Below are 70,136 nucleotides of genomic sequence, written 5' to 3' on the forward strand. Positions count from 1 at the left end.
AACCAGATTGAAAACCAACTAAAGAACTAAATACACATTTCTCCAAAGAAGATATGTAAATGGCCAGCAAGTATATAAAAAGGTACTGGTATCACTAATCATTGTGGAAATGCAAATCAAAACTAGTGCAGTACCAGTATAAAGTCAGACATATAGACCAACGGAATAGGATAAAGAGCCCAGAAATAAACTCACATGCAAATGGTCAAATGATTTTTGACAAGGCTATCAAAACTATTTAATGGGATAGGATGGTCTTTTAAATAAATGGTGCTAGAAAAACTAAATATCCACATGCAAAAGAATGAAGCTGGATCCTAACACCACATACACAATGAACTCAAAATAGATCAAATATCTAAATGTAAGACATGACTATAAAACTCTTAGGAGTTTTAAGGAGTACACTTAGGAGTTTTCACTATGGAAAACAGTATAAAGTTTCCTTAAAAAACTAAAACTAGAGAAATATGATCCAGAGATTCAAATTCTGAGTATGTATCCAAAGGAAACAAAATCACTTAACTCAAAAGATAGATGCACCCCATGTTCACTGCAGGATTATTTACAATAGCCATGACATGGAATCAACCTAAGGTATCATCAGTGGATAAATGGAAAAGTAAATGTGGTGCATATATACAAAATGGAATATTATTCAGCCATAAAAAAGGAAATCTTGTCATTTACAACAACAGGTATGGATCTCGAGGGGATTATGTTAAGTAACTAAGTCAAACAGTGAAGAACAAATACTGTATGATCTCACTTATATGTGGAATCTAAAAACAAGCAAATGAACAAACTCATAGAGAACAGACTGGTGGTTGCCAGAGGTGGGGAATAGAGGTAGGCTGCATAGGTGAAGGCAGTCAAAAGACACAAACTGCCAGTTATAAAATATAGGTTGTGGGGATGTAATGTACAACATAGCATAGTGACCATAGTTAATAATATTGTATTGTATATTTGAATGCTTCTGAGAGAATAGATCTTAAAAATTCTCCAAATTGAGGGTTGATGGAGGGAGGTGGGTGGGGATGGGCTAAATGGGCAATAGATATTAAGGAAGGACTTGTTATGATGAGCGCTAGGTGTTGTATGTAGTGATGAATCACTAAATGCTACTCCTGAAAGTAATCTTACACTATGTTAACTAACTAGAATTTAAATAAAAATTTGAAACAATCAAAAAGTTCTCATCACAAGAAGAAAATGTAACTTTGTGTGGTTATGGATGTAGACTTATTGTGGTAATCATTTCATGATATATACAAATATCAAATCATTATGTTGTATAACTATAACTAATATGTCAATTATTATATCTCAAACAAAGCCAAAAACATTACCATACACAGATATGAACAGAAAGTCCTCATTATCTAAGGACAACTAGTACTTAAAATGATACCTGAAGAGAATCAACCTAAAAGGGTAATAAAATTTCATCACAAATGGAAAAAAAAGGTTTAGGATTTCATCTATAAAAATAAAAACAAAAATTATGAAAATATCCTAGTTAATCTCATATTTAAAATAATGTAGATTTAATTTGTTATGCGCTAATTTTTAGAATGGACAGAGAATGAAATAATTGGGGGATTTGGGGCATTGCTCCAACAAAAGTATTATATGATACAGTATCCTTCACCATATTTATTTTTATTCTCCTAACATAAAAAGGGTAATTTTTGCCCAAACATTTGAACAATTCATTTCTTCTAAAGATCCCTCATCAATTTGATATCAAAACCCATATCACTCATCCATGTAGATTTTTGTCACTTCAATTATTAAGTGATCTAATTCACGTATCAGTGGCTATGGTGTGTTGAAGCAGTTATCCAACACCACTCTCAACTTTATGAAAAACTTTGTATCTTTCACAAAATTTATAATTTTACCTTGTGATTAATTTGTAATTTCTCCACTGTTAACATTCAATAGTCAACAAAGGACCAATGATGTGATGGACAGACAGAGGTTACTGCTAAGCAGCGAGAGGTTTTGGAGGGATTTTGAGGAGAAATAATTTTATAAGTGATCAATTTATTGGTGATCTTATCCATGGTATAATGAATTCTGCTTTCCTATACAACCTCATAAAATATAAGCACTCAGAGAAAGTGTAATGTAATTCTGTAAACATACACACACATCTATACATGTATATATAATCTTCTGAGATATATATCCTAAATGGTAGGATTAAAGCTTATTTTTGTATTTCCCTGGTTACCTACCTGAATTTTCTGATTTTTCTATTACTGATCATACATTATTTGTGTAACTAAAAAAAACCAAACTTGTATGATTTATCAGATGAAAGTAAGCTTTGAATAATGTTTGAAAGTGAGGCTTATGGTTTCTGTCTAGTCACAGATTTTGTTTGCAGTGGTTTTACAAACTGGCAACTGAAATTTGGCTTGATAGTTGTATGTCCTAGAGTCATTAAGCCCAGAATTATAGGGTACCACTTGCTAGGGACACTAAATGGACTTGAAACTACAGAATGAAAGATTTAGGTTTTATCTATTAAATAACATTCATTTTTTAAAAGATTTTATTTATTCATTCGACAGATAGAGATCACAAGCAGGCAGAGAGGCAGGCAGAGAGAGAGGAGGAAGCAGGCTCCCAACTGAGCAGAGAGCCCGATGCGGGGCTCCATCCCAGGATGCTGAGATCATGACCTGAGCTGAAGGCAGAGGTTTTAACCCACTGAGCCACCCAGGCACCCCTATTAATAACATTCTAACAGTTTCTGTTGTTAACTCTGGTAGGCATTACTACAAATTGAAAAATTTGATCTTAGTTTAGGATTAAATCTGATCCTAATTTGAGTTTGAGGGATTAAACAGTTTTTCATAGTCTTTTCCAGTATTTTCTAAGCTTATCTACATCACCTAGGTCCCTTACTACAAATACAGACCCTCTTATCCCACTCTTAAAAATGAGACTTTGTAGGCCAGGAATCTATATTAACAGCTAACACCTTCAGGTGATTCTGATGTAGCCCTACACATATACTGGTGTCAAGGAATCACTGTTTTAGTCCAGTGGTTCTGGGATGAAATCATCCAAACTCTTGGTGAATGGACATTTACATTTACTTCTTCATGATCCTATAATGAACAGAATTTCTCAGGGTATGGCCTTCCTTGGGCAATACAAACATGGCACAATTTCTATTTGTATCAATGCCAGCAGCTGCTAACCAAGAGAAAGCAAATGATAACAGTATTATTCCTCAGTATCAAGTTTCAAACATTATAATGCAGCAAAATTTGAAAGAGAAAAGCATTATGACACAACACATACCCTCCCCAAATGAGCACTGGGTATTATATAAGACTGATGAATCACAGACCTGTATCCCTGAAACAAATAATATGTTATATATTAATTAATTGAAATTAAATTAAAAAAGAAAAATATAAATGAAATGAAATGACATAAAAAAGAAAGAGAAAAGCAATCACTTAAAGCAAACTTTTTAACAGATTTCAATACAGAAAAATCATAAAAATTTATCCGAAAGATCAGCTAATACAACCTCATAATTTTACAGATGAAAGTCACAAAGGTGAAGTCATATGAATCATATTACAACCAGAATTGTTACATATTCAGGACACAATGACTCTTATACTTGCATTTTTGTTTTTATTTTATTTTATTTTATTTTATGTTTTCGGTCTTCCAAGATTCATTGTTTATGCACCACACCCAGTGCTCCATGTAATACTTGCCCTCCTTAGTACCCACAACCAGGCTCATCTAATCTCCCACTCTACTTCCCTTCAAAACACTCAGATGACATGATACTTCATATGGAAAAGCCAAAAGACTCCACCCCCAAACTACTAGAACTCATACAGCAATTCAGTAATGTGGCAGGATACAAAATCAATGTACAGAAATCAGTTGCTTTCTTATACTCTAACAATGAAAATACAGAAAGGGAAATTAAAGAATCAATTCCATTTACTATAGCACCAAGAACCATCAGATACCTGGGAATAAACCCAACCAAAGAGGTAAAGGATCTGTACTCAAGTAACTATAGAACACTCATGAAAGAAATTGAAGAAGACACAAAAAGATGAAAGACCATTCCATGCTCATGGATCAGAAGAATAAACATTGTTAAAATGTCTATACTGCCTAGATCAATCTATACTTTCAATGCCATTCCGATCAAAATACCACTGGCATTTTTCAAATAGCTGGAGCAAACAATCCTAATATTTGTATGGAATCAGAAGACCCCGAATTGCTAAGGAAATGTTGAAAAAGAAAAACAAAAATGGGGGCCTCACGTTGCCTGATTTCAAGCTTTACTACAAAGCTGCGATCACCAAGACATCATGGTACTGGCATAAAAACAGACACATAGACCAGTGGAACAGAGTAGAAAGTCCAAATATGGACCCTCAACTTTATGGTCAAATGATCTTCAACAAAGCAGGAAAAAATACACAGTGGGAAAAAGACAGTCTCTTCAATAAATCGTGCTGGGAAAATTGGACAGCTATATGTAGAAGAATGAAACTCGGCCATTCTCTTACACCATACACAAAGATAAACTCAAAATGGATAAAAGACCTCAGCGTGAGGCAGGAATCCATCAGAATCCTAGAGGAGAACATAGGCAGTAACCTCATCGATATCGGCCACAGCAACTTCATTCAAGATATGTCTCCAAAGGCAAAGGAAACAAAAGCGAAAATGAATTTGTGGGACTTCATCAAAATCAAAAGCTTCTGCACAGCAAAGTAAACAGTCAACAAAACAAAGAGGCAACCCACGGAATGGGAGAAGATATTCACAAATGACAGTACAGGGGCACCTGGGTGGCTCAGTGGGTTAAAGCCTCTGCCTTCAGCTCAGGTCATGATCCCAGGGTCCTGGGATTGAGCCCTGCATTGGGCTCTCTGCTCAGCAGAGAGCCTGCTTTCTCCTCTCTCTCTCCCTGCCTCTCTGCCTACTTGTGATCTCTGTCAAATAAATAAATAATAATAAAAAAATCAAAAAATGGGCAGAAGACACGAACAGACACTTCTCCAATCAAGACATACAAATGGCTATCAGACACATGAAAAAATGTTCATCATCATTAGCCCTCAGGGAGATTCAAATTAAAACCACATTGAGGTATCACCTTACACCAGTTAGAATGGCCAAAATTAACAAAACAGGAAACAACATGTGTTGGAGAGGATGTGGAGAAAGGGGAACCCTCTTCCACTGTTGGTGGGAATGCAAGTTGGTGCAGCCTCTTTGGAGAACAGTGTGGAGATTCCTCAAGAAATTAAAAATAGACCTTCCCTATGACCCTGCAATTGCACTCCTGGGTATTTACCCCAAGGATACAAATGTGAAAAGAAGGGCCATCTGTACCCCAATGTTTATAGAAGCAATGGCCACGGTCGCCAAACTATGGAAAGAACCAAGATGCCCTTCAATGGATGAATGGATAAGGAAGATGTGGTCCATATACACTATGGAGTATTATGCCTCCATCAGAAAGGATGAATACCCAACCTTTGTAGCAAAATGGACGGGAATGGAAGAGATTATGCTGAGTGAAATAAGTCAAGCAGAGAGAGTCAATTATCATATGGTTTCACTTATTTGTGGAGCATAACAAATATCATGGAGGACAAGGGGTGTTAGAGAGGAGAAGGGAGTTGGGGTAAATTGGAAGGGGAGGTGAATCATGAGAGACTATGGACTCTGAAAAACAATCTGAGGGGTTTGAAGTGGTGGGGGTTGGGAGGTTGGTGTACCAGGTGGTGGGTATTATAGAGGGCACGGATTGCATGGAGCAATGGATGTGGTAAAAAAAAAAATAATGAATACTGTTTTTCTGAAAATAAATAAATTGAAAAAATTAAAAAAAATAGAGTTTAGACACTGGAGTCAGACTACCTGGGTTTGAATCATGGCTATGCCATTTATTAGCACTGTGCCTTGGGAAAGTGATTTATTTCCTGTAATTCAGTATTCTTATCTGTAAAATGGGCTAGATCACTGTGAAGATTAAATAAATTAATATTTGTAAAACAACAACAACAACAACAACAAACAAATGACAGTACAGACAAAAGGCTGATATCCAGGATCTGTAAAGAACTCCTCAAGCTCAACACACACAAAACAGATAATCATGTCGAAAAATGGGCAGAATATATGAACAGACACTTCTCCAATGAAGACATATAAATTGTTTACAGACACATGAAAAAATGTTCATCATCACTAGCCATCAGGGAGATTCAAATTAAAACCACATTGAGATGTCACCTTACACCAGTTAGAATGACCAAAATTAACAAGACAGGAAACAACGTGTGTTGGAGAAGATGTGGAGAAAGGGGAAATGTCTCACAGTGTTGGTGGGAATGCAGGTTGCCACAGCCACTTTGGAAAACAATGTGAGATTCCTCAAGAAATTACAAATAGAGCTTCCCTGTGACCCTGCAATTGCACTCCTGGGTATTTACCCCAAAGATACAGATGTAGTGAAGAGAAGGTCCATCTGTACCCCAATGTCCATAGCAGTGATGGCCACAGTCTCCAAACTGTGGAAAGAACCAAGATGCCCTTCAATGGATGAATGGATAAGGAAGATGTGGTCCATATACACTATGGAGTATTATGCCTCCATCAGAAAGGATGAATACCCAACTTTTGTGTAAACATGGATGGGACTGGAAGAGATTATGCTGAGTGAAATAAGTCAAGCAGAGAAAGACAATTATCATATGGTTTCACTTATTTGTGGAGCATAAGGAGTAACATAGAGGATATGGGGAGATGGAAAGAGAAGGGAGTTGGGGAAAATTGGAAGGGGAGACAAACCATGAGACTATGGACTCTGAAAAACAATCAGGGTTTTGAAGGGGAAGGGAGTGGTATGTTGGGTCAACCTGGTGGTGGGTATTATGGGGGGCACGTATTGCATGGAATACTGGGTGTGGTACATAAACAATAAATTCTGCTACACTGAAAAGAAATTTAAAAAATAAATAAAAAAATTTAAAAAAATCCCTCAGTTTGTTTCTGAGAGTCCACAGTCTCTCATGGTTTGTCTCCCCCTCCAATTTCCCCCAACTCACTTTTCCTCTCCACCTCCCCATGTCCTCCGTTATTCCTTATGCTCCATGAGTAAGTGAAACCATATAATTGGCTCTCTATGCTTGGTTTATTTCACTCAGCATAATCTCCTCCAGTCCCATCCATGTTGATAAAAAATTGGGTATTCGTCCTTTCTGACAGAGGCATAATATTCCATTGTATATACGGACCACATCCTCTTTATCCATTCATCCACTGAAGGGTTCTTTCCACAGTTTGGCGACTGTGGCCATTGCTGCTATGGGCACTGGGGTACAGATGGCCCTTCTTTTCACCACATCTATATCTTTGGGGTAATTATCCAGTCGTGCAATTGCTACTTGCATGTTTTTAATGAATCAATTATGTCTACTACTTGAATTCCTTGAGAGGATGTATTTCTAGTACCTAGCATACTTTTTAGCACATCATGCCTCCGTAAAAGTTTGTTAAACTGTTCTGTTTAATTTCAGGAAGTCAAAATAGAAGTCATGGTGATAACAGGAGACAAACCATGAAATACTCTTAATCTCATGAAACAAATTGAGGGTTGCTGGGGGCTGGGGGAGTAGGGATGGGGTGGCTGGGTTATGGACATTGGGGGAGGGTATGGGCTATGGTGAGTGCTGTGAACTGTGTAAGCCTGACGATTCACAGACCTGTACCCCTGGGGCTAATAATACATTATACATTAATAAAAAATTCTATTTAGAGTATTTGAAAGCTGTAAATACATATGCAACACAAAGAAAACCAAGGGATCTATATCTATATCATCTATATCTATATCTATATCTATCTGTATATCTATCTATCTATCCATCTATCCATCTCTTTTAGGCACTGAAGCCCAGGAGGCAGGAGCAGAAATGGAGGAGGACTAGGGAAGCAAATAGATTGTGTACAGACCTAGGGACTGTTTGATTTAGGTAATCAACACTAACTGCTCACCCCTCTTTTTGTTCCCTCTTTCTTTAAAAAAAATTATCTTTTATTAACATGTATTGTATTATTAGCCCAGGAGTACAGGTCTGTGAATTGCCAGGTTTATACACTTCATAGCACATACCTTCCCCAATGTCCATAACCCCACCACCCTCTCCCTTCCCCCCTTTCGTTCCCTCTTAAAGGGCTTCTGAAATTTACGCAAGAGGGGCAGACAGGAAACCAAGACCTCCATAGACAAACCTTGGCCCCACTCAGTTTGTGTGCTGTTTGGAGCCTCCATTTCCTTTTCTTGAAAATGAGGTTGACAATAATAATAATTAGTTTGCAGCATTACTAAGATGATTAAATGCAGTAATATATATTTACCATAGAATACTATTTGGTACCAGAGAAGTGTTAGCTCTTCTTCTTAGCATGCATTCTTTCAACAAATTGTAATTGAGCACCAACTCGATGCTACCTTGAGGAGGTACAATGATGGACAAGAACAATAAAGTTCCTTCCTGCATGGAATTCGTATGTTCTATTATTGAATAAAATTAAATGGGGCAGACAATAAACAAGTTAAACATTGAAAAATTATTTTGAGCATATATTTTGTAAAGGAAACAAAACAGAAAAAATGTTTAGTGGTCATGGAGAGTCCATCTGAGGAGGGGCCATATAAGTTGGGACCCAAATTACAAGAAAGATATGTGCACAGATCTGGAGGTTCAGCCTTCAGTGCTGAGGAAACAGTTGGTACAAAAAGTCAAAGGTGAGAACATATTTGATCTGTTCCAGGGTGGAAATCATGCACTTGCAATATGATCATGCCTTGGAGATGTATTTTTACCCCTGCACATGTGAAGATAATTTATATGGGCATCTTCATCCTCACCAAGTAAGAGTTGGAGAATGAGGAAGATGTAGCTACATGTCTTGGATGTTCTCTCATTATAAAACAAAAAAGGTCAGCTTATGTAGAGAAGCAATCCCAATCCCTTCCACCAATGAATGATTAGTTAATTGCTGAAAGCTTGAAGAGTCAAAATCCTGAAAAACTGGGATTGAGTCAAGGTTGGAAAAACCAAACGCCAAGTTACAGGTCTCTTAGCTAGGGACACCAGGCTTGTGGTTTGCTACTCTATTAGACTGTGGATTCTAGAATTTTAAAGGAGGATAATTTACAATCAGTGCTTTATTTCCCTCCATTTGATCAGTTTTATAACTTAAACCTAATCACTACTATCTGATAGCAATATCTACCTCAGAGTCATTAGTATCCCTTATTTTTGACTTGGTTATAAAGATAAGATAATTCAAATTAGCCCTTTTTGTAATCTGACATCAGTTTTCCTTTAGAAACTTTAAAACTGAAGAAAATGAGTCTTGTTAGTGCTGCACTTCCATGTTCTGCACCAAACCTCAGGCTTGCCCTTGGTTTGGTTCTTTTCAGAATGTTCACGTTCTGTGAAGCAGGCTTTTTCTGTTACATACCATTTGGAGTTAGTCATGCCATTAAATATAAAATTTGGTGAATTTAGTGGAGAAAATTTCTCCAGAACTAAAATTTCATGGATAAAAGTCAAAAAGTGAAATGGTCACAAAATTTAGAATTTCTTTATGAGTATTCTGTATGTTTCTTGGAAACATAAATAACTAAATAAAACATAAATGAATAAAAGGGAAAAAATAAAAGTCAAACAGCCAAGGGAGGTAAAATTGATAACAGAACAAGAGGAGGAATATATACCAACTTAGTAAATAAAATGCTTAAATTATTTTGCCAGACCAGGGCAGATATTTCTATGTATGGATGCTCAGTGGTTTTCAGAAAAGGCTAACGAAATTGCTCTCTAGGTGGGAGTTGATGTCAACTCTTTATGGCTGACAACAATGTTCCCAGCATTTTCACAGTATCATCTCACATCACCTAAAAAGTAAAGCATCTAAAGTAACTGCTGAAGATTGTCTTGAAAATGAGAAGCCAAATCTGAGTAGATGCACTCATGGGGGTGCATCTCTGATGAACCTCTATAGTCTGCAACCAAACTAGAGGCACACTGTGACAGAAGAATGTTGTCCTGGAGGAAAAAAAAAAAAGATATGTAAAGAGAGATGGGTTATCAGCTTTACTTTGTTACAGTGCTGGGAGAAGCAAGAAATTAGATTCATGGAATCTGTAATTAGATTATATGGAACTTTGAAAACCCCCTTTGTATATATAAATTTCCTGTGTGTATATAAAGTTAACAAAAATCCACTGGCATCTGGCAGGTTGTTTGGGAAATGGCTCTTGCAATTAGAGAGAAAAATGTCTTACCAGAAAACATTCTATTACTGATAGCTGCACATAGATACAGGAGGTTTAAATTAAAACAGTCTATAGGGTTTTTTCCCCCTCTTATTACCATGGCTATGTGTAGCCATTAGACTGAGAAACAATAATTCATCAAAAGCTGGATGCTGAACGTGTTTGTTCTAATGCAGATGTAAATAAATGGTGAGAAACTTCATTGCTGTGTGGGAAAGACACCTCAGCACTAACTAACTAACCCTAACCTGGTGTTGGAACCAGTGATGGCTCAGAGAAACAGAGCAGGATAAAAGTGATGACTCTGACTGGAATGATCCACAAAGAAAAAAAATTAACTCTCCCATACTCAAATGCCAATGATTTTGTAGCTATTGATAATGTGTTAGCTCCCTCTGCTGATTGGAATTTCAAAGGAGAACAGGCACTCTTGACGTAGGACCATTTTGAACACAAAACAAAAAGGAAATTTGCCCAAGACCAAATATCCAGGAGAAAAGAAGCATAAACAGCCCTGGGGATCAGTGATGGAATGCAACAATGTACATGATTTTGATGTCAAAGCAACAGTCACTGGATTTGTCTGTGAACCACAAAATAACACATCGGGGTTCAATCCTATTAAGCGGAATGTAAAACCAGGGTCTCCCAGATAGGGTTAGCACTAGCCCAACAGACATTTCTAGAGCCTCTATTAGTACATGAGAGCTTGTTTGTAATCCAGACTCCATTGTTTCTTAGCTTTGTAACCTTTGCCAAGACCAGAAGATCTCATGTACAAAATTAGGAAACTGGATTAGGTTATCTAAACCATTAGTTCTGCAATTCCAGGCTTCGTAGCTACAGGAACTGAAATAGAAGTTGAAACCTTTACTCCATACACTCAAACTACCTAAAATCATCAATCATAAAGAAGTGATTCCATTCTTCAATAACTTGATGAAATAGTAACAGAATCTGAATTTGAAAACTATAAAATTACAAAGCCACCTATTTAAATAGTTCTGTATGCACATTAGTGTATATATCCAGAAGCATTTTTCTTGGAAACTACCCAATATATTTTTAAAACTGTAGATATTAATTTATTACCAGGATAAATGGTGTATTGGCATGCTAAATAAGGCTAATTTAAAAAAAAACATATAAGATCATATCGCTGCTCTGCTCTAACCTCTCTAATGATTTTCTGTTATAAAAGAATAAAATCCAAATTCCTTCCAGCTTCCACAGTCTTGCAACACCCTCTGGCCATAAAATAAGACATAATAGAACTCCAAGCACAGAGAGCTAGTACAAAGATCATAAAATGGGAAGGAGCTCACAATATTTAAAGACCAGAAAGAAACCTGGTGTGATCTCTCCTCCTCGCACTCTTCACTTCTTCTACCTTCCAGTCACTCTGGCTTTAATTCTATTCTCTCTTACCTTCTTGTGGCTGATTCCTTCTTGACTTTCAGGTTTCAGCTTAAATGTTACCTCCTGAGAGAGACCTTCCCTGATTTCCCAATGTAAAGGCTTGTGCTAGAAATACAAATTTTGGAGCACAGATATATTACTTTAGATAAGCTATATTACTTTAGATAGAGCCCTAAAATCTCTAAATTGAGGCAACATTTAGGGTTCACATAGTTCTTAACTCAGGACTGTCTGGTTCCAAACCTCATTCTCTTTCTAGGACAGTATTCCCTCTCACAAAGAATAGGTACTAAATAAAATTAATACTAATATGAAAAGTAAACCTTTGCAGGGGGCGGATAAAGGTGAAAAAGGAAGAAGTATATACTTTAATGAAAAATGAAGAAGTGATATTTGAGATAGGTATTGAAAAATAAATAAGATTTAGATAGGAGAGGCAGCATGTACAAAGGCACTGAGACATGAAAGAGCATGGTACTGAAGTGTTAGCTCCATGTAGGCAAGGACATTGTCTGTCTTTCTCACTGTTATATCTCCAGGATATATCATAGGCCTGGCTCACAGTAGGCACTTAGTACAGTAGGCACTTAGTACATATAGTGGAAGGAATGGAAGGATACATGAATGTGTGAATGCCACTATAGAGAAGCAGGCTTGAACACAGAATGTTTTGGTGAGAGAGACAGAATATGAAGCAGGAGAAGTAGAGAGGGGCCAGATAATGGAGGGCCTTGAATTCTCTGTTAAGAATCTTAGACCTTATCCTCTATATAATGGGGATCCAATGAAGGTTTTTTTTTTTTTTTTAAAGAAAGACTTTATTTATTTATTTGACAGAAAGAGATCACAAGTAGGCGGAAAGGCAGGCAGAGAGAGAGAGAGAGAGGAGGAAGCAGGCTCCCTGCCGAGCAGAAAGTCCGATGCAGGGCTTGATCCTGGGACCCTGAGATCATAACCTGAGCCGAAGGCAGAGGCTTAACCCACTGAGCCACCCAGGCGCCCCTCCAATGAAGGTTTTAAGTAGGATTTCAAAGTGATCAGATTTTGTTTTAGATAGAATAATCTTAAGTGACAAGAAGGGGCGGGTGGGGAGATTGTGAAGGAGACACTATTGGTACAGAGACAATCCTTCTGATTTCTAGTCCCCTGATCATTTCAGTTATGATTCTCTTAATGTACTTCAATTTGTCTCTAGCCCACCCGGAGCTGATAACAATAACTAAGGTATGGTATATCCTGCACATATTATTAGAACCATGTGTATAGTGCCTCATAACCAGTACTTTTTTTTTTTTTTTACATGCTTGGAAAAATACAGAGGAATGGAGTAGAGGTAATTTGCACAAACTATCTCACCATTTATCATTTTTCCTTTTCTTTCTCCCTGAATATAAACTAAATAAAAGTAAATATTAGTTATCATTTTGTAAGACTAAATGAGGGAGAACCAATGACAAACACAGTGCTTGTTTGATAAATACTTATTGACATCAAGTGCTTACTCTGTACCTGACACTAGTGTTCATTAATCATTGCAACAACCCTTGAAGACAGGTGCTGTTATTATACTAATTTTAAAGATGAGAAAACTGAAGCTTTATAAGTGAGGCATTTAGGAGATAGAATTAATATGTCTTGCTGATTGTTTGGATGTGAACTTTGAGGGAGTGAAATTACTCAAAATGATGGCCAACTTTCTAGTGTGAGCAACTGATTTTGCACGGTTGTGCTGTTCACTGAGGTGGGAGTAGAGGAGAAGGAAAAACAGGTTACAGGAGAGGGTAGAGTGGAAATGTACTAGGTCATCTGAGGACTGCATTAAGTTTTAAGTGCTTGAAAGAGATGCCCAGCTGTCATTAAATATTTCAGTCTGGGTTACAGGAGTCTTTTCTGGGCTTCCTATATGTGGGAATCCTCAGCATACAGATGATAACCAAATCAGTGGGGATGGGGAGATTACCCAAGAAACGTGTGAGCATAGAGCAGAGCACTATGGGTCATGAGCATTTCAAAAGAAAATGAGGAGGTGCCATAAAAGTGGGAGGGGAATGAGGAATGTGAATCATCTTAGAGATAAAAGAATAGACAGTGCTATGAAGTGAATGTTTGTGCCTCCACCCAATTTATATGTTGGAGTCTAGCTCCTCAATGAGATGGTAGCTGGAGGTGGTGTCTTTCTGAGTTAATTAGGCCAGGAGGATGGAGCCCTCATGAATGAGATTGCTGCCCTTGTAAGAGATGTGTGAGAGCTGATGTCTCGCCTTCATGTAAAGATACAGCAAAAAGACAACAGTCTGTAAGTCAGCAAGCAGGTTCCCGCCAAAACTTAACCATACCAGTATTCTTGTCTGAAACTTCCTGGCCTCCAGAACTGTAAAAAATAAATTTCTGTTGTTTAAGCCATCCAGTTTGTGATATTTTGTTAAAGCATCCCATACTAAGAGGATTTAAAGAGGAAAATAATCAATGTAAAATCCTGCAAGTATGAAGTATGGTAATTGTTGAGATGGGTCTATTGTTTTAGCAACACAGTTGAGAATTTTGACTGGAAAAGAGAGATGGGAAAAAGACCACAGGTTAAGTTTGTGCGGTGACAGGTTTTGAGGGGTGTGGAGTTGAGAAAGGTGACTTCGGAATGTTTTAGATGAGAGAAATTCTGCCATTCTTTAAATGCTGATAATAAAGAGCAAGTAAGCAGGGAGCCATTTGAGGAGTCATGAGAAGGAAGGGTTCATCAGTGGAGCTAGACTTAGCTGGCAAGAGAGAACAGGAATGTAAAGGGGAAGGGGCGAGGAGGCTTAGATCAAACGAGAGGAGGCGAAGGAGGAACGGTTATTATTTTTATTATTATTGCAAAAGAATGGGAGAAAGGATTATTGAGGGATCTAAGGAGGTTAGGAAATTTCGTGGCGAAAGTAGGGAGCTCCTGAGACACGAATTCTACTTTGTGCAATAACAGGAGACGTTACCTGCTTAGAATAAGCACAGAGATGTCGGGGCAAGCTACGCTCTTCATCTATCCCACCGACTCAACGCTGGTGAACTCTTTGTGGCCCTGCATCCTTCCTTTTGCCGGAGGAACCCCCTGATGATGTTTAGCACAAGTTATTGACTGTGAGACAGACAGGGCGATACGCCAGTTGGAACTACCACTCCCAGAATGCAGTGCGGCTACTGGGAAGTGCCGGGGCTGGGAATGCAGCAGGTCCCGCCCTACAATCCATTTTCATTGGAGGAACGCTCACATTCCCAGGAGGCCGCGCGCGGGCGGGGCGCTTTACGCGGAAGCCGGTGGCGTCCGGTCCCAACCTCCTCCGGGAGCGGGCAGTCGGTGGTCCGCCCCTGGCTTACGCCGCTCGATTTTGAGCCTACGCGCTCTTAGGGGGTGCCCGGACAGGTAAATGGTACAGGGCGCGCTCGGCAGAAGGCGGGGAGACGGCGGCGGAGGGAGGGCAAAGGTGTGGACGAGAAGGTGGTGGGGTGGAGTGAGGAGGCAGTGCAAGGGTGACTTGGGCTTCTCTGGTGTCGACGGTTCGAATTGTTGGGCAGGTTCAGTTTTGGCGAGCTGCGTTTTGTGCCGCTGAAAACGTCTCGAATTAAGGAGTGTTAGAATGCGTCACTTAAGTTGTTGCAGGAGGGAGAAATGTTAACTTTCCCTCAGTTCGCATTCTGCGAGACCTTTCTTTAGCCTTTGAATCTTGAGATTCAGTCTTTAGATCTGAGTCTTCTAAAAACTAATCTCTACGCCCTTGTTTTGATGACGTCACTTTTGGGTTCACCTACTTCTGAGCTCCTTCGTGTGTTTGTACACCTCCGCGTGCCCTTCACCACCATTGTTTCATTCCTCTTCGGTTTGGATAAGGACTCATTATCTCTACCCAAACCTATTTCCACAGCTTCAGACCTGTATGTTATTGTAATAATTGGCCAATATTTAACAAACTCAGACCATGTACTAGACTCTTTCGTAAATGTCTTACATCTCCCTCTCTCATATCCACCCGCAAATGATCAGTTGTCAAGTCTTTTTCTTTCTCTTATTAATTGCGCTCAACTACCTGTACCTCCACCCTTAATCCGAGAGACCTGTTAGGCCTTGGAATAGCTGTGGCTGAGAGCAGACTCACTCACATGTTTAATAAGTATTTATTGAACAGCTAGTATGTCCTAGAGACTCTTCTAAGGTCAAGGGATATAGCTAGAAACAAGTCGTAGATCTCTACTCTTAAGTAGTTTACATGTTTGTATGTGTGTGTGGGCGAACAGGAATAATCCGGATGATGTGATGTGATAGTGATAGTTAATGCAAAATAAAACAGGTGGTTGACTTGACAGGGTAGGCTCCTATCCCCAGAAAGTCAGAGAGATTGAATTTGATCTCAGAAGAGCACCATAAAAGAATATTTGTAACACCAGCAAGAATACAGCAGATCTGTAACCAGACTTCAGGCTTTTCATAAACACCTCTTCTTTTCCTCTGCCATATCAGTATTTGTTCTTCATTCTTCTGTCTCCTCCAAGGTTATTACATCAGAATTGGTGGTTTATCTGTCATTGGATTATTTCCTCCTAAAACCCTGACAGAAAGTTGGGGATTAGAATAGATTAAAGCAGTTGAACTGTTTTATCTTAATTAAGGAGGTAATTTAGTAATCAAAATATCCTTCTTACCAGGTCTTACTGAATATAAAGTTACTGTTGTTTAAACCAAAAAATGCTGAGTATTCATTCATTTATTTAACAAATATTTGAGGGAAAATTATATGCTATGCACTGTGCTGGGCACTGTGAGCTGGTGAGGATAAAACAAACTTGGCCCTCTCTTCCAGAGGAGTAATTATAACAGTATGTGGAGGAAATTCCTAATACATAGGCTGACACCTGCATTTTTTCTTCACCCAGTGAAATAATCACAAACCTCTAAGAAGTCTGAATAAATTTGTACATTTTTAGATTATTCACTAGTAATACTTTATTGCAGTTATTTATGTCTGTCTTTCCCATTGTACTATGGCTTCCTCTCTTACTGGGCTTCATATCTCCGGTGTCTACTCCTTTGGCTGTCATATACTAAATCCTCAAAAAATATGTGTTGAACTGAATTAGAAAAACAATTTGATCCAATACATTAATCGTTTCATTTACACAGGCCTTCTTTATAAAAGGTCATTGTACTTATTCCTAAAACTTCTCATTCACCAAACGTGGACCATTCCATCTCATCAGGCCGGTTTACCTTCCCTGGTTTGTTCTCACTTCTGTGCCTTCTTTTGTTCCATACCTCTTCCATAAAATGTGTTCCCATCTCTTTCCCGAGCACTTTCCATGCCCCCTTCCCATTTAACTTAATGGGCCAATTTCATAGTATGTGAGGGTGGAAGCAATCTAATGTTTCCTTTGAAACATTCTGCTAATGAACTGTTGCAAGGATTAACACAATACATTCCTTTGCAATAATATAAATAATGATACAGAATGCATTTTTTTGATTTTGTATTGACTGTTAACCATGTGCTATGTGAGAAGTTAATTCTTCCCCTTTTTTTCTGTTTGGACAGTTACACAACCTTTATTCATATAACACGTTTTAGTGTCATTTGGTTTCCATGTGATACAGACACATCTTTAAATATTATTTTCTCCTTAGCCTGAGATAATTATTATTTTGTCCCTCTGTCACTTTCTAAATGTCAAATCTTAATTCTTCAAATAAAAGGTTTCTATTATGCAGAGATCTTTCAGTTACGGTAAAAGATAAATTTTGTTACGGTAAAAGATAAATTTTGTCTTTGATTAAAAAACACAACAGGAATACAAGAGTGCTTGAGTCATGATTGTGATTATGATTTTAGGATGTGCCAGCCTAAGAGCAGCCAGATATGGTTCTAAGACATTAAAAATTCGGCACTGTCATTTTAGAGAATTTCTTAGCTCTTTGGCCTTTATAATGCAAATGCAGCATGGAATTGTGTGTCATCATTTATAGGGTATACATGTATATCTGGAATATTAACAGACATTTTTTAATGTTATCAAAATAAGAATATAGAATTTAAAATATCCTAAGAACACATAGACTTGAATGTAGAAAAACTGATTTGGCCTTTTTCTTTACTCAGTTCCCTAAAACCATCTTCATTGTCTATTTGAAGATGCCTCCACTGAGGAGCAGTGTTTTCATTGTTGCTGTGCTATATGTAACTTGTTCTTTATTTTTATTTTTATGTATTTTTTTCTAGAGAGGGACATGGGGAATGGGGAGCAATCTTTTTAAGATTTATTTATTTGAGAAAAAGAGAGAGAGAGAGTGTATGCGTGTGCGGGCGTGCGCGCGCACGTGTGTGTGTGTGTGTGTGTGTGTGAAGGATAGAGAAAGAGAGTGTCTTAAGCAGACTGTGTGCTGAGTGTGGAGCCTGGCACACTATGACCTGAGCCAAAACCATGAGTTGGTTGCTTAACCAACTGTGCCACCCAGGTGCCCCAAGCAATTTGTTTTTAACACAGGTAATCCCTTACTTACAAATGGATATATTTCAAAAATTCCTTTTTAAAATTTTTTTTGGCTTTATGCCTTTTTCTTTATAAGTAATGCTGTTCAGGGCATTTCAGTTATTATGCCAATTGGTAACATCTTAATCTTCAATTTGATGGACTTGAAAATCTTCACAGTTTAAAAAAACTACATCTAGAATTCTCAGTTGGATTCCCCCATGACATATCCTTTTTTTTTTTTTTTTAATCCTGGCAACTGAAACAAAGGTGTCCTTAGAATCTTCTTGTAGATGTAGAAACAGGCCTTTCTAACTCCAAGTTGTTGGAGGTGGCCCTTCTCTCTATGGACAGGTTTCTAATGAGAGTAAGGAAAGAGTGGTATGAATATATGGAGAGGGAAGAGGAAGAATGATTTGGGAGGAACAGTGAGGTTCTCAGATGTTTTGTGTCCTCAAAAAAGATACATTGAATCTTGACAGATGGTACCTGTGAATGTGACTTTATTTGGAAATAAGGGTCTTTGCAGGTGTAATTAAGATGTAAGTTAAAATGACGGTCATAGTGGAGTGGGTGTCCTAATAAAAGAAAAGACCCAGAGATTTCTATATGAAAACGTGGACACGCATGAAGAATACCATATGACTGTGGAGGCAGAGATTGTGAAGTGCTGCAGCTGAAAGCCAGGGAATGCCAAGGATTGTCAGCAGACTACCCAAAGCTAGAGAGAGATAAGAAAGGATTGTCCACTATAGATTTCTGAGGGAGCCTGGCCCTGCCGACATCTTGATTTTGGGCTTCTGGCCTCCAGAAGTAGGAGACAATAAATTTCTGTTCTTTTAAACCTTTGTGGCTTTTGATACTTTGTCAGGGCAGCCACAGGAAACTCATACAGGATTCTTAGCAGGAAGGAAGTAAAGCTGGGATAACGGCTCTGGGACCAAGCAAAGCTTCAGTAAGAGAATGGAGGAACAGTGTTGAGACACGACTTTCCTTTATATATCATTTTTTTTCCCTTCTCTTTCTTCTCTGGCCTATCTTTTTCACTCTTTTTTTCTTGCATATTATATTTATATAGCATTTTATGGTTTATTACACTTTCACATACTGCTAGTAATTAGCAGAGGCAGGTTTTCACTTTAAATGTAGTATTCTTTCACAGTTCTTTCTATTCCAGTTTTCAAGCGAAATGAGAAAAACAATTATCATATGATCTTGCTGATACGTGGAGGAAGAGAGTAAAAAAAGAAGTAGGATGAAACTAGAGAGGGAGACAAACCATAAGAGACTCTTAATCTCATGAAACAAACTGAGGTTGTTGGGGCAGGGGAGGGATAGGGTGGCTGGGTTATGGACATTGGGGAGGGCATGTGCTATGGTGAGTGCTGTGAACTATGTAAGACTGATGAATCACAGACCTGCACCCCTGAAACAAATATGGTATGTGTTAATTAAAACAAAAGGACATTACAGATTCAGGTAATGGGGATTAAGGAGTACCCTTGTGAGCACCAGCTGTTGTATGGATGTGCTGAATCACTGAATTATACATCTGAAACTAATTTTACACTGTTAACTGGAATTTTAAAACTTAAAGGATATTACAGATTCTATTGCATGAGAGTTACAATGGGGGCACATGAGGCTTGATAATAGGTGACGTTTTTAACAGTCTAGAAGAGAGTAAGAAATTCCTATTACTGGCATCTGAAAAGAAAGTTTCTGTTGCTATGTACCTGATATTTAACAGGTATGTTTTAATTGGGCGCTGATTTTCTTGAACAAAACACTGCTTCCCTGTAAATACATCCATTGTTCCTAATTATATTCCAAACAGTGCACTCCCTGTTCTGGGTGACTGTACTTCATGTAAACTTGAAGGCTATTGTCATATTCCCTCTAAGTCTTCTTTTTTAAATATTTCTAGTTTATCTAGCTATTCTTCAAACGATAGAATGTCCAGGTCCCTTACCCATAAGGTTGCCCTTCCATCCAGTCTTGAAATGCTGTACTGAGAGTTGAACTCAATATTCCACATATGCTCTAACCAGCACACAGGGTATAATGGTAATAGTACTTAAAAAGATCAAAGCACCCTATTTTAAAATGTGATTTAGGATTTAAGCATTTTAAGCAACTACCTGATGTTAGTTCATAATGAACTTATAGTCCACTAAGACACTAGATTTTCTTTTTTGTATTGTTGCCAAATTCAGTTTTCTTCTTGAAGCTATTAAGGTACTGAAGCTGCTACACTTTCATCTGTATCAGGGACCATATAATTTCTCATCTCTGTTTCTCTTTGTGTTATTGTTCCACTCTACTGCATATCTCTTGGACTAACCAATGACTTCCTTCTTTATAAAATTTCAGTGGCTCTTTATAGTCTTCCTACTGTGCATCAGTAAACACAGATAGGAGCTGACATGTGTTCCTTCTTTTTTTTTTTTTTAATTTATTTATTTGACAGAGAGAGATCACAGTAGGAGAGAGGAAGGGAAGAGATCACAGAGAGAGGAAGGGAAGCAGGCCCCCCTGCTGAGCAGAGAGCCCGATGTGGGACCCGATCCCAGGACCCCGAGATCATGACCTGAGCTGAAGGCAGCGGCTTAACCCACTGAGCCACCCAGGCGCCCCACATGTGTTCCTTCTTGACACTTGCTTTCCTTTTGGCTTCCAGGCCACCACAATCTTGTGGCTTTCCTCTCACTTTCTCAGTTGGTCCTTCTCAGTCTTCTCTGTGGGTCCCTGTTCTGTTCATCTGTCTTTCCCTCAGTTATTTGTTGTGCCTTCAGTTTTGTCTTTAGTCTTCCCTTAACTTTGATTGTGCCCTGTTTTTTTTTTCTATATGCAAAATGTCTTCAGCAAATAGATCATGTTTAAAATGACAGGTGTAGATGAGCTCTTCTTGGGATGAGAGAGCATAGAACCAAGACCCATGGAAAGTCATCATTTGGAAGTCAGCTAGAGGAAGAGGGCTCAGCAAGAAAACAAGGAGCAGCCAGACATGTGGGAGTGTTTGAAGAAGGAGGGTTAGTCAGCGGTGTTGACTATTCTTAAGAGGTCAGGTAAGTGAGAATAGAGAAGTGTCCACTGAATTTTGCAGCATAGAGGCTGTTGATGATCTTAGCAATCATGGTTTTGTGGACCGTTGAGGTCAAAACCAAGTAAGTTAAAGAGTTAAAAAGAAGTAGAGAAGCAGAGATAGTGTATAGACTATGATTTTAAGAAATGGAGCAGTATCTGGAGCATGTTATAGGGTCAGTGAGGCTTTTAAAAAAGATCGAGCGAGTTAATGTATGAGAAAATGATTTGGAAATTGTAACTTACTACATATGTGTAAAGAGAAATCCAGAAAGGATATGGCTAAGGACACAATTCTGAGAAACACCCTCCTTTAGAGAGTGAAGAAATCCTGAGAGGTGTTCAACTCAAGACACAGATGAGTACTTCTTCATGTGCGGTGTTTCAGTGCTGGGATTCCAAGAAGGAATCTCTGGATTCCCTGACTTCAGGCACTTTGTGGTCGGTAGCTGTGTTTCACAAAATATGGTTAAGTGAGTCACCTGCATCTAAATAGGCTTGTCTTAAATATGTTATTCCAGGGTCTTACCTCAAGTCTACTGATTCAGAATTTTAGGTGATGATGCCAAGAGTTTGAATTTTTAACAGTGACTGTCACTCCTCCACCCACGAGAACTCGTTCACCTATAGTTTAAGAACCACTGGCCTGTTGGATGGAACTGAACATGTTAAGAAATAACATTGAGTTGAAGAGTTAGTAGAAGAATAGGAAGGTACTTGGACATCTCTTTTTATAAATTTATACCATTATATAAAAGAAATGGGGCTGTTGGGTGGAAAAATAGTACAAATACATTAGAGAAAAATAACCTTAAACTCTTCCTGTGTTGTTTTAGAAATGTTTTGTTTATGAAGGATCTTAACATAATTTAAAGAACCATTCCTCTTGTGGAAGGTTTGGGTTCTTTTCAGTTTGTTTCTATTATGGATAATGGCTTTATAATAGAGGCAGTATATACTGATGGATAAGATTATGGGTTCTAGAACCATTCCGCCTGGGTTTGAGTCCCAATTTTTATTATTTACTAGTTCTGTAATTTTAGGCAAACTGTGTAAGTTATCTGTACTGCAGTTTGCACATTTTAGTAGAAGTATCATAATAGTGTGTAATTTAATTGATGTAAGCATTGAGCGAGTTAATAGTTGTAAAGTGCTTAAAATGGTGCCTAATACACAGGCACTTAATAAATATGGGCAAGGGGAGTTAGAGAGGAGAAGGGAGTTGAGGGAAATTGGAAGGGGAGGTGAACCATAAGAGACTATGGACTCTGAAAAACAATCTGAGGGTTTTGAAGGGGCGGGGGGTGGGAGGTTGGGGGAACCAGGTGGTGGGTATTGGAGAGGGCACGGATTGCATGGAGCACTGGTTGTGATGCAAAAACAATGAATACTGTTATGCTGAAAATAAAAAAATAAATATGGGCTATTAATATTGTTAATATGTATCTTTCTGAATCTAGAGTCAAACTTCTGTTGAACCATTAAGATAAATTTTCAGGGTGGGATTATTGCATATGTGGAATTAAGAAACAAAACAAAGAAAAAGAGACAAAAATCAGATTTTTAAATACAGGGAACAAACTGGTGGTTGCCAGAGGGGAGGTGGGGGGGATGGGCGCAATAGATAAAGGGGATTATGAGTCCACTTATGGTGATGAGCAGTGAGTAATGTATGAAATTGTTGAATCATTGTATTGTACACCTGCAACTAATATCACACTGCATGTTAATTATACTTCAATAAAAAAAAGGAAGAATCCCCTCTTTATGTCCCTTTACTGTTTATGGTAATTGCTTTTCAAATGGTGATATCCAGTTGTGCTGTATAATTTGTTAATGCACCTTATCTATCAATGTGTGTATAACATATATGTTACATTTTATATATACACACGTGTACATATTTTGTGTGTCTCTCTATATATCAGTATGGTTTAGGGTTGTAAACTTGTACAAGACTGTGACCTTTTAATTAAGCCTATTATTAAGTGTTTTGCATTAATATTATAGCATCTTGGGCAGTAGTGTCTCCAGGTACCCAAACAAATGGAAAGATATTCTGTGCTCATGGATTGGAAGAATTAATATTTTTGAAATGTCCACACTACCCAAAGCAATATTCAGATTCAGTATAATACCTATCAAAATACCAATAGTATTTTTCACAGAACTAGAACAATTAATCCTAAAATTTTACATGGAACCATAAAAGAACCTAAATAGCCAAAGCAGTCATGAGAAATAAGAACAAAGCTGAAGGTTTCACAATCTCAGATTTTAAGATATATTAGAAACCTTCAGTAATCAAAACAGTATGGTGCTGGCATAAAAACAGACACATAGATCAATGGAACAGAATAGAGAGCCCAGAAGTAAACCCATGATTGTATAGTCCATCAATCTTCAACAAAAAAGGCTAGAATATACAACAGGGAATAGATAGTCTCTTCAACAAATGATGCTGGGAAAACTGGACCACTGTCTTACACCACACACAAACTCAAAATGGGTTAAATACCTAAAGGTGAATAACAAAACCATAAAACTGGAAGAAAAATAGGCTGTAATTTCCTTGACATGGGCCTTAACACCATTTTTCTAGATATGTCTCCTAAGGCAAGGGAAACAAAAGCAAAAATAAACTATTGTGAATACATCAAAATTAAAAGCTTTTGCACAGCAAAGAAAACCACCAACAAAACTAAAAGGCAACTTACTGAATGTGAAAAGATATTTGGCAAATGATATGTTCATAAGTGATTAGTATCTAAAATATATAAAGAACTTATACAACTCAACACCAAAACCCTGCACATAATAATCCAATTAAAAAAGTGGACACAGGACCCAAATAGACAGTTTTCCAAAGAGAGCATACAGATGGCCAACAGACACATCAAAAGAGGCTCACCATCATTAACCATCAGGGAATTGCAAATGAAAACTACAGTAAGATACTGCTTCACACTTGTCAGGATGGCTAGTATCAAAAAGACAAGAAAGAGGTATTGGCAAGGATGTGCAAAAAAGGGAACACTTGTGCACTGGTGGTGGGAATGTAAATTGGTGCAACCACTGTGGAAAGCAATATGGAGCTTCTTCAAAATATTAAAGATAGAAATACCTTATGATTCAGTGATTCTACTACTGGGTATTTACCAAAAGAAATGAAAAACTTACTTGAAAGAATATATGTACCTCTATGCTTATTGCAGCATTATTTACAGTAACTAAGATACAGAGGCAACCCAAGTGTCTATTAGTAGATGAATAGATAAAGAAGATATACACCATATATACATGTACCATATCTTTATCCATATATACATATCCATCTTCTTTATCCATATATATATATATATATATATATATATATATATATATGGAGATATACACATACAATGGAATATTATTAGTCATAAGAAAAAATGAGCTCTTGCCATTTGCAACAACATGGATGGACTTAGAAGGTATTGTGATAAGTGAAATAAGAAGCAAATACTGGATGATTTCACTTACATGTGGAATCTAAACAAATGCTTAAAATACCTGAAAAGCAGAATCAGACCTGTAAATACAGAGAACAAACTGATGGTTGACAGAGGGAAGGGGGATGGGCAAAAAGGGGTGAAGGGGAATGAGAGAGATAGGCATACATTTATGGAATGAGTAAGTCATGGGAATAAAAGGTACACCATAGGGAATATAGTCAACGTGTTGTAATAGTTCTGCATGGTGACAGATGGTAGCTACACCTGTGGTAAGCATAGCATAAATTGTAGACTTGTCAGATGACTGTGTTGTATACCGGAAAGTAATGTAACATTGTGTGTGAAATATACTTCAATTAAAAAATAAGTGAATATTGGGGCGCCTGGGTGGCTCAGTGGGTTAAGCCGCTGCCTTCGGCTCAGGTCATGATCTCAGGGTCCTGGGATCGAGTCCCACGTTGGGCTCCCTGCTCAGCGGAGAGCCTGCTTCCCTCTCTCTCTCTCTCTGCCTGCCTCTCCATCTACTTGTGATTTCTCTCTGTCAAAGAAATGAATGGAGTCTTAAAAAAAAAAAAAAAAAATAAGTGAATATTGAAAAAATACCGTTTTCAGGTAGATGTTGGTAAATGATGATTTTCTTTTGAAAGATCTTGTCAAAGAAATATTCTAAGTGTTGTGTGTCTTTTTTCCTTTTGATAGATTGAAGCCATGGCCATTCTTTTTGCAGTCGTCGCCAGGGGAACGACTATCCTTGCCAAACATGCTTGGTGTGGAGGAAACTTCCTGGAGGTGACAGAGCAGATTCTGGCTAAGATACCTTCTGAAAATAACAAACTAACGTACTCACATGGCAAGTGAGTTCTGCTCTGCATGGGTAGAGGGTGAAAGAAGTAAACTGTGTTATAATCAGAATGATAGAAAACTAGAAAACAAGGTTCTTGGTAGATAATTTGAATAAACAGTAACCTTTACCAGCTTAGACAATGGTCTGTTCTACTCATTATAAAGTTGAATTTAAATTATTTTCATCATCAAAGTGATATTAATATTTTAAAGAGAGGTATGGTAATGTTACTTGTAAAAAATAACTTTGTTATAGAGCTTTAGGATATGTGCAACATGATACAGATAAAAGATGTAATATTCCTATGTTCATTCTTTCAGTAAATATTCATTGAGCACTTGACTGTTTCTGGGTACTGTGCTTGGTGCTGGGGATACAACAAGAAATTACACAATATTTGCCCTCATAGAGGTTATATAGTTTAATGGAGGAGACAGTCGAGTGCATAGATAATTGTAGTAGATGGTGGAAGGTAGTGCTAGAAGGAGCAACTGGTGGAGAAGTATGGAGTTAGGGAACTGCAGGTGGCATTCTGTGACTGGTGCCCAGCATGGTGAAAATAAAGCTGAAGAGACAGGTAAAAGAGCAATCATATAGGGTCTCATAAGCCATGTTAAGAGATTGACTTTCCTTTGTGGGCAGGCACTGAAGGTTTCCAGCTGGGTTGTGACATGGTCAGATTTTGCTTTAGAAAGATCACTCTGGTGGCTGGTTGGAGAATGGATTGGGGAGGGCATAGGTGGGAAATCTTAGCAATCAGATAAAAAGTGCCTCAACATTCCTCATCAATACTTAAAAAATTTTCGTTATTTAACCTATCCTAATTTCCTTAGTTCCTATCTCAGAAGGAGGTTCTTATTACTTTCCAAAGCTAGCTCCTTGTATAATTTAGGATCTAGGCTAGTCTAAACTACCATAAGAGAGATACCCAAAATACAGTGTTACTTAAATGAGATAGCTGAGAGAGGAGTACTTCCAGGCTTCTGGGGTGGCTCTGTCATTTTCAGTTAGTGTCTTCAATTAGCTCTGGCCAAGGCAGCTCCTTTAGTTCTTGTTAACATTGCATGCCCGGTATTTTTTTTTTAAGATTTTATTTATTTATTTGACAGACAGAGATCACAATCAGGCAGAGAGAGAGAGAGAGAGAGAGAGAGAGAAGAGGAGGAGGAGGAAGCAGGCTCCCCGCTGAGCAGAGAGCCCAATGTGGGGCTCAATCCCAGGACCCTGGGATCATGACCTGAGCCGAAAGCAGAGGCTTAACCCACTGAGCCACCCAGGTGCCCCTACATGCCCGGTATTTTTAAAGGCAAAGCCAGAAGTAGGGTAACATTTTATTGTTCAGAAGTTTTGGCTTACATTTTATTTTTCTCTACATAGTTATGTAGCTAACCTAGCTGGAAGGGAGGCTAGAATTTGTCATAGGTGTGCAGCTGTATATTTAGCTAAAATTCTGTTACTCTACAAGAAGTTACAGGATATTAGGAGACAACTTGGAATCTTCCATTCTACTCTTTTGGGCCTTTCAAATATCTGGGTGTACTCTTCTCAAACAAAGAGCACATATCCTCTCTGTAGGAGATGGCTCTAAAACCTTATCTGGTCACTGTCTAGTTCAGAGAGTCTGGGTGACACACAGTCTTCTCCATAAGGCCCAGGAGTGGCTCCTGTGACTTACCATGAAGAGAAGTCATATGTTCTTCCTGCTCCCCCTGCCCAACCCAACAGACAGTGGTAGAAGTAGAAAAACATCACCAGCATCGAAGTTACAAACTCACATTTAGAAAAGGGAAGAATGAGAAACACATAGAAGTCACTGCTTCCTAGCAGTGTTCCAGTAACTACTTCACAGCAATTTCAAAGACTCCCTATTCTGATCTTGGAGTGGTTAGTGGTTCTGGTTCATTGGAGGAACTCCCTTGTTTTTTCTCCCTGAATCCTGGCTTTGTTCTCCAGGAGGCTCTTCCTTGTCCATTATCATCTGGCCACATCCAAAATGGGTGTTAGGGTGTCATCTTTTGGAACTATGCAGGTTCGGTGGTCTGCTGCCTGCTGGTATAGTTTAGAGGTCCACATGTCGTTGGGGTCAAATAATTCCAGCTTCTTGTGAGTATGGCTTAAGGCGTTTTCAAAAACTTATTAGGCTTAGGTCACTGTGTTCCTTGTCAGTTCCCAGGAAAATGCCCAGGGAAAGCACATTCAGTCCTTTCAGAGGCAAGACTGGGAAGTGGGAATATACCTTCCATTCACATTTTATCAGCCAGAAATTAGTCACATAGTCCTATCTAGCTACGAGGGAAGCAAGAGTATGTAATCCAGTAAAGGTGCGATTCTAGTACAAGAAGGCTACCCTAACCCTAACCCTGATCCTGTCCTGCCCAGTATCCTCCGGAGTGAGGTGCCATCACCCAGTTTTTCCTTTTATTTATTTTAACCTTCTGCCTTGGTTTCTTTCCTATAACCATATTTCATCATCTTGATTAAAAATATCTCTTATTATTGTACACTGAAAGAAAATGTCCATTTTACTGTAAGACAGCCATTTCCCTCTTGAAATCCAGTCTTCCCCTTGATGCTTCTTTCTTCTTTAACAACATCGCCAGCCATTCAGTTGGCTAACCCTAACACTGAAGAATCATATTTGATTTCCTCTCCAAATCCTTGCCATTGTCCTGCAAGAAATTTTCCATTCCCTTTCCTCTGTCCCCACTTGTCATAGTGTTCAGTTTAGGCCTTCATTGGTTTTCATTTTTAATAGCCTCCTCCTAACTTGCTTTTCAGCTTCTAGTTGCTCCCTCCTTAAATCTGTATTTCACATTCCTATGATTAAACTTTCTTGCTTAAAACCCATTGCTTTTAGAGTAAAGCCCAAACTCTACCTTCATAATTCTGTCCATTCCTGACCTTTCTACACTTACCTGTATAGGAGTCCTTGCCATTCTCTGACCTAGCTCTATTATTTCAAGCTTTGTTGTGTATTTCTTTCATGCTTTTGGACTGTCTCTCCCCTCCCAGCCCCCTGGTAAGCTTTTGCTCATTTTACAGGTCCCAAATGAGATGCTGTCTTCATTATTATTTAATCCTTCTAAAAGGGTAATTCTGATCACATCCCTTTTCTTCAGCAGTTACTCTGTGCAGTCTAGGTAAAGTTTTTTAAATTAAATTAAATTAAATTTGTTATTTCAGTGTTCCAAGATTCATTGTTTATGCACCACATCCAGTGCTCCATGCAATCCGTGCCCTCCTTAATACCCACCACCAGGCTCCCCCAACCCCCCCACCCCCTCCCCTCTAAAATCCTCGTTTATATCTTGGAGTCCATAGTCTCTCATGGTTTGTCTCCCCCCCCAATTTCCCTCAACTCACATGGTAAAGTTTCTTAATGACTCCAGAGACTTTTCAATATCTGCCCCTGCTTCCTTCTCTGGCCCCCTGTCTCACTACTTTAGCTTTCAGTTTTGGTCTCCAGCCTTGCTTAGCTATTTGCATTTCAATGCTGGGTTCTTTCTCTTTTCCTATTCTTTGCAGTAGCCATTACTTTTTACTTGAATATGTTTATCTTTTTAAAAATCTGACTTTGCCTTTCTGAGGTTAAATATTTCCTTTTCTAGAAAGCCTGAACTCCAAGACTAGGCCAGGTGCCCTCTTTTTGCTTATCTCCATAGCATCCTTTGTTTATTCATACTGTAGCACTTACCACACCATATTATAACTGCAATCTTTACTTTTTGTCTCTGTCACCCCACTGTAGATTCCTTGGTGGCGGGACCATGCCTTGTGACTTTTTGTTGTCTTTGTACCAAGTTACTTCCTAGGGTACAAATTTTCTGGAGAAAATGATGACTTCCATTTTGGACACTGTATTTAAATTGTCTATTGTACATCCAGTTCAATGTGTCTAATAGACAGTAGTGTATGTAGGCCTGGAGCTCAGGAAGTAGGTCAGATCTAGATTTGGGAATCATCATCATAACTGTGGTAGCTGATAAAAACAACAGGACATGACAACGGATGCCACCATCCAGGGACTGTGTGTAAGAAGAGCAGGGAGCTGGGGATGTTGGAAAACATCAATAGAGAGGGAAAGAGACTGCCACGTGAACCAGGCAAGCCTGGTGTTGGGAAATCCAGTGGAGAGAGAACACTTTTCAGAAGGAAGTGGTCAACAGTATCATGTTTCAGAGAGAACCACTGGATATGGTGATGCAGAAGTTATTGATGGAATTGACATGAGCAGTTCTAGAGTAGTGGAGGAAGGCATTTTGCCTGAGTTCCCATACCTCCTTATAATTCATATCAAGCCTTTATATGAACATTAAAAGTATAATGCAGCAGTACTCCTATCTGTCCAGTTGCCCAAGGTAGAAATCTGGGAGGCAAAATTGAGTTATCCCTCTGCTTCATTTCCAGTAGCCAGTTAATCAGGTTCTGTTCTGTTTCTTCTTCTATTTCACACTGTAATCATGTGAGCTCATTTGACTGTACTAAACCCATTATGTGCTTTTTTTTTTTTTTTTTTAAATCTCCAGGCCTTTGTGCTTGTTGGTTTTACCCTCTAGAAGGTTCTTTATCTGCTCTTTACCTTGCCATCTCTCACTTATTCTTCAGGTCTTGACTCAGGCATCACTTGTTCCAGGATGTCTTTCCCATTACCCTTTGCTAAACTCTGTTAGGTGTCTCCTTTATGTTGCCAGAGCACCATATGGCCTTTTACTCCTCCTCCTGTTTTACCATGCTGCTTGGTAATTCCATGCACTGTGATCTTTTTGAAGGCAGGGACTGATGGTTTTGCTTACTTGTATACTCAGCGCCCAACCCAGTAACTGGCCCAAAGTAGATGCCATATAAATGCGAGTGTTGAGTGTTTGGTAGAAAAAGTGATTCCTCTGAGATCTTAAAAGAAGGCAAGGAAGACGTATGGCTCATTGGAAGTTAATTTTAATTACATGTCCCTCCTAAGATGTCATCTCTTGTAGAGGCCTTAAAAGTCCAGTTATGCTTTTGTAGCTACCATTTTAAAGGGTAATGTGCATACTGTTGTGCTACTTAGGGTAGAGACTTTCTTTTAATGTCTTATATATTCATACCAGTTTGACTTGAGAGAAACAGGTGTATAGGGGAGGAGGAGAGGGAGAATAGATAGTATCTGTAAATGATATGGTCACATTGGTAGTACTAAATTTGCTTATACATAGATAGAAGATGGAAATGAAAGAGATATTGCTTAATAACCACAGTAAGTTTTATATCTTTTATCCTACAGTTATTTGTTTCATTACATCTGCCAAGACAGGATTGTATATCTTTGTATCACTGATGATGTAAGTAACTTGAAGACATGTTGCTATTTAACTATGTGTACTATTAATAAAGTCAGTTCTTAATTATCTTTAGTAGGTAAAGTTGATGTAATTATAACTGTCCATAGCTAGAAATTTTTTCTGTACTTTGCATTTATCATATGGAGCAGCAAGTGACAAGAAGAGTTGATGTCTGGGTATATGCAAATCAGCTCAGTTTCGGTAGAGAGTTTTAGCTTAACCTCTTGCAATTTCTGCATTTCTCCTATTGTGTAGTGAGAATTGGTCATAATCATGACCCTTTGATATCAAATGCTCTCAAAATTTATTTATCTGAAATATTAAATAGGTTATTTTATTCAATACTGAATTTTAAAATTTAAATTCAATTAGCCAACATGTAGTACATCATTAGTTTTTGATAGAATGTTTAATGATTCGTTAGTTTTATATAATACCCAGTGCTCATGTCAATAGTGAATTTAATGTATATAAGTCTTTGGAAAAGAAGATCATGATACGTCATGATCAACTTTGTAAACCTGTAGTTCACTTTGGTAAGTTGTTTTTTGAGTATTTGTAGATTCTAGGTTCTAGACCAAAATGCTCTGTAACTTAACAGTGCCATTAAGGTCATTTTATCTGCTGTCCTTAGTGTCAGCTTCCTCCTAGTATATTCCCCTATGGTTGCATGGAACCACATGCTTTCTTATTTGTGTCCGGAGAAGAGGAACTGTGTCTTTTCAAATCTCTTATTGTAAGAATGAGGAAAGTTCTCAGAAGCACATGGTCCTCTCCCCATCCTTCAAAGTGAACTTCTTTTCATGTCTTATTGGCTAGGACTAGGTTACATACTTGTTTCTAAATTGAGCAACGAAAAGAGGCATAGAATTGACATGATTACCATAGGTCAGGGTTTTAACCTTTATTGAGTCACAGACCCCTTCGACACTCATGGACCTCTCCCAGGATGTTTTGAAATGTATGAAATACATGATTATAAACAAAACCAGTTATATTGAAGTATAGTATTCAGAGTATTTTAAAAATTGGTACAGTAATATGTATGCTTTTTTATGAATTACATTAAGTGACAAGATCTAGTCATAGGTCTGAGAACTAATAATTTTGAAGTGAAGAATATAAATGATATTTTGAGATACCTGTAACTGGTGGTATGTTAAAAAAAGGTTTCCATTGGTGACAGTCATAAGTGCTGTTTGGTACTATTCTGGTTTGTTACCTACACTCGATTTAAAACTTCAGTTAAAACTTAATGTGATTTTTCTTCTACTCAAGTACATGGACCCCTTGAATTTGGACCACTGACCCCAGTGTAAGAACGCTTAGGTTAGACTAATCATCCTGGGTTAAATGGAGATTAGTGTCAACCATAGAGATCATTATAATGATTTATATCCCTAGTTTCACAGTGTTTTCTAAAATTATTTTAAAAATCCAGCTATATCTGAAATAACTGATGTGAAAAGGCTTGGAATAGATAAGAAATATAACTAAATTTGGGTTCACTAGAGTTGAGTTTTCTATTTCTTCACTGGGACCAGACAAGAGTACTTCACTTAATCTTTTCAAGTATACCATCAATATTCAAAAAACTCAATTCAAAGTATGTATCAGTAGTGTTATCTTTGTGTGTGAAAGACCATACTATTATTATGGATTTATTAAGCATCTTCTTATATTGGGCCTTCTCACAGGTCCTGTGAAAGATATGGAGGAAGTAAAACCTAACTCTTACTCCTCAACCCAACTAACCTAGATACTGTTATCTTCAGTTGGCAGTAGTCAAATAAATATATTTGGATTGGACTCGCAGTTCTTTTATTAGTTGTTTGACCTTTGGCAAGTTACCTTTTAAGAGCCTTTGTTCTCTTATTGTAAAATGAGGTCAGTGCTAGTTCTTCCTCGTGGAATCATTGCTCAGTAAGTGTTAGCTGTTCTTATGGTTGTTGTCAATCATATCATCTTTGTTTACTTTCTGATTGAACTCTGTGTTGGTCTCTTTTCAGGATTTTGAACGTTCTCGAGCATTTAATTTTCTGAATGAGATAAAGAAGAGGTTCCAGACTACATATGGTTCAAGAGCACAGACAGCACTCCCATATGCCATGAATAGCGAGTTCTCAAGTGTCTTGGCTGCACAGTTGGTAAGGTCTTTTTCAGGATATAGTATTTTGATTCATACCTTCTTTATAACCTCCAGGCACTTTGAATAGAGGGGACCCTGACCTGCAAATATATTTTTCTGATTGTGCTGTTAAATGGAAACATAATAAAACTTCCCAGATAGAAAAAATTTAAATAATCAGTGATACTATCTATGTAGTGTTCAAAGTATCTAGGAATGGGAGAAGACATTAAAGATCATCTACTTGAGCTACCCATCTAATGCATAAATCCATTCAGTATGCCAAATGGCCTCTTAACTGGTACATTAACCTTCTGTCCTCCCATGAGGCACGTGTAGTATTTTTTTTGTTTGTTTCGTTTTGTTTTTTTGTGGGGTTTTTTTTTTTTTGAGTGAGAGAGAGAGTATGCGTGTGGCAGGGAAGGAAAGGGGGAATGGGGGGAGAGACAGAGAGAGACTCTCAAGTAGGCTCCACACTCAGCATGGAGCCCAGTGCAGGGCTCAGTCTTACGACCCTGAGTTCAAGACCTGATCTGGAACTCAAGAGTCAGATGCCTAACGATTGAACCACCCTGGCACCCCAAGGCAACTGTAATTTTTCAACAGCTTAACTTAGTCATTTGAAAGTCTACTCATCTGTATGAATACCAAACCGTCAGCTCAGTGAAGTTCTGCATATGTATATACCAGTGAAATACCACCCTTTTCAAAATACATCTCCATGACCCTGAAAGTTCCTGATGTCCCTTTGCAGTCATTCGCCTCCCCAACACTCTGCCCCAGGCAACCACTGCTCTGTCTCTTTTCTGTCACTATGAATTAGTTTTGTCTTTTCCAGAATTTCCTATAAGTGGAAGTATGCATTACATACTCTTTTGCGTCCTGCATGCTGTGTAAGAGTTTTGACACTCATTCATGTTGTGTAAATCAGTAGTTCCCTTTTTTGATAAGTAGTGTTGTATGCATGTACCACAATTTGTAATAAATTATCAGACTTTTTTCCAAATCGGTTGTGCCATTTATATTCCCACCAGCAGTTCTAGTGTTTCTGCATTCTCGCCAGCGCTTGCTATGGTCTGTCTTTTTAATTTTAGTCATCCTAGTGGGTGGGTAGTGATATCTCATTGTGGTTTTAATTTGCATTTCCCTGATGACTAATGATGTTGAGACCTTTAAAAATGTTTCCCTTTTAGCCATGAAACACTTGGAGTGCAAAGAGACATATGTTCTATCTATGATTATATTGTGAATGAGAAAAAAAGAATTATTGTAATTGAATGCTTTACTTTTCACTTCTTCATGTGTTTTTTTTTAATACTTTTTGAGTGTTAAACTTCTTTTTTTTAAAAGATTTTATTTATTTATTTGAGAGAGAGAGAGCATGAGAAGTGGAGTGTCAGAGGGAGAAGGAGACTCCCTGTGGAGCAGGGAGCCCCATGTGGGACTCAGTCCCAGGACACCAGGATCATGACTTGAGCCGAAGGCAGATGCTTTTTTTTTTTAAGATTTTATTTATTTGACAGAGAGAGATCACAAGTAGGCAGAGAGGCAAGGAGAGAGAGGAGGAAGCAGGCTTCCTGCTGAGCAGAGATCCTGATGCGGGACTCAATCCCAGAACCCCGAGATCTTGACCTGAGCTGAAGGCAGAGGCTTAACCCACTGAGCCACCCAGGCACTCCAAAGGCAGATGCTTAAATGACTGAGCCACCCAGGTGCCCTGAGTGTTACACTTCTAAATATGCATTCTTCTGGGGATGAAGTTCCTTTAAATAGTTATGTCTTCATTCATTCAGTTCATTTGTTTCATACTTCTCACTAGAAAACATTCATATATGTGAAACTGTAAAACATCACCAACCAAAGGGCTCCTGGGTGGCTGAGTTGGTTAAGTGTCTGCGTTTAGCTCAGGTCATGATCCTAGAGTCCTGGGATAGAGCCCCGCATCAGGCTTCCTGCTCTGTGGGGAGTCTGCTTCTCCCTCTTCCTCTCCTCCTCCCATTTATTCATGTGTGTACTCTCTCTCTCAAATAAATAAATGAAATCTTTAAAGGAAAAACCAAAACAAAACATCACCAACCAAAAATATACCAATATATAGTCAAAGGTAAAGGGTGAGCTGGCAGCAAAACTCTCAGCTTAACCAGGTTGTCATTGGCTCCATATGTATGTGTGACTCTCTGAATAAATCTGTGCCAGGATTGTCATCTGCATATGGAGATAATAGTAAGAGCATCTTCATCATGGAGTTTTTGGGTCAGTTAAATAATGTTCTCTCTTTGAAGCATTTAGCATGGTGAGTTGACTAGAATATTGTATATTAGGGACTTGGTGGATACCTATGGATAATAGTTTCAAAATATGTACTATTAACAATGTTTTAGATTTCTAGGTCCTATTAGAACCCAATTAAAATAGGATGCCTGCTCTGATCCCAACAGATAGAATAGATGCTCAGAAGGTGGGGCAGCGTCTCCTCATCATACCCAAGAAGCGGGGAACAATTTAGTGTGCTTTTCCCTGCCTTGTTCTCCCTGCCCCAACTATGGTCTTTACTCCTTTCTTGTCTGAGCACAGATTATATGAACCTGTACTTCTGCCCCAAGAGTCTCAAGTATATATATGTATTGATATATTATAATACATTTATTTTATTTAAAATAAGGTGATACTTTTATACTGTACACTTACATGGTAAAATTTTTTTATGCTGCCTATATTTTTCCCCTGATAACAATTTTTAAGTGAAATGGAATGTATCTTTTGTATCAGTACAGGCATAATTTAATAGCATTCCTTACTGTCATTCCTCTTCTTTTTGTTTTTCTATTATAAATAATGTCTGAGTAAGTTAAATCTTGTTTTCTTATAGAAGCATCACTCTGAGAATAAGGGCATAGACAAAGTGGTGGAGACTCAAGCCCAAGTGGATGAACTGAAAGGAATCATGGTCAGAAACATAGGTATGTTTCATGGCATAGTCCACATGCAAAAATGTTAATAGATTACTTGATTGGGGTCACATTAGTCAAGAAAGGCTGAAATAGTACTTCCTGAATCTTACTTTTGAAAACTGTCAGCTAAGATATGGATATTACCTATCCATGATACTGACTCCTATATGAATGTTTTTTTCTTAGTACTTAAGACTTTTTCATTCTAATTTGTTAGTTGGCTTACCAAGAATAATTTACGAGACTCTTGCAACAGTTCAGCAATTGAGAATAAAGTAGTTTTGGCTGGAGGTACTTAGATAGCTGATGTTATCAGTAGGTACTTAAAGTATAACTTTTTGACTTCCTCAGAAAGTTTGTAGCACTTGATTGAGAGAAAGAATTGGTCCAAAAAAACTCTTGTACTCTTCAAATAATGAACTGTGATATAAATTCTGTCAGCCTATGTTTTGTCAAGCTCTTTAGCACATTAAAATAATCCAGAGAAATGTATCGTTTATTTTTTAATTGACTATGCAATTGTATTTAGATTTAGGATGATGCTAGTTTTTTAAAAGCACTGGTTCTCAAAATGTAGTCCCTGGGCCAGCAGCATCAGCATCCCTTGAGAACCTGTTAGAAATGCAAGTTTTTGGGATCCACCCCAGAGCTATTGAAGCAGAAACTCTGTGAGTGGGACCCAGCAATTTGTGTTTTCACAAGCCCTCCAGAGGATTCGAATGCATATTGAAGTTTGAGAACCACTCTTTCTAAGGGGAATATCTCAGACAATGACTTGTATAAAATTGGATGAAAATTATTATGTTGTTTTGTAAGATATTTAACTGAGACATTGTCAAATTTCATAAATGTCAATTTACTTATAATCTTGGATTTACTATTTGAATCACTGGTACATTTATTATTAGCATAGGTACAGGCTGTAAAGATATTTAAGAAAAAAATACTCTTGATCCCAGCATCCTAAAGGTTCATTTCCATTTTATCTTTAAAAATATATAGATATAGATATATCTATATCTATATATATCTTATATATCTTACATATATATACACACACACACACACACACACACATACACACATATATATAAAATAATAGCTTATATTCAGTTTTGTTGAGGCTATGTAATATAGTGACCAAGATTTGGAGTCATATTTGCCTGAGTTTGAGTCCTGATTTCACTTCCAGCCTGCTGGTAGTCCTTGGTCAGTCCTCTGACTTCTTTGAGCTTTGTTTCCTAATCTGCAAAAAGGAGATGGTAGAACCTAAGGTCACCAGGATAAAGGAGATAATGTATGTAAAGCATCTTGTACGGTGCCTAGTACAGTACTAAGAGCTGAATTATTGTTAGCTATCATTAATCTACTTTATGCTCATACAGTATTTCATTGGGTTATATTATAGGTTAGAGCCGTCCTTATTTTGGACACTTCGGTTCTTAAGAGCAATGTTACTCCACATATTGTTTTATAACCAAAGAGCTTGCACCGGCCTGTAAGTCAGTGCTGTGTTTCCTTCACTGAGAACATCTTGTTACGAATATGTCAGTTGGACTGAACTGTGTGCTTAGGGACTTGGTTGAAGCATTAGCAAACACTTGTTAGGTAGCACTGATTTAGAGGTTTGTGTTATAATAGCAGTACTGCTATAAATGATTTTGTGCCTATTTTTCTTATTTTCTTGAGATTAAGTCCCAGGAATGAGATTAATAATCAAAAGGGAGAAACATTTTTAAAAAAATTTTATTTTCATTCCAGTTAGTTAACATATAGTGTAATATTAGTTTCAGGTGTACAGTAGAGTGATTCAGCAGTTCCATACTGCACCCAGTGCTCACCACAAGTGTCCTCCTCCATCCCCACCACCTATGTAACATTCTCCCACCCAACCTCCCCTCTGGTAACCATCACTGAGTTCTCTATAGGTAAGAGTCTGTTTCTTCGTTTACCTCTCTGTTTCTTTTTCCCCCCCCCATTTGTTCATTTGTTTCGTAAATTTAACATACAAGTGAAATCATATGGCAGGTGGCCTTCTCTGACTTATTTTGCTTAGCATTGTAATCTCTAGCTGTATCCACATCATTGCAAATGGCAACATTTCATTCTTTTTGATGGCTGAGTAATATTCCATTGTGTGTGTACGTGTGTGTGTATACATATACCCCCTCTTCTATATCCATTCATCATTTGATGGACATTTGTGCTCTTTCCATAGTTTGGCTATAGTAGATAACGCTTCTATAAACTTTGGTGTTTATAGCATGTCTCCTGTCAAATCTGTATTTTTGTATTCTTCAGGTAAATACCTAGTAGTACAGTTACTGGATCATAAAGTAGTTCTATGTTTAACTTCTTGAGGACTCTCCATACTGTTTTCCAGATTGTTTGCACCAACTTACGTCCCCACCAATAGTGCAAAAGGGTTCCCCTTTCTCCACATCTTCTCCAACACATGTTGTTTCCTGTGTTGTTAATTTTAGCCATTCTAACTGGTGTGAGGTGGTATCTCTTTGTAGTTTTGATTTGTATTTCCCTAATAATCAGTGATGTTGAGCATAAAAGGGAGAAACATGCATTTCTTGATATTTTTGTCTCAGCTATTTGAAGTAATTTCCTCTCATTGATTTTAGTTTTAATTGTATGTCTAGATGCAGACTAGAGAATCAGCTGAATAAACTAATATTTCTTTTCTGGTTTTATTACCAAATTTATTTATTTCATCCAAAAGTGAATCAGCCAACTACTGTATTTTTATTGCAAATGCATGAAGTTCCCAGAAAATGAAACTACTAAGTCAACTACTTTTAAATGATTTATTTTTAGGATTACTGAGATAATCAAATTAAAATATAGCAAAAGCATTTCTAATCATCTCTCTTTGATTTTTAACAGATTGGTTTTCTTAAAAACTTTATTGAGATAAAGTCATAGACCATACAATTCACCTATTTGAAGTATACTATCAGTGATTTTTTAATATATTCAGAGTTGTGCAACCAGTTTGGGAAATATTGCCAAGTTCAATAATATTAAACTTCTGATTTATGAAGATGAGATGTTTTTTCATTTATTTAGGTCTTCTTTGATTTTTTTCAATGATGTTTTGTAGCTTTTGGCATATAGATCTTACATGCCAAAGACTGCTTGACCAAGTGTTGGACCATCTCCTCTGAGCCCTCTATTTGACTAGGCCTGATTCTTGGGCTGTGTCCCACGTCTACCTGAGCCAGTCTTAAGTTAATCCCCTACCCTTGATATCTGATCACCTTTGATAGCTGATCAGGTTCCTCATCCTCTGCCTTTGATGAATAAGTCCTTGGCTTGCCTTTAGGAAGATTATTTTAGGGTAGTTTAGGCCTAAGGTAAATAAAAGGATAGAACCTTACCCTTGATTTTTTTCCTCAGTAATTTTTCATCTACTGACTACCCCTTTACTCTGCTTGTTGGCTAATAAATCCCCCTTTGTTCTTGTTTTTTTATTTATTGAGATACAATTTACATAAACATCATGTGATTTAAGGTGTACAACATGTTGATACATATATATATATTGCAATATGATTACCACTTTAGCTTTTAGCTAACACCACTATCATGTCATATAAATTGTCATTTCTTTTTTTGTGGTGAAAACATTTAAGATCTAGTCTCTTAGCAATATTGAAATATATAATACAGTATTTTTTAGTATAATTGGTGCTGTACACTGGATCTCCAGAATTTATTCATCTTCTAGTTGCAATTTTGTACCCTTTAACAACACTTCCCCAGTTTGTCCATCTCCCAGCACCTGGTAACCGCCATTCTGTTCTCTGTTGCTACAAATTTGGCAGTTTTAGATTCTTATATTACTTATAAGTAATATATAATACATGTATTTCTCTGTCTGGCTTATAGCACTAAGCATAGTGCCCTCAGGATCCATCTGTGTTGTCACAAATGACAGGGTATCATTCTTTTTTGTGACTCAGTAATATTCTGTTGCATGTATATATACTTCATCTTTTTAGACATTTATCCATTGATGCACACTTAGGTTGTTTTTGTATCTTGGCTATTGAGAATAATGCTACATTAAGCATGGGCATGCAAATGTCTTTTCAGTATCCTGTTTTCATTTCCTTTGGGTATATACCCAGAAGTAGAATTGCTAGATCATATTATAGTTGCATTTTTAATTTTTAAAAAATATTTTATTTACTTATTTGACAGGGCACGCACAAGCAGGGGGAGCAGCAGAGGGAGAGGGAGAAGCAGGCTCCCCGCTGAGCAGGGAACCCGATGCTGGGCTCAATCCCAGGACCCTGGGATCATGATCTGAGCAGAAAGCAGCCACTTCATCAACAGAGCTACCCAGACACCCCGTATTTTTAATTTTTTGAGGAACCTTTATACTATTTTCCATAGTGGCTGAACCAGTTTATATTCCCACCAACAGCACATAAGGGTTTCCTTCTCTTCACATCCTCACCAACACTTGTGATTTCTTGTCTTCTTGATGATAGCTATTCAAACAGGTGTGATATCCACAGTATCTCATTGTGGCTTTGATTTGCCTGTCCCTGAAGATTAGTGATGTTGAGCAACATTTCATGTGTCTGTTGGCCATCCGGATGTCTTCTTTGGAAAAGTGTCTATTCAGTTCCTTTGCCCATTTTTAATAAGTGTTTTTTTGTTGTTGTTAACTGAGTTGTATGGATTCCTTATTTTAGATATTAACCCCTTATCTAGTGTATGGTTTATAAATATTTTCTTCCATTCTGTAGATTACCTTTTCATTTTGTTGATTGTTTATTTTGCTGGTCAGAAGCTGTTTTAGTTTGATGTAGTTCCACTTGTTGCGTTTTGCTTGAGGACGAGTGTCAAAAACCTTCTCCTTTGTGTTTTCTTCTAGGAATTTAATAGTTTTAGTCTTGGAATTTGAGTCTTTAATCCATTTCAAGTTATTTTTTGGGAGGTGTTGTAAGGAATCCAATTTTAGTTTTCTGCATGTGGTATCCAGTTTTCCCAGCATTATTTGTTGAAGAGACTGTCTTTTCCCTAGTGAGTATTCTTGGCTCTCTTGTGACATCTTAGTCAATGGTGTATGTGGGAGTTTGTTTCTACGATCTCTGTTCTGTTGCACTGGTTCATGTGCAACATGTGTTCATCAGGGATATTGGTCTATGGTTTTCTTGTGTTCCTGTCTGGATTTGGTGTCAGGGTAATTCTGGCCTTATAAAATGAGTTTGGAAGTATTTCCTGTTTGGGTTTTTTGGAAGAGTTTGGGAAGGTTTGGCATTAATTTTGCTTTAAGTGTTTGGTATAATTCACCAATGAAGCCATCTGGTTTTAGGTTTTTCTTTATTAGGAGGTTTTTGGTTACAGATTGAGTCTCCTTACCCATTTTTGGAAAGTTCAGAATTTCTATTTCTTCCTGATTCTGTCATGGTAGGCTTTATGTTTCCAGGATTATATCCATTTCTTCTTTATCCAGTTTGTTGTCATATAATTATTCATAAGAGTCTCTTATGATCCTGTGTATTTCTGTAGTATCAGTTGTAATGTCTCCCATTTCTGATTTTATTTGAACCTTCTTTTTTCCCTTAGTCTAGCTAGAGGTTTGTCAATTTTGTTGATTCAAAAAAAAAAAAAAACCAGCCATCAGTTTTGTTTATCTTTTCTATTTTTCTGGTTTCTATTTCATTAATTTCCACCTTGGTCTTTCTTTATTTCCTTCCTTCCACTAACTTTGGGCTTAGTTTTTTCTTGTTTCTGGTTCCTTTTGATTTTTTTCTTTAATCCATTGTTTGTTCAGGAGTGTGTTATTTAGCTTCCACATATTTGTAGATTTTCCAGCTTTCTGCTTGTTGATTTCTAGTATCATACTACTGTGGTTGGAAAAGAAACTTGGTATGATTTTCTTCCTAAAATTGTTAAGACTTGTTTTGTGTCCTATCATCTGACGTATCCTGGAGAATGTTCCTTGTGCACTTGAGAAGAATGTGTATTCTGCTGCTGTTGGATGGAATGTTCTGTGTATGCCTGTTATGACCACTTATATGGTTTAAGTCATGTTTCCTTGTTGATTTCTGTCTGGATGTTAGCCATTGCTAGAAAGAGGTGTATTGAAGTCACCTGCTATTATTGTATTATTATCTTCCTTCAGATCTGCTAATATTAAGATACTTAGGTTTTGGGTGTTTTTTTTTTTAAGATTTTATTTATTCACTTGACAGAGAGATCACAAGTAGGCAGAGAGTCAGGCAGAGAGAGAGGGGGAAGCAGGCTTTCTGCTCAGCAGGGATGCTGAGGCAGATGCGGGGCTCAATCCCAGGACCCCGAGATCATTATCCAAGCCGAAGGCAGTGGCTTAATCCACTGAGCCATCCAGGCGCCACAGATACTTAGGTATCTTAATATGTAAGTATCTAACCCTGATATTGTGTGCATATATATTTATTTTTTTGAAGATTAAATTTTATTTTAGAGAGAAAGAGAGTGTGAGAGTAGGGGGAGAGGCAGAGAGAGAGGGAGAGAGGGAGTCCCAAGCAGACTCCCTGCTGAGCACAGAGCCCGATGTGGGGCTCAATACCATAATCCTGAGACCATGAACTGAGCTGAAATCAAGAGTTGGACGCATACTTAACCAACTGAGCAACGCACACCCCTGTGTGCATATATATTTAAAATTGTTGTATCTTCTTAGTGAATTAACCACTTTAATATTATATAATGACTGTATTTATCTTTTTTTTAAGCATCTTTGGTGTACCTTCTTATTTTATCCCCACTTTCTTTTGGTTTCCACATGAATGGAATATCTTTTTCCATACCTTCACTTTAAGCCTATGTGTGTACTTAAATCTGCATTGAGTCTCATGTAAGTAGCATATCGTTAGGTCTTTTTTATTTTTAATCCATCCAGTCACTCTGTGCCTTTTGATTGGTGAAATTCTTACAGTTAGAGTAATTTTTACTAATTCCATTTTATTCATTGCTTTCTAGATGTTTTGTTATTTTGTTGTTCCTTTTTCCTTCCATTTCTGCCTTTTTATTTTTTTCCTTTTATTTTTTTGCTATATATATATATGTATGTGTCTGTGTATCCCAGAAGATATTAGTAAGTTTTAATTGAGATGTAGTTGACACACCATATTACATTAGTTTCAGATGTACAACATAGTGATGTGACAATTATATACATTAAGAAGTGCTCACCACCATAAGTGTAGTTCCATCTCTCACCATAGAAACTTATTATGATAGTATTAACTATATTCCTGTGTAATACTTTTCATCCTTGTTACTTACTTATTTTATAACTGGAAATCTGACCCTCTTAATCCACTTCACTTATTTCACCTATCCCCTGACCTCCTCCCCTCTGGCAACCACCAGTTCTCATTATTTATGCATGTTTCTGGTTTTGTTTGTTTTGTTTCTTAGATTCCACATATAAGTGAAACCATATGGTATTTATCCTTATCTTACTTACCTCATTTAGCATGATACCCTCTATGTCTATCTATATTGTCTCAAATGTCTGCCCACTTTTTAAAATTGGTGATATTTTGGGATTGTGTGTTCCCTTTCCTATTTCAGTATCTTTTGTGAATCTACTCCAGGTTTTTGCTTTGCAGTTACCATGGGCCTTGCATTAACCATCTTACAGATAAAATAGTCAACTTTAAGGTGATAGCAACTTTTCATACAAAAACTCCACATATTTACTCCCCTTTTATACTCCTGGTGTCACAATTTGCCTTTTTCTACTGTGTTTTTGTTAAAAAAAATTATAGTAGTTACAGATATTTCTGTTTTATGATTTTTAAAATTTTTTTAAATAAACATATAATGTATTTTTATCCCCAGGGGTATAGCTCTGTGAATCGCCGCGTTTATACACTTCACAGCACTCAGCTAGCTAGAACTTGTACAGGAATTCAGTAAAGTGTCAGGATATAAAATCAATGCACAGAAATCAGTTGCATTTCTCTACACCAACAACGAGACAGAAGAAAGAGAAATTAAGGAGTCAATCCCATTTGCAATTGCACCCAAAGCTATAAGATACCTAGGAATAAACCTAACCAAAGAGGCTAAGAATCTATACTCAGAAAACTATAAAGTACTCATGAAAGAAATTGAGGAAGACACAAAGAAATGAAAAAATGTTCCATGCTCCTGTATTGGAAGAACAAATATTGTGAAAATGTCTATGCTACCTAAAGCAATCTACACATTTAATACAATTCCTATAAAAATCCCACCCATTTTTTTCAAAGAAATGGAACAAATAATTCTAAAATTTATATGGAACCAGAAAAGACCTCGAATAGCCAAAGGAATATTGAAAAAGAAAGCCAAAGTTGGTGGCATCACAATTCCGGACTTCAAGCTCTATTACAAAGCTGTCATCATAAGACAGTATGGTACTGGCACAAAAACAGATACATAGATCAGTGGAACAGAATAGAGAGCCCAGAAATAGACCCTCAATTCTATGGTCAACTAATCTTCAACAAAGTAGATATTTCTAATACTCTTTTATTTTAACCTTTATACTGTATCTAAGTGTTTAACACTCCATCTTATTACAGAATTAGTTTTCTAAGTCTGTACATTTAAACTTTACCAGTGTATTAAACCCTTTTCTGTGTTTTCATGTCACTAGTGTCTTTTCCTTTTAGAATTTCTTGCATGGCAAGTCTAGTGGTAATGAACTCCCTTAGCTTTTATTTGTCTGAGGATATCTTATTTCTCTTTCATGTTTAAGGATAACTTTGTCATATAGACTATTCTTGGCTGGCAGTTTTTTCTTTCAACACTTTGGATATATTATTTCACATTTGTTTCTGGCCTTTAGGGTCTTTGCTGCAAAATCCATTCATAGCATAATAGGATTATATTTGTAGGTTATAGTTTTATTTTTCCTCTGGCTGCTTTTAGGAGTCTGTCTTTATCTTTGATTTTTGACAGTTTTATTATGATGTATCTTAAGGAGGTCTTTTTGCATTGAGATAATAGGGTGATCTCTTACCTTTATAAACTTAGATGTCCAGGTCTCTCTCCAGATTTGGAAAGTTTTCCACTATTATTTCTTTAAATAAGCTTTCTGTCTTGTTGCCCCTCTTATTTACTCCTGGAACCCAGTTATTCTAATATGTGTGTGTTTGATGGAGTCCCTTTGATCTTACAGGCTTTTTGGATTATTTTTCATTATTTTCTGTTTGCTGTCCCCTGGGTTGTCTGTCTTAAAGTTCCTATCCTCTAGCTCACTTATTATGTCTTCCATTTAGATTACTTTGAGGTAGATGTTTTCTGTTGAATTTTTCATCTCATTCATTCTTCACCTCCAGAATTTGTTTGATTCTTTGTTATGACTTCTGTCTCTCTGTTACATCTCAGATTTTGTTCATGTAGTGCTTTCCTGATTTTGTTGTTTTTCTGTGTGTTTCTTTGGCAGCTTAAGTTTTTCAGAACAGATATTTTGAAGAGACAGAGTTTGACTTCTCCACTGCAAATTGGAATACTTTTTTTAAATTTATTTTTTATTTTCAGCATAACAGTATTCATTACTTTTGCACCACACCCAGTGCACCATGCAATCCGTGCCCTCTATAATACCCACCACCTGGTTTATCCAACCTCCCACCCCCCCGCCACTTCAAACCCCTCAGATTGTTTTTCAGAGTCCATAGTCTCTCATGGTTCACCTCCCCTTCCAATTTCCCCCCACTCCCTTCTCCTAACTCCCCATGTCCTCCATGCTATTTATTATGCTCCACAAATAAGTGAAACCATATGATAATTGACTCTCTCTGCTTGACTTATTTCACTCAGCCTAATCTCTTCCAGTCCCGCCCATGTTGCTACAAAAGTTGGGTATTCGTCCTTTCTGATGGAGGCATAATACTCCATAGTGTATATGGACCACATCTTCCTTATCCATTCATCCGTTGAAGGGCATCTTGGTTCTTTCCACAGTTTGGTGACCGTGGCCATTGCTTCTATAAACATTGGGGTACAGATGGCCCTTCTTTTCACGACATCTGTATCTTTGGGGTAAATACCCAGGAGTGCAGCTGCAGGGTCATAGGGAAGTTCTATTTTTAATTTCCTGAGGAATCTCCACACTGTTCTCCAAAGAGGCGGCACCAACCTGCATTCCCACCAACAGTGGAAGAGGGTTCCCCTTTCTCCACATCCCCTCCAACACATGTTGTTTCCTGTCTTGCTAATTTTGGCCGTGCTAACTGGTGTAAGGTGATATCTCAATGTGGTTTTAATTTGAATCTCCCTGAGGGCTAGTGATGATGAACATTTTTTCATGTATCTGCTAGCCATTTGTATGTCTTCATTGGAGAAGTGTCTGTTCATATCTTCTGCCCATTTTTTGATATGATTATCTGTTTGGTGTGTGTTGAGTTTGAGGAGTTCTTTATAGATCCCGGATATCAACCTTTTGTCTGTACTGTCATTTGCAAATACCTTCTCCCATTCCGTGGGTTGCCTCTTTGTTTTCTTGACTGTTTCCTTTGCTGTGCAGAAGCTTTTGATTTTGATGAAGTCCCAAAAGTTTATTTTCGCTATTGTTTCCTTTGCCTTTGGAGACATATCTTGAAAGAAGTTGCTGTGGCTGATATCAAAGAGATTACTGCCTATGTTCTCCTCTAGGATTCTGATAGATTCCTGTCTCACGATGAGGTCTTTTATCAGTTTTGAGTTTATCTTTGTGTACGGTGTAAGAGAATAGTCGAGTTTCATTCTTCTACACATTGCTGTCCAGTTTTCCCAGCACCATTTATTGAAGAGACTGTCTTTCTCCTGAAGCTGTTTCAAAAAATTGAAGCAGAAGGAAAACTTCCAGACTCTTTCTATGAAGCCAGCATTACCCTGATCCCCAAACCAGGCAAAGACCCTACCAAAAAGGAGAATTTCAGACCAATATCACTGATGAATATGGATGCTAAGATTCTCAACAAGATGCTAGCCAACAGGATCCAACAGCACATTAGAAAGATTATCCACCATGATCAGGTGGGATTCATCCCTAGGCTACAAGGATGGTTCAACATTCACAAATCAATCAATGTGATACAACAAATTAATATGAGAAGAGAGAAGAACCACATGGTCCTCTCAATTGATGCAGAAAAAACACTGGACAAAATCCATCATCCGTTCCTGATTAAAACGCTTCAAAGTATAGGGATAGAGGGAACATTCCTGAACCTCATCAAATGTATCTATGAAAGACCCACAGCAAATATCATCCTCAATGGGAAAAAGCTTGCAGCCTTCCCGTTGAGATCAGGAACACAACAAGGATGCCCACTCTCCCCACAGAAATAGACCCATAACTACAGAGAACAGATGGATGCTTGCCAGATGGGAGGGCGGTGGAGGATGGACAAAAGGGGTGAAGGAGGGCGGGAAGTACAGGCTTTCAGTTATGGAAATTGATAAGTTATAGGGATGAAAGTTAGAGATAGTCAATGATAGCACTGTATGGTGACAGATGGTAGCTACATTTGTGGTACGCATAGCATAACGTAGAGACATTCAATCACTGTGTGGTATACCCAAAACTAATGTAGGACTGTGTATCAGCTATACTCAAATCTTAGAAAATTATAATTATTCAATCTGTTGTAACTATTCAGATTTCCTATTTCTTCTTGAGTCTGGTTTGGTGGTTTATGTCTTTCTAGGAATTTATCCATTTCATCTTAGTTATCTAATGCATTGATATACTCTTGTTCATAGTATTCTCTTAGGATCCCTTTCATTTCTGTGAAGTTGATTGTGATTATTTCAGTAATTTGAGTTGTCTGTCTTTTTTTCTTGGTCAGTTTATGCAAGGTTTTGTCTTTTTTTTTGGTCTTTTCCAAAAACCCAATTCTGGTTTCATTGATTTTTCTCTAGTGTTTTCTGTTCTGTATTTAGTTTTTTCTGCTCTGATATTTTTTCCCTTCCTTCTGTTAGCTTTGGATTTTAGTATGCTGTTCTTTTTCCAGTTCATTAAGGTAGCAAGTTATTAGTATGAAATCTTTTCTTAGCCTGCTCAGGATACTACTATTTAAACTATCCAGTCTACAGTAATTTTTTTAATAACAGAAATTCATTTTCTCACAATTCTGGAGGCTTGAAGTCCCAAGATCAAGGTGCCTGCCTAGTTAGATTCTGGAGAGAACTCTCCTCCCATTGTAGAAGGCCTCTCTTACTATGTTCTCACATGGTAGAAAGTAAGACAGAGAGTAAGCTCTCTGGTGTCTCTTCTTATTGTACACTAATTTCACCATAAGCTGTGATGGCCTCATCTAAACCTAATGATACCCTAAAGTCTCCCATCTCTAATACTGTCACATTAAGAGTTGGGGCTTCAATATATGAATTTCAGAGGGATACAGTTCAGTCTATAACATCCTCTCTTTAATGTAGGTGTTTACTGCTCTAAATTTCCTTCCATGCACTGCTTTTGCTTCATCCCATAAGTTTTCCTTCTGCTATTGATTTCTAATATCATTCCATTGCTAAGTCCAATAGCTGAGCTCCCCTACCCCCCACCAAAGTAAGTTTCCAACCTCTATTCTTTTTCCTGTGTATTGATCACAGTTTCTTGGTTTTTCCCCCATATCTCTTAATTTTTTGTTGAAAACTAGATGTTTTAGATAATGCATTACAGCAGCTCTAGGTACTGATTCCCACCCTACAGGGTTTGTTGTTTGGTTATTTGCTTATTGACTAGGCTGGACTTTTTCTTTGAACTTTAGTTTTCCCACAGTGTGCTGTCTCTAATGTCATTTCTCAGAAGGATAGCTTTGAGGATGTGTAGTCACACTGAAGTGACACAACTCCCTGTCAAGCTTCTAGCTTGTCTGCCTCTGTTGGTGTCACACCCAGATGTTAGCCTCCACTAACTGCAACTAATTGCTGTATTTTGGTAACAGTTCCCCCAGACATTAATTGATCCAGTGCAATCTAACAAAGCTTCTAATAGAACTTCTGCCCTATGTGTAGGGCTAGATGAAGGAAAGGAACCTCAGACCTATCCGGCATGCCTTGTGGGAATGGAGCTTCTGCATTATAGAGCTAAGGGTAGGATGGGTTGGGAGAAGAAACTTTAATGACCTACCCCTGCTGGAGAGAAAGCATGGCTGTTGCAGGGACCTGGAGAGGAAGAGCCTCCAGGCTTTACTTGCCTAGAGTAGAGCTTCTGTCTCAGCTAAGCGATTGCAGGTCATGGCTCAAATGCCATAGACTCACTGTTCTTACTAGAATTATATAATTTTTTGTTTATGTTTCTCCATTTGCTATGTGCCCTTAGGACATTCATAGTTTTCAGAGACGTTAAATGATGGTGGCTTTTGTTTTCATAATTTTTCAAGTTGTAGTTGTTTTGTTGGGAAGAGGGTCTGTAGAATTTCTCACGCTAATTCTGGAAGTGTCCAACTCTCACTCATTTTGAAGGCTCCATTTTTTAAAACTATCAGATCATATGCTTAATTTAGGGTTTGTAAACTATGATTCGATTCTTGGATCAAATCTGCATAAAGTTTTATTGGAATACCATCACGCCCACTTATTTACATAATGTCTTTGTCTAACAGAGTTGAGTAATTGTGACAGAGACCATTTGGCCCAGAAAGCCTAAAATATTTAGTATCTGGCCTTTTACAGAAAAAAAACTGCCAATTCCTACTTTAGTTGATCAGCTTTAATAAAGTCTTTTATTACTTAAAGATAAAAGTGCTTCTGTAATAAATATGTGTTGTTGTCAAGAATACCAACTATAATTAAAATCAGATTTGGTTTAAAGATAAAAATAGCAGGTTTGTAATATAAACATATTTTCTGGTTTTTCCAACATTTTTAGATCTGGTAGCTCAGCGAGGAGAAAGATTGGAATTATTGATAGATAAAACAGAAAATCTTGTGGATTCGGTGAGTATGGGAAATGGTAATATTTTTCAGGATCTAAATAAAGTAGAGAAATATTGATGGCTAACATAATAGGGGACTATGTTAAATTTAATAATTTACAGGGTTTTTTTCCTTTCTAACTCCATATGTGATTATGTTGTGATGGTAAGGATAACAATGAAGCATAGAATAAGTCACAACCCATTAAAAACCATTAAGGAAATTTTGGTTTGGAAAACATAATATACAGAAACATTTTTTTAAAGCTTTAGGTTGATGCCTTTACAGTTTAGCTCATTTGCTTATACCATCCTGTTTCTGTACATTTTGTGAAACATGAAACAAATAAATGTGCAGGCCAGTTGTAATCCAGTATGAATCGTGAAAACTGGACAATCAAGTTAACTTTCTTGCTTACCATAATAGCTGAGTCAAATTGGGAAGGGCCAGTGAACCTTAAGAGTCAGTGAGTCCCTGGGCGCCTGGGTGGCTCAGTGGGTTGGGCCGCTGCCTTCGGCTCAGGTCATGATCTCAGGGTCCTGGGATCGAGGCCCGCATCGGGCTCTCTGCTCAGCAGGGAGCCTGCTTCCCTCTCTCTCTGTCTGCCTGCCTCTCCATCTACTTGTGATTTCTCTCTGTCAAATAAATAAATAAAATCTTTAAAAAAAAAAAAAAAAAGAGTCAGTGAGTCCCTATGATCTACTTATGCTACAGTTATGTGTGTCTTTGCATTTTCTATCTGGATAGTGGATGGGGGTTTTCAGGAAAGATGATATATAGTGAATAGATGTGAATAGATGAAGGGCAAAGATCAATTAAATTTTAGGTCTACACAATTATAAATTTAAATGCAGAGTAGTTTACACCTTGAAATGGATTAGTGAGTGATCATGTTTATTCCTACTGGCAGCTAGATTATAGTAGTTAGGAGTACAAGCTCTACAGTCAGAGCTTCCTGGGATTGATTCCCCTCTCTGCCACTTAGTAGTTGTGCAACCTTAGACAAATTACTTAACCTCGCTGTGCCTCAGGCATCATTGTTATAAAATGGAGCTATACCTCATTAAATCAGATAATGCACACAAAAGGCCTAACACAGGGTCTTGTGCACAGTAAGAGCTATTTCAGGTTTATTGTTATTGTTAGTTTTATAGGGACATCCATTAACAGTAGTTCTTAGGAGGATAATAGTTTTAAGTCAAAGCACATGGTAATTGGAGGAAGGGTGGTCAAAATAGCAGGTTTCTATAATGGCTCACTTTGTAACCCATTGCTGTGGGGCAAAGAAGTATCTGATCCCAGATCTGCAGATCAAATTCTTAATCCATGAAGATTACTCTATTTAGCTAGAATGGTCTGTGTTTAGCCAGTGCTAGTATATAGCCTATAATTCCCAAGTAAGTCTTTAATTTTGTTGACTCTGTGACAAAGAATACCAAAAGGTACTAATTAATTAACAGATGTCTCTCTTTATGGAGGCATAACATATAAGAATAAAGTGCAGAATGTGTACCACTTGGTTATTTTTTACACATATGTCTATATGCATGTAACCGCCACTTAGGTCAAGATTAAAAAAAAATTCCAATATTACAGAAAGTTGCCTCGTGCTTTTTCCTATTACTAATCCCCAACAGGGGTAACCATTTTAGGACTTACATTACCCTAGATGATGTTTTGTTTGTTCTTAAATGTATAGAAGTGGATTCATATGTTATATACTAGCTTCTCTCTGACCTCTTTCACTATTATGTCTATGAGATTCATTCATATTGTTCAATATGATAATAGTTTATTTTATTGTTTTGTACTATTCAGTTGTATAAGTCTACCACTACAATTTGTTTATCCATGCTCCCCTGTTGGGAATCTATTCTAATTCCGGATTCCCTGTTTTGTCCTGTTGATCTGTTCATTTTTTTCAGTCTTTTTTTTTTTTTTTCCTGTGTTTCATTTAGGATAGCTTCTGTTAGTTTTCTTTTGTGGTTTGTAATCTGTTATCCCCACCTCATATATTTTTCATCTCTACAGTTTTGATTTGGTTCTTTTTTATATTTTCCACATGTCTCCTTTGCATGTGCATGTTTTCCTCTACCTTCTCGAATAGATGAAGTTTATGTACAATTGAACTGTTAATTCCATGTTTGGTGAACTTGGGCATACATCTCTGTTGGATATATACCTAGAAGTGGAATTTCTGGGCTACTAGGGAATTTTGTTGTTTAGTTGCTTTAAACTCTTGGTGGCTGGTGGGAATGGTTCAGTAGATATTGAAAAGTCACTGTTGCAAAAGAAAATGGATAACTTAAAGGAGCAAAGTTTCTTGAATTTTGGGCCTCATACAAGTAAATACATACATATTTTCTGATGAAAAGTGAAAGATTTTTATGGCTCAGAAAATCCCAGGATTATTTTGGGCAGAATAGGCAAATGTGTTTGCAACCAGCTGGTTAGAGGGAACCTTTCTTCCTGGAAGCATAAAGAGGAAAAGGCTTTCACACTAGCAGGAAGAGCCACTTCTGATTCCTGACACAACATGCAATACTTTGGTGGGCAAGGAAAAGGGGAGAAGCTTTTCCAGTGGGCTCGTATTATTTACCGTACCCCTGACCTAGTTCTGCTTCTGTGAACTTGTGATCATGAATAGCTAATCTCTACCTGTGAAGAGACGAATGAGTTCATGATTGAACATGATTAATGAAAGTAAAAGTTTTATAGGTATTACTACAAATTGGTCTTGTAGTCAGTGCCAGGGATCAAATAATTCATATTTTTCCCCCTAGTCTGTCACCTTCAAAACAACCAGCAGAAATCTTGCACGAGCCATGTGTATGAAGAATCTCAAACTCACTATCATCATCATCATCGTTTCAGTCGTAAGTTTTTGTCATTTTAGTGTGTTATTTTTCAATCTTTAAGAAACTGGATGCTTGAATTCTTTCTCAATGGTTAGCTGTCCTGTGAAAACAGTCCAGAAGTTTGTACTTAAACCCCATCTTCCTATTGAGAATGTTTATATGTAAGGATATTAGGCAAGGCATTCCAGATATTCCTGGATATTTTATGGGTTTTTTTTTCAGTACTGAAATGGGATTCTTTTAAAATTACATTTTGTAATTGATTCCATATTTTTAATTATATTCCTATTTTCTAGCTGATTGAATGCTTCATTTCTTTATTTCTGTTTTCTCTTTTCTAATTGATCTGTTTTTCTGCCTGGCAACTTTGTAAAACTCTTACCTAGTTATAATAGTTTGTCAGTCTATTCTTCTGTATTCTGATTCTTCTGTCAGGAGTCAGCAAACGTTCTGTAAATTGCTAGATATTGTAATAAATATTTTATGCTTTTCAGGCTGCATGTCATCTCTGTCATATATCCTTTTTTTTTTAACTTTGAAAAGTATAAAAACCATTCCTAGCTCACAGGCCATGAGCTCTAATTTGCTGACTCATGCTGTAGGTAAATTATGATGCCATCTGTTAATAATTTCAATGTTATCAAATTTATATACACATTATATATAATTCTACATAGTTACATGCAGGTATGTATATAAGATTTGCAATTACTAGCAATGTTGGATAATTATGGTACCAATGGGCATCTTATTTAGTTCCTGGTTTTAAGTGGAATGCTTCTAATATTTATAAGAGTGATATGTAGGGGCACCTGGATAGCTTAGTCAGTTAAGCATCTGCCTTCGGCACAGATAATTTGGGGGCTCCCTCAAGTGGGGCTCCCTACCAGTGGGGAGCCTGCTTCTGCCTCTCCCCTTCCCCCACTGTTTTCTCTCTCTGTCAAATAAATTAAATCTTTTTAAAAAAGAGTGATACGGGGCGCCTGAGTGGCTCAGTGGGTTAAAGCCTCTGCCTTCAGCTCAGGTCATGATCTCAGGGTCCTGGGATCGAGTCCCGCATCAGGCTCTTTGCTCAGCAGGGAGCCTGCTTTCCTTCCTCTCTCTGCCTGCCTCTCTGCCTACTTGTGATCTCCCTCTGTCAAATAAATAAAAAAAATAAAATATTTTTAAAAAAAGAGTGATACGTATTATGAATTCTTGTTAGATTTTTATTGACAAATTAAAGAATTTTATTTTTGTTTCCAGATTGCCTGAAGTTTTAGTCAGGAATAGGCATTTAATTTTGGGAAATGATATTTCTCTTCGCAATGAGTTGACAATATGACTATCTACATTTAGTAGTAATATATAGAATTACGTTAATAAATGTACTTTCACTTCTGGGGTAAATACTAAGTGGCCGTTACGTAGTATTCCTTTAATGCATCATGAGTTCAATTTGCTAATGTTTATTTAGTAGTTCTCATGTTTATAAATATAAGTGAGTCTATATGCTGTTCTTTTGTAACCCCTATGACAACAGATATTGGACATTTTTGAACTACCCTGAATGTCTGGTAACCTTTTTAATATGCTTAAATTCCTTTTTTTTTTTTATTACATTTGAGAGAATTATTCAGCTCACTCTTCACCTGCAAGTTGATTTTCTTTTCAGCTCTGTTCATCCTATGTATTTATTTTTCATATCTATGCTTTAAATTTCTAAGAACTCTTATTCTTAGTTTAATTTTTTTTTTTAACGGAATTGTCCTTGTTGACATATGTACTCTCTCTTTGAATTTCTCTGGATATAAAGAATACATCACAGGGAATTAGCTTATGCAATGGTGGGAGCTGGCTTGGCAAGTTCAGAATCCTCAGGGCAAGTTCAAAATCTGTCAGGAAGGGCAGTCTGGACCTCTGGGGCAGGAGCAAAGGTATAATTTGTAGACATAGTTTCTTATTCATCAAGGAAACCTCAGTTCTGACATTAAGGACTTCTAACTGATTGAATCAGGCTAGGCTGTAGGGTAATCTGCTTTACCCGAAGGTAACTGATTTTATGGGCTTTAATCACATCTACAAAATACAGTGACACCTAGGTTAGTGTTTAATTGGGTAACTGTGTACTATAGCTAGCCAAGCTGACACATAAAACTGATCTTGGAGAAATATAGTTATGTTTATCTGTAATGGGATTATTTTTGTTTTTAAATGAATTTTATAGGTATTTTTAAAGCTTTATTTCTAATATGGTAAGTGTTGTTAGTTATAATCCCCCTGTGTAAGAGCTCTTTGGAGTCCTCAGTAATTTTTAAGAATCTGAAGAGGTCCTGAATGAAAAGTTTGAGAGCTGTTGCTCTAAGGGGGATGAGAGGGAGATGCTTTACTTTGGGGGTAGTTTATGGCTGGGTGAAACAGCCTTTCTCCTCATCCTCTTGCCATTTGCAGAAACCCGAAGTTAACTCTGAGCGGATACCTCTGACTCAGCTCCACTTTTCCTTGACCCATGTTGAAAGACCTCCACCTTAGATAGCTGCATTTACCTAACAGAAGAGCAGCCATAGATCTGTTGAAAATTGCACCATAGCCTAGAATGTCTCCTTGCTCAGGAGACTCAGGTAGCACATTCTAGGCTCCTCAGCTTAGCTTCTTCCTTCTACTTGGGTCTATGAATTTAGATTGATTTATAAAGCTGAATTGTTGTTAAATCCAGATTGTATTTATTAATCATTTATATACATAGCACTGCTCTTAATGCAGTATCAATCTTTCCCAAAAGCTCTTGTTGCCTAATATATTGTACTTCAGCTTTAAAAATCCTTATATTTCAGCTGTGGCAAATAGTCAACTTCATGTCAATTTGGAATATCTGTGTGTGTGTGTGTGCACGCAAATTCATTAAGAACCAGAATTTGCTGTAAACCACCACCCTCCCTCACATTTATAGAGAAGTAAGGTAAAAATACCCTGCTGACTTTTGGGAGCAAGCATGGAATTCATAAGTGTGTTTTTTTCCCTAACATTGAGTAATGAAATCAACCATTGAAGATATAAAAAAAATTATAATTTAAAGCAAGACAAATGATGAAATCAATGCAGTGAACCTAATGTTTAAAATAAATCTATTTGTTGGAATTTAGTAATGTGAACAAGCATACTATTAAAAAATACTTCAGGGGTGCCTGGATGACTCAGTTCATTAAGTGTCTGCCTTCAGGTCTGCCTTCAGCTCAGGTCGTGATCCCAGGTTTCTGGGACCAAGCCCAGCAATGGGCTACCTGCTCAGCGGGGGGGCTGCTTCTCTCTCAGCCTCTGCTCCTACTCCTGCTTATGCTTTCTCTCTTTCTCACTCTCTCAAATAAAATCTTTAAGAAAATAAAATAGGTATGTATGTGTGTGTGTGTGTGTGTATTTCAAAAACCCAATACAGTTAAAAAGTTAATGATTTTAATAGGAATAGGAATAGCATTTTTACTGTGTTACTTGTATCATCAGCTTTCTTTTGATTTGGTAATTGTAATTGTCATGTCATTATTCACCAAAAGGTTAATAGCAACATTTCTTGCTCATGGGTGATAGAGATACGTAATCTCTCCTCAAACTTTTAAACATTTCTAATCATCCTAATAATGAAAAGTAAGATGTGTATAAAACCTAAAAATATGCTTCATAAAAATAATAAAATCATGCCTCAGGAGAATTAGGATAATTTGTGATCTTGATAATTAATGATGATTCTGCATGGTTTCCAATAAGAGAAACAACTCCACTGCTTTTTACCCCAATGAAAAAAGTATAGTGGAGGGGCGCCTGGTGGCTCAGTGGGTTAGTTCTCTGCCTTCGGCTCAGGTCATGATCCCAGGACCCTGGGATTGAGCCCCACATTGGGTTCTCTGCTCAGCGGGGAGCCTGCTTTCCCCACCACCCCGCCCGCCTGCCTGCCTCTCTGCCTACTTGTGTTCTCTCTCTGTCAAATAAATAAATAAAATCTTGGGGCGCCTGGGTGGCTCAGTGGGTTAAAGCCTCTGCCTTCGGCTCAGGTCATGATCCCAGGGTCCTGGGATCGAGCCCCACTTCAGGCTCTCTGCTCAGCAGGAAGCTTGCTTCCTCCTCTCTCTGACTGCCTCTCTGCCTACTTCTAATCTCTGTCTGTCAAATAAATAAATAAAATCTTTTAAATAAATAAATAAATAAATAAAATCTTTTAAATAAATAAATAAAATCTTCAAAAAAAAAAAAAAAAGGTATAGTGGAATTCAAATGTGTGAGTTATATCAGAAAGGTTCCCTTTAACTCCGCTTCTGCCTTTGAACATACTTGATTGGTGTATTATATTACTTTACAACTGCTACTGTAATGGAACCAGTATCTTTTTATAGGTTTTTACCTTGCTTTATATATTATTTATGAGTCTGTGATGGATTCAAGAAAATAAAATTGCCTTCCTTCTCCCTCTAGGTGTTCATCTATATCATTGTGTCACCTCTCTGTGGTGGATTTACATGGCCAAGCTGTGTGAAGAAATAAAAAAAAAAAAAAGTTGTCATTAACCAAGGATATGAGACAACAAGGAATTAAAAGCAATCCATGTGACTTAAGCCTTTGAATACTGACAGATGGTATCTGCCAGTATCTTCAGCTGTTTTCTGTTTCTTTTTTGTTTTTAAATCTTGTTGTATGTGTCCAGATTTATCTTTGTCTAGTTTATTCTAGTGTACTTCAGATTTAACCATTTATTGCAGCAGTACCTTTAAAAAGGCTTTTGTTTCTTTAGTTTGTTAATTAGAGTCATCTATTTAGAGAAACAGTTTTACTTGTAATTGCACAGAGCTGTCACCAAGGTTGAAACCACCTACTAGCTGTCTACTAAGACTTTGGATGAACTTTGTATTCCAGACACAGAGAGCATCGCTAACATCTCATCTTTTGCTATTGAAGAGTTTTAGGTGCTTGAAAACAATTTAAATGGAAAATCGTTATTTGGGGAATTGTAAATAATTTGTTGGTGCTCCTTGTTTCTAGGAGCCCATGCAGGTAAAGTTTTAAACATATTCTGTCAGTCATATGGGGAACATTTTGCTAGCCCATTAGAAATATACAGAATTAACCTTTTCCTTCTAGTATTCACTTTCAGGAAGAAACTTTTGACCTTTCACAAACCTCTCTTTCCCCCATTGCACTTGATTTGAAAAGATGATGGCTTAAATATTGTTGAAGATTGTGGGTTTTTTTTATATTTCTTTCTTTTTGTGGATATTTAGGGCAATTGTATAGTTAATAGAACAGGTAGTGGATGAGGTGGCGAGGCAAATTCTTCTGGCTCACCAGAGAAAAATAAGACAACCACGGTGATATACTAGTGTTCAGGTGTATGAGGGAGAGGTAGTATGGAACATAAGCCCAAACTGAATATGGTCAACAGTCAACTCTAGGGTTTGGGTTTGAGTTCTGTTGAATAGTAGTTTCAGTATCCTTTATGGATTAATAAATTCTGTGATCTGACTATCTTTGAAGAATTATTTTGTGAAACTGGAGAGTAGACAGTATGATATGTAGAAATAATACCAGCCAGTTTTTAACATCCATTTAACTGCAGTGCGGGAAAACTGGAGTGTAATCATACTGCTTTGGCTACACTGACATCTGTTACCTATTAATGTACTTTTGGTGTGTATCTGAAAGGATATTTGCTGCCCTAAATCATTTATTTATCAATAAATGCCAGTAAGTGGAAATTATATTACATTTGACTATTTTCCAAATGAAAGAGCAAAGTAGTCTATAAAACCTAGCCACCTGTGTAATCCTAGTCATGTGCCTTGAATATATATGTGTCTCATAATCTGGCTCTTGCTACCTGTTCTTCCATCTAAACCTTTTGATTCATGCTACTAGATTCATTTCTTTGACATATACTTTAGGCCCACTGGAACTCCTTTCTTGATGATCACACATGGCGCCAATGTTTCTTGGTCTTCTTTATCAACACTAATGCCTTTTAATTATATCAGCATTTCCTATTGGAAAAACACTTTTGTTCCAGGAAAACATTTGGCATTATTCAGTAATAATTTCCAAATGTCTTTAATCCAAAGAAGACTTAAAGCTTATTTCCCTTTCTTATACACACCTGAATAAAAATGATGTGCATGTTTTAGGGATAAATTACTTAGCTGTTCATTGGTCTATTTATGTATAAGAATGCTTTTTAAAGCACATATCTTGTTTTAAATGATGCACAAACTTGAAGGCATTAATAAAATTTAAGAGTAATGTAATGAGCTTTAGAATTTCCTCCTGGAATCTAATTTCTTTTGATGACATTTTGCCATAGTTCACTTACACTAAAAATACATTAAGAAATGTGACCTGGGGAGGAGTTAAGATGAAGGAGGAAGAGGGGTACCTTATACTTGCCTCATCCCTTGAACACAGCTAGATAAATATCAAATCATTCTAAACACCTAAGAAATCGATCTGAGGATTGACAGTACAGACTGCAACACTAGTGGCAGAAAAAAGGCCACATCATGGGAAGTAGAAGATATGGAGACATGATTTGGGGGAAAAAAGAATTGCAGGTGGTCTGGAGGGGAGGCAGCCCTGATCAGGGAGAGTAGAGGGAAGAGAGAGAGAGAGCAGTACACAGAGCAGTGCACAAGACAGACACTTGCTCAAAACCATTGACAGGGTTGCCGGGGGGAGGGGGTTTGGGAGAAGGGGGTGGGATTATGGACATTGGGGAGGGTATGTGATTTGGTGAGTGCTGTGAAGTGTGTAAACCTGGTGATTCACAGACCTGTACCCCTGGGGATAAAAATATATGTTTATAAAAAATAAAAAATTAAAAAAAAAAAAAATTGACAGGGAAAGCAAGAGGGGCTGATGATTGCAAGTTTTTATAAGCAGCAGAGCTCAAAATCTGAAGTTTTAGAAGTACCTGCAATCTCTGGGGTCATGCCTGGTGGGCTTAACCATGCTCTTGTGGGGAAGGAGGGCAGAGGCCCAAGTGGATATTGTGGCCCGAGGATCCCCTGGGTAACACCAGGAGAAACGGTTCCTCTTCTTGAAAGTCCATTTGGGAGAGGTGGCATGGCCTATCTGGAGACAAAAGAGCTGGTGGGCACCATTGAGCTGCCCTGTTCACTAGCATAGGAGTAGAAGCACCTGCTGAGGGCAGCTAACCTGGACACTGGCTTTTTACTGCACTTCACCATAAACTCCCAAGCCCCTGTGCATTTGTGTGACTGCCCTAGGACAAACTGGCACAGCCAGAGCATGGTGGGAATCTCACTAAGAGGATCAGCACAGGTCTGTGCCACACATAGTCCCTAAAATGTAGGGTTTTGAAACCCAGCTGGTGAACCTGAGATAAAATAGCACTGTGCTGCCAGGTGGGCAGACACTTTGGACACAGGGTGAAGGCAGGGATCTGAGGGATGTCTGGGACACGTGAAGGGAGATTGTCAGCTCCTCTGTGAGGACTTTGAACAGTGACAGGCATGAACTCCCCTCTCTGGGTCTGCTATGACCAAGATGCAATACTGACTGGATGTAATGACCACAAGGATGGAAGTATCAGAGGAATGAATAAGTTATATAAAAGATAAAATTATGGAAAATAATGAAGCTGAAAAGAGGGGAAGAAAAATATTGGATCATAAATGTATACTTAGGGAACTCGGTGACTCCATAAAGCATAGCATTTGAATCATAGGAGTCCAAGAAGAGAAGGAAAAGGGTTTATTTGAGCAAATTATAGCCAAAAAAACTTGCCTAACTTGTGGAAGGAAATAGACATCCAAATCCAGGAGGCACAAAGAACTCCCATCAAAATTGACAAAAGCAGGCCAAGCTATATCATACACCAAGCTATATCATAGTAAAATTTGCAAAATACAGAGATAAGGAAAGTCCTGAAAGCAGCAAGGGAAAATAAATCCTTAAGCTACAAGGGAAGACAAATAAGGTAAAAGGAGATCTCTCCACAGAAACTTGACAGGCCAGAAGAGCATGGCATGATATATTTAATGTGCTGAATGGGAAAAATATGCAGCCAAGAATACTTTACCCAACAAGGCTGTCTGTCTTTCAGAATAGAAGGAGTAGTTGTTCCCAGACAAAAACTGAAGGAGTTCATGACCACTAAAGCAGTCCTCCAAGGAATACTAAAGGGGGACTCTGAGTGGGGAAAAAAAGACCAAAAGCAACAAAAAGACTGGATGTCTGATTAGTTTTTAGGGCTTTTATCTCTGTGGTCTTTTCTCAAGTCTGGCTACTATATGTATAATTGTTTCAAATTCTGATCCGAGCATATTATACATGTTTTGATTAGATCCCTGGCTGTGACCTCTTCTTGGTTTTTATTTTTTTTTTTTTGGGGGGGGGGAGGGAGGAAGAATTCCTCCATCTTGGCATCTTTTCTGGGTCTCCTCTTGTGTGTTAGGAAAGCCTATTATGTGTCCTGCTCCTGAAAATAATGGCAATCAATAAAACTAAAAGGCAGACTACATAGTGAGAGAAGATATTTGCAAGTGACATATCTGATAAAGAGGGTTAGTATCCCAAATCTATAAAAAAATTGTCAAACTCAACACCCAAGAAACCCAAATAATCCAGTTAAGAAATGGACAAAAGACATGAATAGACATTTTTCCACAGATGACATCGAGTTGGCTAATGGACACATGCAAAGATATTCAACATCAACCATCATCAGAAATACAAATCAGAACTACTATGAGATACCATCTTATACCTGTTAGAATGACTAAAACGAACAACACAGAAAATAGTAGATGTTGATGAGGGTGCAGAGAAAGGGGAACCCTCTTGCACTGTTTGTGAGAATGCAAACTGGTGTAGCCACTGTGGAAAACAGTATGGAGTTTCCTCAAAAAAGTTAAAAGTGGAGCTACCCTATGACCCAGGAATTGCAGTACTAGTTATTTATCCAAAGGATACGAAAATACTGATTCAAAGGGACACACACATCCTGGTTTATAGCAGCGTTATCAACCATAGCCAAATTATGGAAAGAGCCTAAGTGTCCATCGACTGATGTGTTCATAATGAAGATATGATATATATATCTATCATACCTGTGTGTATATATATATGTATGTATATATTTGATATATAAAATATATATGCACACACAATGGAATATTACTCAGCTAGTGAAATAAGTCAGAGAAAGATAAATACCATGTGATTTCACTTATATATGGAATTTAAGAAACAGATGAATGTAAGGGAGAGGGGAAACTAGAAGAGATTCTTAACTATAGAAAACAGAGTTGATGAAGGGGATGTGGGTGGGGGATGGGCTAAATGGGTAATGGGTATTAAGGTAGGTACTTGTGATGAGCACTGAGCATTATATGTAAGTGATGAATCACTAATCTGTATTTCACTACATGTTAACTAGAATTTAAATAAAAACTTGAAAGAAAAAAAAATGTGACCTGGACCCTTTCAGTATAGAGCATTGGTCTCAGGTGTATATACTTCCTTCAAAACCAATAGACACAGAAGAAATTTATATATTTATATATATTTTATATATATATAGTATGTATATATTCTATAGTAAATATATAATTATTGAATGATTCAATTAAATTTAATTAATTACATATAATGAAATATCATATAGTAAATATATAATTAAATATTATATGTGTGTGCATGCATATGTATATACAGCCACCACAACTATATCCTTAGACCATGATTGAGATACAATTGAAAAGAACTCAAGGGAGTGTAATCCATTTTGACGTGATTCTGGAAAAGTCTTTCTAAAGTTGAATGAGAGATTCTGAATGAAATGCCTCAAAGGAAGGCATAAGAGGGTAGGGGATAGTCATTCAAACAGGGCTAGCTAACAGGGTTAGCTAAACAGAAAAAAAGAGAAAAGAAGGACAAAGATCAAATGTACAAAACGTTGGGCCACAACAAAACAATAATCAGCTACTTGAACCTAGGTAACTGAAGTCAGGAATGAGGTAGAATTTTTTTGTTGTTGTTTAGGCTAAGGCAACTCAAAACATCACATTTAACTTCTGCCCAGGCCTCATGCAGGTTTCAGCTGAAGTATTCCTTCCCTAATCAGACACAGAAAAAAAATGTATTTAGTTGTTATGAACAGAGAATGAAGTGGCACAAGGTAGCTATTTCTCTGTACTTCAAAACCTTGGCTGTGAGGTCAAATGGTGACACAGTCCATATTTTCCTTTAGAATGAATGGATATGGCTTACATCAGATAAGGTTTCCTCCTTGCTTTACTCTGGAAAAAAAAAAAAAGAAATGGTTTTTTACTTTTACAAGAAATGCTTGCTTTACTCTGCTGGTACCTATCTTTCCCAGCCTTGGGACAGATGAAGAAATTGGGTTGCTTCCTAAAGTATCTTGAAGGAAATGGCTGTAACAACAATAATAGCAGCAGTAGACTGTCCTACAGAGTCCTATATTAAAAGCAGATCTATCTCTGACTGCTCCATCTTTTTAAGTATAATAAATGAAGTGGTGTGGTGATGATGATGGTGGTGTTTGATCTATGAATCACTTTGAAATCACTGAGGAGGGGCACCTGGGTGGCTCAGTGGGTTGGGCCTCTGCCTTTGGCTCCCGTCATGATCTCAGCATCCTGGGATTGAGCCCAGCATTGGGCTCTCTGCTCAGGGAGCCTGCTTCCCCCTCTCTCTCTGCCTGCCTCCCTGCCTACTTGTGATATCTCTGTTAAATAAATAAATAAAATCTTTTAAAAAAAATCACTGAGGAAAACACAAGGCAAATATTACAGAAGCAAGGGGTATAATATAGGATTTAAGCTTACACAAGTGTCTGACAAACCAGGAAGGGAAAATCTGGAAGGCAGGTACCGGGGAACAGAAGAATAGTCCCAAGCTTTTCTACTTGAAGCACTGGCACTTGTGGACAGGTTGGAGCTTGCTGGAAAACCTGAGAATCCCTACATGTCTGTTTGCCAAAGTAACTGTGTGAAAAAGGTCATGTGGAAAAATTAGTGGAAGCCACAGTCTCAGTAGACTGGATGGGAAGTACCTGGCTTGCAGTCATGTACTTGGTCAGTAGAAGCAGCAGACAGGAAGATGTAGTGGATGTTGAGTGGAAGAGATTGAGAAAAATCTGTGGCACACTAGGCACTTGAGCACCTTTGTGTCTGACTGCCCTAACCTTCAGAGAGTGTTGGACTCCACTTCCTTTCTGCTTCCCAAGTATCACATGAATTCATTTCACTGGCAAGACATAATCCTAAAATCATACAGGTAAAGAAGTTTCTGTAAAATTCCCAGCTTCTGGCAAGAGCATTGGTTCCAGTCCAGCACAGCCAGTTCCTCCTAGAATCATTCATAAGATCATTTCAACTGCTTTACCACATGAAGAAAGACCATTTGGGTAAGTTAATACATTCTTTTGGTCAGGGTACACTGTACACAATTGTTGGAGATTCATGCTGCTTATTATACCAAAACATTTTCTAAATCTGAAATATGTTGTGACTTTACATCTCTTTTCCAAAGTGAAGGAAAACCATGACAACACTATATGAAAAAATTCATATGCACAGGTTGATTCCCTGATTTACCCTTTTTGTTTCCATTCTACTTTTGGAACAAAAAGAAAACGTTTGAAGGTCTCATGGACAGAGAGGGAACATGAAATTCAGTAGTGCCCTCTACACACTTTCATTTCTGTGCAAGTTGGAGTAACACGGACTGTATTTACCCTCTGTTCTTAAATAACCCCCCCCAAAGGAAGAAAAATACATGAAACAACAGTTTTTAAGACACGACTCTAAGCAATGTAAGGCAGTGATACTTCAAAGAGGTGAACCCATTAATTGCCCCAGCTTATTAGGTTGAGATGGCACCCAGACAATTACATAGTGAGGAGGAACCCAGGAAAAGGCCAGCCGATTCCCTAAGTTGAAACACATCTGAGATTTCCATGAAGACCAAGATACATAGTCTCTGTAGAGCTGGGTATTGGAGAGGAAAGAGCTGCAAAGAGAGGACTCCAGAGATCTGAGGAAACTACTCAAATGCAAAGAACCCACAAAATATTACAGGGAACGGTATCCTACACTCATACAGGAAAGGAATTTTGCCTGTACCTACCAGGCAGACTGGAAAATCTTATGACTTACAGAGGATTTGGAAAAGTATTCAGAAGGGTGTGGCCTAGACCAGGATTTCTCAATCTTGCCACTGTTGACATTTGGGACTAAATATTCAGGATTAAGGTTTAGGGTTTGGGTTGGGGTTAGACGTGGGTTAGGGATAGGAGTTAAGTTCTGGGTTTCCTTTCCACTTCTCCATTCTTTGTACTGAGTTCCTCATAATAAATGTCACACAATGTCACAATAGAGTATGCATTTCAAAGAGTTGACAAAGAAATAAAATATTTCAAGAAACCTATTGATAAGACAAGAAGTCTTTTTCCATTGTATTGTCAGAACCCTTCAGTGATTTCCTTTTTTCAGCCCTCTCCTAATTCATTGCCTCTCACAGTTTAAGATCATAGCTACCTCTTGCTTCATTGCAATTTTAGTGCAAAATAATAGAAGTTGGCTTCTCTTCATCTTTCGTTTCCCTTCCCACTAACCTCTCCCAAATGTTTCGGTGCCTCAAGAATTACTTATGTTAGACTTAGTTGTTAGGGTAGAGGTTAAGGGTTGGAGTCTAGGAGTCTGGATTAGGGGTATAAGTAATGGGTCAGGGAGTTACATTTAGAGGTTAGAGGGTTATGGTTAGGATTATGGTTAAGCATAACTGGCATTCTTCCCAGTCTTCCCTTTCCAGCTCTCCAAGCCTCCAGGATGAACAAAATTCACCCAGGGTCACACATGAGGTGGGGGTTGAGCTGGGCCATTGGTTGTCTGTGTTGCAGCCCTGAGCTCTTTTAGAAGAAGAATGAAATGCCCATTTGGTCACTGCCTGCTTCATTTTTTAAAATTTTATTTTATTTAAATTCATTTAATCAACATATAGCGTATTATTAGTTTCAGAGGTAAAGGTCAATGATTTATCAGTTGTATGTAACACCGGCGCTCACTACATCACATTCCTTCCTTAATGCCCATCACCCAGTTACCCCATGCCCCCCTCCCCTCCAGCAACCCTCAGTTTATTTCCAGAGTCTCTTACAGTTTTTCTCCCTCTAGCTCCTCTAATACACTCTAGTTCCATCCATATCATTGCAAAGGGCAAGATTTTATTTTTTGATGACAATATCATATTCCATTTGTGTGTGTGTGTGTGTGTGTGTGTGTGTGTGTGTGTCTGTGTGTATCACATCTTCTTTATCCATTCATCTATCGATGAACATCGGGGCTCTTTCCACCTTTCCATAGTTTGGCTATTGTGGACATTGCTACTTATAAACATTGGATTGCAGGTGTTCCTTCAGATCATGACATTTGTATCTTTGGGGTAAATACCTAATAGTGCAATTGCTGGGTCATAGGGGAGCTCTATTTTTAACTTTTTTGAGGACTCTATGTACTGTTTTCCAGAGTGTCTGTACAAGCTTGCATTCCTATCAGAAGTGTAAGAGGGCTCCCCTTTCTCCACATCCTCACCAATATTTGTTTTATTCCTGACTTGTTAATTCTAGGCGTTCTGACTGGTGAGAGATGGTATCTCCTTGTGGTTTTGATTTGTAGCTACCTGATGCTGAGTGATGTTGAGCATTTTTTCATTGTGTCTGTTGGCCATTTGTACATCTTCTTTAGAGAAATGTCTGTCCCTGTGTTCTGCCCATTTTTTGACTGAAAATTTTTTTTGGGTGTTGAGCTTGATAAGTTCTTTATAGGTTTTTGATACTAGCTCTTTATCTGATAAAGTCATGCCAGTTTCAAATCTAACACATAATATGGTTATGTAAGGGTCAAGGGTTATGGAAGGCCTCAGAGGTCATGCTTAGTTTTCTCCTACCATCTTTTCAGGCAAGGTTGCTGCTGGCCCCACTTTGGTTATCCCCAAGTTCCAGCACAGCTTTAACACATGAGGACACTCAGGAGAAATGTGGATTTTACAGGACTAAGTGCAGGAACTGCCATCCCCCATATATAGCCTTCTTGAGGAGTGGGGGAATCCTTCTGGGACTGGCTGGATCTTTCATCCCAAATGATCAGACGGCAGTAGACAGGTTTTAGACAGGAGAATCTTTGGACTCTGATTATCTAGGCAGGCATCTGTGGATCTCCAGCTCAGGCAAGCCAGGGTCTCCTCAACCCCCATGGCCAATTACTGAGCTGACTGTGCTCCCGGCAATTTAATAGGTCAATGGGCAGTGTAGACCTTCAGGATATTTCCATTCTGAACATCTGTGTGCTTGAAACAAGCTTCTTCTCCTGCACAGCCCCCTAGCCTGCCAAGAGAGGTAATACTCTCCAAACACTGAATGTGGCTCTGGCCACAACAGTCATACAGCAGACTGGTCCTGCAGTCCTTTGACCTCACAGTTGTAATGTAAAACTTTTATATTCATAGTCGTTAAGAATCAAGGATATGGGAGCAACTGTGTCTCCCAGCGAGTAGTTTCTCACTGGGGCTGCATGGTCTCAGAGAGCCACATGCATGTCCCAGGTCCTGTAGCATGCCAGCTATGGATTTGTGGTATGGAATAGACCTTGGGCTTCTCACTGCTTCACTGAGCAATAACTTCCTTACCATACTCACATTTTGTCTCTGTTATTTGTGAAGGAGAGAGAAGAGATTAGAAAATGAGCCAGTGTGTTCTTTGGGGTGAGTGATAAATGTGGCTGGGAGGCAGGTGTGACTCCTGGGCTCCCTCCTCCCAGGGACATGAGTGAGGTCTGTGTGCCTTCCTGTCTCTGAGATGTGAGGACCCAATACCCAAAGCAGGAGCCTTGAGTTTAGCATCAAGAGTAAAGTTGTGTTTTCAGCAAGTAGAAGAGTATCTTGCCATCATGGGAGGACAATAGCATTGGATGAATAATTGCAGCCCCAGACCCTAAGTGAACTCTTTCTTTCTTTGGGCTTCAGATTCCGCAGCTGTGCAGTCAGCCACCAGTGTTGTGGAATCTGCTGCTTTCCCCAGCCCAGCATCTCTTTTCATGCCCAAGTCCAGCACCTCAGCTTGCTTTTGGGAAACACATATCACCTGCCTCCCATCCAAACAGTTACAGAGGGCAGACCCCACACTCCACCCACAAAGATATTTGATCCAAGTCTAGCTGACCCTGTGCTCCATATCTGGGGTCTCTGATGGCTTCAAGGATTAGAATGTGATCCAAGCAAGGCCAAAGAAAATTCAAACTATGACTTTTCATGGAACTTAAGACAAAGAGAAACCCCTTCCCAGCGGAAAAGACAGTAAGTGGGTGTCAGCCTGGAGTTGCTAGAGGTCCCAGATGCAGTGAGAGAGACTATACCAGTGAGTGAGGCCACTTCAAAGATACTTAACAGGATGGAAGTTGGAGAGGGTTCAGGTCACATTGTGAGATTGTGAGCCCCTGGATCTGCCATGTTCAAACCCACTCTTGCCACTTGCAAGCATAATTTTTTTCCCACCATTTAAAAATATTAATTTATTTCACTTCAGGAAGTGCATCCAGTCCCTTGCGATCCAAAAAGTGCTAGCTGATACATTAGGATCAATAGTTCCTGAGACCCCCTGTGCACAGTGTCCTCACTGGGTGGGCCATGGTTGAGGAGAGAAAGACAGTGTGGGGGAGGGGGCAATGGGTCTCGGGGGAGCTTCAGAGCAGCTCTGTCCCTATTCCTTCTCTGTGCCTGGAGAGGAAAACTCCCAGAAAGGTGGGAGAAAAACCAAAAAGAGGAAGAGGTCCCTGGATGGCTAATTGGTCTACTTGTTTTTTCCCCTTATTTTAGGGTCCACTTTGTTAATGTGTATTTTTACTAGGAAGTCACCCATTTCCTCTAGGCTTCAAGTCTGATGCAATAGGGATCTGAGGAATCAGATCATGGAGGTAAAGGGCTCTGCCATCACCTCGTATCAAGGGAAAATGCTCTGGAGGCCATTTCTTCACTTTGATCGCCTGGCTGAATCAGTGTTTGTCAGTCTTCCCCACCATGGAGTTACTCTTTTCCATGTGTGTATGGTGTATCTTCATGAGTAGGAAGACACCACATGGAGTCCATGCTTTAGGAAAGGGGAGTTAGCTCCACCTCCTTGATGGATGGCTCAGTTTCTACATCTACTATTTGGAAATCTACATAAGACATTTCAATTCAACCCTATTAAAAAAAACAAGGTACAATGTAATCTGTTAATAAAAATGCAACCCAGTGATTTAAAAGATCATACTGTTTCTATTCCATGATTCATGTATCAGGCAGCATCCCATCTAGCAAATAGAAAGGATCTCCTTTGAGCCACAGGAAAGGAAAGGTTTTCAAAGGGAGAGAGAGAGTGGAATAAAGGGAAAAAAAAAATCAAAGGATGCCTTTTTGTTTTAGGCAAGGTTGCCCTCCCAAGGGGAATAGAAGGGGTCTACCAGTGAATTTTCTAGGTTGACTGATTAAATTTTACATGGGGTGTGTGTTTGTGTGAAAGTGTTGTTAGTTTAGGTAGTAAGGCTTGGTTCACTGACTGGGTATCACTTTTTTTTTAAGATTTATTTATTAGAAAGAGAAGGTTAGAGAGGGAGAAAGAGAGAGTGTGCATGGTGGCAGGAAGCAGGTGGAGCAGAGGGAGTGGGAGAGAACAACCCAAGCAGACTGTGTGACACGGGGCTTGATCTCATGACCCTAAGATCACGACTGTGCCACCCAGGCACTCGTGCTGACTGGGTCTTTTAACGTAAGTGACACCACTATTGGACCAGTGGTTTCTTTTAACAACTATTTATTTTTACCAGTGTGGACACCTGAGTAGTTATTTGGGTTATCCTCCAGCACTGTAGTGTTTGGTTCCTCATTCATTCTTGTTTTGAGAGTGCTTTCCATTGGTTCCTGTTCTCCTTTGACATGATTTCATCTTTGTGGGTTTTTTCTTGGTACTTCCTTACTTTCTGTTACTTCAAGAAATCCTGGCTCCTATATTTACTGTCTCAGTCCTCGTGTCAGCAATTTCTTCAAGGATACCTGGTTCCTTTTATTAGAGAATGGTATTTAAAAACTTACATATGGGAGCTAAATGTGCTCAGTGGGCAATGCAAGGAAATATATGTGTGTATTTCAAGCTGTGTAAAAGCACCTAATTATAAATATTTCTATGTTGAATGTCTGTAACCATATTAAGTTAAAGATAAGTATATTCTGATATCTCCAATCTGG

At 38.0% G+C, this 70,136-nt stretch overlaps 1 protein-coding gene across 1 annotated transcript; it reads left to right on the forward strand.

Moving 5' to 3' along the window:
• The first annotated feature begins 15,033 nt into the window (after positions 1 to 15,033).
• VAMP7 (vesicle associated membrane protein 7) lies at positions 15,034 to 59,122 on the forward strand. The gene is made up of 8 exons (XM_059157550.1): positions 15,034 to 15,185; positions 25,552 to 25,706; positions 30,957 to 31,014; positions 33,024 to 33,161; positions 36,012 to 36,102; positions 49,958 to 50,025; positions 52,788 to 52,880; positions 57,303 to 59,122. Exons 2-8 carry the CDS (start codon positions 25,561 to 25,563, stop codon positions 57,369 to 57,371), a joined length of 663 nt encoding a protein of 220 aa, XP_059013533.1. The 5' UTR covers positions 15,034 to 15,185; positions 25,552 to 25,560; the 3' UTR covers positions 57,372 to 59,122.
• The last annotated feature ends 11,014 nt before the right edge of the window (positions 59,123 to 70,136 follow it).

The sequence above is a fragment of the Mustela lutreola genome, chromosome X (assembly GCF_030435805.1).
Source record: "Mustela lutreola isolate mMusLut2 chromosome X, mMusLut2.pri, whole genome shotgun sequence".
Classification (NCBI taxonomy): Eukaryota; Metazoa; Chordata; class Mammalia; order Carnivora; family Mustelidae; genus Mustela; species Mustela lutreola.

What these genes read in the sequence shown, in the direction of transcription:
- VAMP7 (XM_059157550.1), top strand. Translation starts at nt 25,561, where the DNA reads ATGGCCATTCTTTTTGCAGTCGTCGCCAGGGGAACGACTATCCTTGCC. An exon ending in ATCTTTGTATCACTGATGAT is followed by an intron (nt 31,015 to 33,023) that starts GTAAGTAACTTG and finishes GTCTCTTTTCAG; the next exon opens with GATTTTGAACGTTCTCGAGC. An exon ending in TCATCATCATCGTTTCAGTC is followed by an intron (nt 52,881 to 57,302) that starts GTAAGTTTTTGT and finishes TTCTCCCTCTAG; the next exon opens with GTGTTCATCTATATCATTGT.